Source organism: Eubalaena glacialis, chromosome 10 (genome assembly GCF_028564815.1).
Source record: "Eubalaena glacialis isolate mEubGla1 chromosome 10, mEubGla1.1.hap2.+ XY, whole genome shotgun sequence".
Taxonomy (NCBI): Eukaryota; Metazoa; Chordata; class Mammalia; order Artiodactyla; family Balaenidae; genus Eubalaena; species Eubalaena glacialis.
This window is the reverse complement of record NC_083725.1, coordinates 118,047,787-118,117,143: the sequence shown is the minus strand read 5'-3', so window position 1 is coordinate 118,117,143 and position 69,357 is coordinate 118,047,787. Positions and strand designations below refer to the sequence as shown.

The window sequence follows — 69,357 nt, the reverse complement described above, 5'->3', positions numbered from 1 at the left end:
TGGGCCAGTGCTGAGGTGTGGGTGGGGTCAGCAGGGCTCGGCCCAGCCCTGGAGCAGGCGGAGGGCAGCTCCCAGCTCCTGGTGCAGGGCAGTGAGTAGACTTCAGGCGGGAAGAGGTTCTGATGGGCTTCTGTCACTGTCACATCTCGAGTGGCTTTTCTCGGTGGTACCTGGGGTGTCAGAGCGGGTGGGGCGGTGGAGGTTTGAAACAGGAGCAGAGGGTGGGAGAAGGTGTGAAGCAGCCGTCTGAGCAGCACCCGGGAGAGACCCGAAGGGGCACGTGGGCTTCTGGGCGGCCAGCCCCGTGTGCGGGGGTCGGGATTAGGCAGAAAGCAAGAGGGGCCCAGGCGCTAGGACGCCCATGAAGCTGGAGGACACTGTGCTGAGAAATAAGCCGTCGCAGAAGGACGGTTACTGTGTGATCCCACGGGTCTCTAGAGTCAGCGAATTCAGAGACAGACAGTAGGCCAGTGGGGGCGGGGCGCCGGGGGAGCGGAGGGGGAATGAGTGTTTACGGGGACAGAGTCTCAGTTTGGGAAGACAGGAAGTTCTAGAAATGGATGGGGTGAGAGTTACACAGCAGTGACAATGTGCTTAATGCCACTGAGCTGTACACTTAAACGTGGTTACAATGGTGAATTTCATGTTGTGTATTTACCATGGGGAATGAATGAATGAATGAATGAATGAAAGCCGGAGGGGTCAACCCCAAGAGGAAGAAGGGGGAAAGGACGCCGTCCCCTCCACTCCTCGAACTTCCATTAGGAGCAACCTTGGAGGGTCTGGATCTGGGTGACCACAGAGGGTCCCCTGCGCCATCTCCAGCTCAAGGCCACCACCCCCAGGCATCACCGCGACCTCTCCCCTGCCAGCTAACCCTCTGCTTCTGCTGCTACGGCTACGAACGGTGGTTGAGGGAGCGCATGTGCAAACGTGGTGCCCGCACCCACCTCACCGAGGCTGGCAAAGTCTCTGGGCTCCTGTGTGGTCGGCTGGCTAACGACCCTCACGATGACCACTGAGGGGTTTCAGTGCCCAGCTGCCCTCCTGAAAGCTCCCGCCAGGCAGGCGTGTTACACCGGGCTTGGGGAGGGGCTCAGCTCAGGGCCGGGCAACAGCCCCGGGGGTCCCCAAGGGCCAGGCACGCCCAGCACATCTCTCTGCTTCCCAAGCTGTTTCCGGGCCAGGGCCAGCGCTTGGACGGGAAGTCAGTCCCCAGTGCTGTTCCTGTGGGAATGCTGGCCGCTCTCAGCCTCAGCTGCTCGCCTGTGAAATGGGCATAACAGTTCCCCCCCAGACTGCACGGCTCCAACACCCAGTTCACGGAACTTCCCCTGCTTCCTCGCCACAGCCAGGCCCTGGGGAAGCAGGATGGACTAAATCAACAGAAGCCCCAGCTCCCGGGGGCTGCCACGTGCCTGGAAGCCACAACGTAAACTCAGTGACAAATACCTCCGTAACCGAGTGTGGAGCTAAGCCTCCGCAGGTGGGGATGGAAACACAGTCTTATTTTTTTTTCTGCACTGCCCTGTGAACTTGATCCAGTAGCTAGGCCTTGGCATTTTCTGCTCATTTTTCACTGACAGTCTTGGGGTCATTTGAGGTTGAAAACCCAGTTTTGATTCCAACATTAAGATGTGCAGTCCCAGGTAACAATCAAAAGGGCAGCTTGACGTGGCATCTGGCCCCAGCCCTCCCATCACAGCCCTGTGGGGTCAGGGGAGGGGAGGCAGGGGACCGGGGTTTGGGTGGCTTGGCTGGCAGCCTGAAGCTCCCTGGCCCTGGCGATCATTAAAGCAGCAGCGCTTCGTGGATGGCACGGCCCAGGCCTCAGCCTGCAAACCCTGACACTGGCCCTGGTCCCCCTCCCAGCAGGCTTGGGGACAATGAACACGGACTCTGTATCCCCAAGACCTTCCTGAGTGGGCAGCCCTCCATCCAGGACTCTCCCCAGCCTCAAGCCTCCTGCTGAGCGGCCCAGCTGGATGGAACCAAGGTGACCCCACTGCCCACCTCCCCTCCTACGGCCGCATCTGGGCCACAGGAGACAGTTGCCCCAACGCAGCAGCCTCCCCTGGCTGACGGCCAAAGCCTCAGGGAGCCTTTTTCTGGCCCTCTGAGTTCCCCAGCGTGAGTCACGCCCAGGCCACAGTCACTCTGGCTCCCCCGGCATGAGTGACAACGGGTCAACAGGTGATCCCAGTACCTGACGATCGATGCCGTGGGCACTGCCGCTGGGCTCCGTCCTTGAGCTTGGTTAGCAGTCGAATCCTCGGCCCCCAGAGGAAGAAGTTGTATGGCCCATGTTACAGATGAGGAAACTGAGGCGGGAGGGGCTTCGTGGCTTCCCACGGGGACACACCAAGTAAGGGTCAGAGCTGGGGGGAGTCCTTGTTTACTGGGAAGCAGAGTTAAGAGCTGCAGAAGGGTGACCAGATTAGGACGCCATCCATCTGCAGCTCCTAATGGGATGATGGATCCAGCAAGGATGGTCAGAGGCTGTGGAAACCACGCGGGGAAGAGCAGAGTGAGAGAGGCGGCTGGCCTCAGGGGAGGGTGGGCCTTGTTGGGGTCCCAGCTCCATCCCTCAGGGCAGTGGGACCAGGCGGGGAAGCAGGAGGCTGGATGCTGAGAAGGAATTAGCGTTCCTTCTGTGATGTGATACTGCATCGAGTGGTGCATAAAAACATCTTCATATTTAGGAGTGAAATGATACGATATTGGGGATTTGCTTTAGAATATTCCAGAAGAGAAGACCAAAAAGAGGGTGCTGGGACTGAATAAACAAAAACAGCAGAGTGGTGACAGCTGCTGAACCTGGGAGATGGGAACTTGAGGGTTTGTTACACTCGTCTCTCTATTGTTGTGTATGGTTTTAAATTTCTATAGTAAAAATGTAGCATGAGAAAAGAAAGGGAATAGATGGAGGTCCAGAGGGTGGCTTGGATGGACGAGAGAGAGAGAGCATCCAAGGCCTGGACAGTGGGAAGACACACAGAGATGAGAGCCTGTGGCAGAGGGGCAATGCTGTCCCCAGGCCCAGGAGCCACCTAAGGGCCAGGCAGCACCCACAGCCCATCCGGGTGCCCTATGAGTGGAGCAGAGCCATGTCTGCCCAGATGCCCCCCGGGGAGGATGGCTCCTACGCGTTGAGAACTCAGCTCTCCAGGGTCAGCTTCAGGGTAAAGCCAGGCACTGCCCCCCAGCCCACTCACCTTGGCCTCCAAGCCCACCCCCTGTCATGCTGCCCAGGAGGGACACGGTGGGCAGACCTGACAGCCCTGTGCAAGGGAGCCCATGCGCTAGGAGGTCTCCCAGTGGGTGGGGTGGGTGCCCTTCCCTCATTTATAACTCAAGCCCCCCTTCCCACTCCTCAGAGGTAGGTAAGCTTTCTCTGGCGGGTTCCAAGGACAGGCAGAGGGGAAACAAAACAGGGGAAGAAGGGCGAGTCAAATTCAGCTCAAGATTCACCCTTCCACCAGAGAGAACTGAAACACGGGTCCACACAAAAACTTGCACGTGGATGTTCATAGCGGCAAGCTTCATACGAGCCACGCTCCATATGCATAATTCATAAATCCATAATGCATATTCATTGTAGCCAAAGAGCAGAAACAACCCAATGTCCATCAACAGATGAATGGATAAATTGTGGTTCCTCCACACTGTGGAATATTACTCAGCCATAAAAAAGGAATGGCGCTCTGACACAGGCCATGGCATGGATGAGCCTTGAAGACAGTGAGCTCAGTAAATGAGGCCAGACACAAAAGGCCACACATTGTATGATACCATGTATATGAAATGTCCAGAACAGGCAACTCCATCAAGACAGAAAGCAGAGAAAGGGGGGGATTGTTACTGGGTAGGGGTTTCTTTTGGGGGTGATGAAAATGTTCTGAAATTGGATGGTGGTAGTTGCACAGCTCTGTGAATTAACTAAAAACTACTAAACTGTATGCTTTTAGGGATGAATTTTATGGTATGTGAATTATAGCTCAATTTTTTACAAAAACAAGCCCTGTGTGAACAGGTGCCCAGGAAGCCCACCCTGGTGCTGGGGTCTGGCGGTCACAGGAATGAGACCCTGCCCCCTTACCTGGAATACAACCCGGCTCCTGCCACGCTGAGGGCCTGCCTGACCCGTCCCGGTGACGTTATCATCTTAGCCTCCTCTCTCCTCCCCTCCCACCATCCATCATCCTGCTGGTCAAACACACCCAGTACCTTTCTGACCCAGAGCTTTTCACTCGCTGTTTTCTCAGCCTGGAACTCACTTCTCCCTGATCTCGGTATAATTGGCTCCATTGCAGCATTAAGATCTCAGCGCAGATACCCTGCCAGGGAGGCCTGCCCCGCCGTGCACTCGAGAGCAGCACCGCCCTGAGCTCTCCTGTACCACCTGGCAGCACTCAGCATCTTCTTGTTTCTTTGCTCATTTATTGCCTGGAGCTTGTCCACAGCTGGATTCCCAGCACCCAGCATGGTCCCTGGAGCCCAGCAGGTGCTTCATAAATGTATATTGATGAATGAATGAACATTGAAAGTATTGATATTCAGTATATGATATGGTCATTATTGAATATTGATTCACATTGAAAGGGTGCTTTTTTTTGTTTTTTTTTCTTTTTTTTTGGCTTGTGGGATCTTAGTTCCTTGACCAGGGATCGAACCCAGGCCCTCGGCAGTGAAAGCACAGACTCCTAACCACTGGACCGCCATGGAATTCCCAAAGGGATGACTCTTTATCCTGGAGAAGACTTGGTTATATTCAGGACTCCCATTTCCTGAAGCAGAAGACAGCCCTGAGAGGAAGATTTTTCAACAACCTTATTACAAGTCAAATGGGATCAAATGCCTTCTCTCTTTCCATGCAGTTCTCAAGGTTAAGGGCGCCCCCAGGGGGATTTTGGCCCCATGTGATTTGTGACAAGTGGGATCCCCAGGGCACGATCAGAAAAACCATCTTCTGTTCTCCTCTGGCTCTTCAGCATTTACTTAGAGGGGTCAGTTCTTCCCCAGCTTTGGATGAAAACTTGGCCAGGCCCCACGACTTGCCTGGTCAAACGACAAAGTCCCGATTCAGAAAGGAGATGGCAGGTTCCGCGTCACAGACCTGGTGGGCAGTCAGGGACTCGGGCGTGGACCCCTCTTGGGCTGTGGGCTTCCACCCTCTGGCCTCCCTGCCTCCTGCCTCCTTCTTCGTGGTAATTCTCCTTCCAGAGCAGTGGGAGGGAGGGGCTTCTGGAAGGTTCTGGCTGGATGGGCACCGCCATTGACGGATTCGCCCTCTCTGGGCCTGACCCCTCCTCTGGGGGATGCTCACCTGCTTTCTTCAGAGGCTGCCTTTGGGACCGTGGCCGGTGGTCCATCTGCTTGGCAGACACTGCAATTCCGGCAACACGCAGGTGCTGACTGTCCTACGAGGCGGGCCAGTGCCACCACGAGGAAATGGCGGCACAGAGAGTTAGTAACTCGCCAAGGTCCCCCTGGGGTGCATGTCAACTGGGTGGGCTGGCTCCTGACGGCCTCCCTCACCCCCAGGGGCCCGCGTCTGGGGCTCCCACATGCCATGCTGAGAGGCACCCCCATCCCAACACGCAGGACCCCCTTCTGGAGCAGAGCCGGCCTCTGGGCTTCCCAGGTGAGAGGCAGGGGCCCTGGCTGGGGTCACTGCCCATCAGCAGTTCACCCCAAAGAAATCCTCTTCACCACCTCCCCCCACCCCAGCCTCCCCAGCAAATCTGCCGCCTTCCCCGGACCCTCATCTCTGCGGCACCATCTCTTGAAGCCTCTGTCGAAACTTCCTGTTACACATAAAGGAACAAACCGAGGTGACACGACAGCCGTGGCTGACCCGGGCCTTAAACCGTCTTGGGGTTCCCACTCCAGAGGCCCCTACTGGGAGGAGCTTCAGAGATCCAGAAGTTTCCATGCAGACGCTCTGCTCGTGCTGGCACTCCAGGGTGAGCCTCATGGTGTTCCCAGCTTCTGGAGGCACCAGCACCACTGGACCCCAGAGCTGCCACCCGGAGACCCTCCCAAAGCCCGGTGGCCCCTGTGCCCTGGGCGACCTTCCTCTGGGGAGGCCAGGTGGGATGAACTGTTGGCCGCCGGTACTTCCCCTGTCCCCCGCCCTCCTGTGGGACCGGGGAGCCAGGGGAGCTTCCTGGGGAGGCCCATTAGCCCGCAGGCTCTGGCTCCCGCAGGGACAGGCTGAATGCAGCTGGTCTCGCTCGGGGCCACCACGGTCTCCCAAGGGCCTTGCTTCCCGTAGATGGATTGGGCGTCTCTCCTCCAAGGAGGAGGCAGCATCTGGGGCAGATCCGGGGCACAGGCCCCTCCGAGCTCAGCAAGCCTCAGCAGCCGCAGCAGCGCAGGGCCCGGCCCGGGAAGCTGCCCAGGCCTCCAGGACCCGGGTGCTTCTCCAGGAGCGGACGGCGCAGGCCGGCCAGGTGAGAGGCCGCGGCTTCAAGCCCAAGGTCAGACACGGCTCCCACACAGCAAGTGCGCCCTTAGCAAGGCCGCTCCTGCTTGGCATCCCCGCCGTCCGGGCCCAGGGGTCAGCCCAGACCCGAGGCCTGACCGGTTCTAAGTCTCCTCTTTTGTGGGAGAGACAGGTGGGAAAGCGACCAGCAGGTCCGGTGAGTTTCTCCCCCCTGCAGGGCCGGCGGTGCAGCGAGCCCCTGACGGGAACAGCCCCGACCGGGGTGCCTGTGCTGCACTGTCTGTCGTCTGTCGGGCCCCCGGCAGGTCCCCCCAGGTCAAGGGGAGCACAGACGGTCCTCTCAGTGCCCTGAGCGTGCTGGAGACAGGAGGGACCCTAGTGGCCTGGGCTCCTCCCCTGGTTGGACAGACAGCGATTGGAGACCCCGGACCACCAGGTGCCCGGCTCTGCCATCCAGGGGTGAGCGTCCAGGCTGAGAAGTGCTCTCGGGGAGCTGAGGCTTGCTGGCCCCCCGTCCCCCGATGTCCCTGCCCCACCCGATGACTGCGGTGCAAAGGACCTGCGAGGCCCTGTCGGCAAATGTGGAGGGGCCTCCAGAGGGTTAGAGGCAGGTCGCGACTCCAGGGTGGGCACTGGGCCGGGCGGGGGCACACGTGCTGGTGTCCAAGGCAAAGCGGGGGCTCAGCAGGGGAGGAGGGGCCTGGACACAGCAAAGGGGCGGGAGGAGAGCAGGCGACAGCTACCCAGAGGGACTCTCCCAGTGGATGCTGCATGTCCTGCTTTCAGAGCCATCCTCCGGTTCCTTATCCCTCCTAAGTCTTAGAGGACAGATCCCCTCACACTGTCCTCCACGCACATTTACAGGAGGAAACCAATCCGGTGGAGCATTCAGGGTCTCTCCTTAGAAAGAGAAGAGCACGTGGCCTGAGGCCACTGCCTCAGCCCCCCAGGAGCCCCCACCTCAGCCCCCCAGCAGCCCCCACAGCCTAGAGCAGAATCTCTCCACTGACTCTGCGGGCGGAGAGGTGGGAGGAGGTGGGAGCCCTCGGGACAGGGAAGGGGCCTCGGTCAGGTCCCATCCCCCAACCCCGCCCAGGCCTGGCACGGAGGAGACCTCGGTGACCAGTGCAAAAATAAACAGTACGGGGGGGGAAGGGGAAGCTGGGATGAAGTGAGAGAGTGGCATGGACATATATACACTACCAAATGTAAAATAGATAGCTAGTGGGAAGCAGTCGCATAGCTCAGGGAGATCAGCTCGGTGCTTTGTGACCACCTAGAGGGGTGGCATAGGGAGGGTGGGAAGGAGACGCAAGAGGGAGGAGATATGGGGATATATGTATATGTATAGCTGATTCACTTTGTTATACAGCAGAAACTAACACCCCTTTGTAAAGCAATTATACTCCAATAAAGATGTTAAAAAAAAAAAGAATAAACAGTATGATCAGTAATGTGAATAGCAGTAATAAGCAATACAACCCATTACATCATTAGTACAGAAAGAAGTGATATTTGTGAAATAAAGTAGCGGCCGCCATCAGCGGGGGCTCCGCGTGCTGGGGCCGCACCCACAGCCTTCACCTGTGAGCCGGGTCCTCAGGGGACTCTGCCGCAGAGTCTGGGCTCCGAGGATGGAGCTGAGACCTGTAAACGCGTGTGATGACACTGACCGTGGCCGGCGCTGCAGGTCAGGAGAACAAGTGTACGTGGTGCTCCCGGCCCTAGGCTGCTGGGCCCATCCCAGGTCCCAGCCAGGCCCCATGGACCCTGAGCTTTGCCACCCCGGGTCTCCGAGCCTCCCATGCAGGGCACCTCAGGGGCGAGCGGGTCAGACCAGGAGGGCAGTTGACAAAAGGAGTAAAGGAAGTCCTGGGTGGAGGAACGCTCTGGCCCATCAGAGTGCGGGCAAATGTCAGGGACGGGGACGTCACCGGCCATCAATTACACAGCAGATGTTTGTGGAGACCCCTCCCCAGGCCCAGAGTTGTGCTCAGGGTGAACCCTGCGGTCTGGCAGGTAGCAAGCCCCGCTGTAACTGCAGAGGGGCCGTGCTGACCCGAGGGTGCACTCGGGCACCTGGGAGAGGTCAGGAAGCTCAGTGGGTCATCACTGAGTGTGCTGTGTATCCATGATGGGGTGCAAGGTGCCAGGCCCAGGAATCCCAGCTGGGGAGGGGCAGTGCCCATCATGTCCCACGGGGGCACATCGTAGTGACCAGTCACGCGCAGCCACTCTGCCCATCCATGCTGGCTGCTGCAGGGCCCGGAGCTGGGCACTCAGCGGCTCCAAAGGGGCAGCACCCTGCAGGGTGGAGGCCAGGACTGCTCTGGGCACTGACGGCCAAGCCCGGGGGCTGGGAACCTTGCCCCGAGCTTGACCACCCTCACATCCAGCAACAGAAACGAGCCCTGGCCTGCCCCAAAGCCAGGAGCACGTAATCTGAATTAGGCATGAGGGAAAGTGACCTAGCGTGGCCAGCGACAGCTCCAAAGAAGGGCAGGTGGTATAACGAGAGGACATCCGGTCACCTCATGGCCAAGCTGGAGGTCCCCCACCCTGGCCTCTTCCCTGCGTGGGAGCCCTGAACGGTGGGGCTCGGACACAGGTGGCAGGGGAGTAGGCGGGACCCTGTGGCCCGGGGGCCCCAGCTCCGGGGGCAGAGGGCGCACCTCTGTCCTCCTCGTGTGCAGGGATGGCGGACGCCCTACTCCATGGCAGCAGCTCCAGGAGCAGCGGCCCGGGCGCTGCCAGCGCCAGGGAGGCGCCCACCCACGCGGCGCGGGCGGTGCTGCACGCGCTGGTCCTATTCACCTGCGTGGGCGGCATTGCGGGCAACGGCCTGGTGGTCCAGCTGCTGGGCTCCCGCTGGCGGAGGGGCGCCGTGGGCATCTACATTCTCCACCTGGCCGTGGCCGACCTCCTCTTCCTCCTCTGCTCGGCGCCCCTGATCGTCCCGAACGCCAGCTCCTGGGCGGCCCGCGTGCACCACCTGGGCTGCCTGGCGGGGAGGAGCGCCAAGCACCTCGCCCACACGGCGGGCCTGAGCCTGCTGACAGCCCCCGGCGCCCAGCCCGGCCTCTGCGGCCTCGTCCCCACCTGGTGCCGGGTCCACTGGCGGCCGCGCCTTTGGGGCCTGGTGGGCACCACGCTCTGGCTGCTGGCCCTCCTGCTGACCGCGCTGGCCCTGTACTTCCACGAAGAGGCCAGGCATCCCCACCTGCAGCCAGGCCCCACAGTGGACACCGTCTTCCACTCCTTCACGCCGGCCAGCTTCATGCCCGTCATGGCCCTGTCCAGCATGGCCCTCTGCCTCCAGGTGCAGAGAAGCTCCCGGCCACGGCAGCGGCGGCCCACGCGGCTGTACGTGGCCATCCTGGTGGCGCCTTTGTGCTCCTCATCTGCGCCCTGCCCCTCGGCATCTCCGGGTTCCTCCTCTGCTGGCTGGACCTGCCCCAGAAGACGAAGACTCTGTTCAGCCACTTCGCCCGCCTCTCCCTGTCCGTGAGCAGCAGTGCCGAACCCGTGGTCTACTTCGTGGAGGGCGGTCGGGGCCGGCCGAGCCTGCGGGAGCCCCTGGGGGCCGCGCTGCGCAGGGCGCTGCAGGAGGAGCCCAAGCCGGAGGACGGGCAGACGCTCTCCACTGGCACCAACGACGAGGCGGGGGTCTGAGAGGCTCCCGGCCCCTCCCCGGGGCTGCCCACCCTTGCACAGCCCTGCGTCACGTCTCCCTGCCCGGCTCCCTCCCTCTCCTGATCCCAGTGTCCAGGCATCACTTCATAGGCAAACAGGTCCTGGGGGTGAGAGTGGGATGCAGTGAGTAGGCCAGGGATGCCCCCAGGCCCGGGAACGTAAAAATTCTTGACGGCAGTCAGGCGTGGGCACGGAGCTGTCAGACCCCCCGCAGCCTTGGCCGGTACAGGCCTCCCACTGTCAGGTGCCGACCCTTCAGTTGCTGGATCGTCAGAGAGAGGTCCAGCGGGTCCCAGGCTGGGCAATTAGGGCAATGAGGGGTCAGGGGGCTCGGGGTAAGAGCAAGTTATCAACCGTACCAAGATGGTTCTGTATGTCAACGGCCTCGAGGCCTGACTGTACACGCAGTGGCTGAATGCCAGCGTGGGTGACAGGACCAGAGGGGGCAGCCCCTACACAGCCACGTGAGCAGCACAGATGGCGCCGACGGGGCCTGAGGTGGGCCGTGGGCAGTGGGCAAGTGACCAGGCGGACGGAGCAGGGCGGGGTAGGAGTGCAGCTGGGAGCCTGGTCTGGATCCCCAGGTTCCTAGACCCAGCCAGGGCGGGGGGGGGGGGTGGCTACGAGGGGAGGGGGCACGGGGGGCCACGTGATCCATCAGGGCCCTGGGTCTCTGTGCTGGCCCTGTTCACCCAGAGGCCTGCAGACCAGGAACAGAGACCTGGGGTAGGCTCACCCCCAAGTGCCTGCCACCCCGCTGGGTCAGTGCCCCCAGGAGACACAAGGGGCGCACGGTTTCTGCACAGCCACACCCTAGGCCGGTTGGCACCCTGCATGGACCACGCATACAGCAGACATTTAATACGTGTTTGGTCAAGTGCGAGTAACGCCACCTTGTGCTGGGCCTGGTGCTCACAGGGGGCCCACAGGTGCACCCTGGCTTCTTTCAGCCTCTCCTTTGAGGCCGTTTCCTGCCTCCTCTGCACAGACTCCTGGGCAGCAATGGTCTCCCTGCCCCAGTCCGCTGACCTCTGCCCTCGCCTTCTACAACTGCGCCCACTAGCTCCAGGCCGCCTCAGGACCTTTGCACCTGCTGTTCCCTCTGCCTGGAATGCTCCTCTTCCACCTGCGTACAGAGCTCTCTCCCTCACCTCCTTCAGGTCACTGCTCAAATGTCACCTCTTCAGAGAGGCCTTTCCTGACCACCTTACATGAAATAATGCAGCACGTACACACCTCTCAATCTTCCAACATCAATTCATTTCCCCCGTGTGCTCACCACTGTGTGATACATGTTCACGATGAGAGCAGGGGCTGTGTCTCTTTCAGTCACTGCTGTGCTCCAGACCTAGGACAGTGCCTGGTACAGAGAGAGGCCCAGGACATGTTTGTGGAATGTCCCACTTGGCATGCAGGCCTGAGGGCCAAGGGGACAGCAGCCACGATAGTGTGTGTTGGGGGGGGGGGAACCCAGGTGGCTCAAGTCCACACTCATCTCCAAGAGGACCTCCCTCAAATGACACACCCCATGAGGGTCCTCCCCCATACCCAGGTGGGAACGTTGGTGTTCGTGTGGACACACGTGTGTGACTGTGTGAACGAAAGTGAGAAATGAGTGTGTCTGCCTGCTGGTGTACATCTGTGTTGTGTGTCCAAAGTACATGACCCACACCATCCTCACCTGGTGCTGGCCACTGGTCTCCAGCTGTTTCATGCATCTGTAATATTTTTTTCTCCCCTCTGTAGGGCGAACTCCCTGAGAGAAAAGCCTGACTCTTTTCAACCTTGCCCAAGGCTGATGGCAAAGACTGCAGTCCATCACCAAAATCTGACTTTCAGAATGAACAAGCAAGCCCATGCATGAGCTGCTACTTTGCTTTATCTATTTTGAGGCTATGTTATTAGGAGCATACAAATTTAGGGGTGTTATTTCCCGGGGAATTGGAGCTTTGGTGATAAATTATGAAGTTACCCTCATGAATCCTAGTCGTGTTATTTCTTTACAGTCTATTTGTCTGATATTAACACAGCTCCACCAGCTTTCTTTTGGTTGGTACTTGCATGGTGCATCTTCTCTCCTGCTTTAACTTTCAACCTTTCTGTATCCTTATCTGTTAGATGTATCACTTGTAAACAATTCAGAGTTGGATTGAGTTGCAACTTTGAAAATTAAACCCACCATGGCAGTGAGTGGGCCTGTGTGTCCTGATTCCCACACCCCACCCCGGAGTCAGTCCTGAGGAGTCGTACAGGTGAGCAGGTGGGAAGGCCCTGCGCTCACTGAGGGACCACAGTGATCGGGGAAGAGGGGGGGGGAGGACTGGCTCTGGTTTTGAGCCTCGGCTCCACCACTACCTCCCTGGGTGCCTTTTGTCCCCTCTGAGCTGTGTTCTCATCTGTAAAATGGGGACAACCACCTCCCTCCGCTACCAGGCTGCTGTACAGAAGGGATGTCCTGCATCCATCTATCAGTGGGCAGTGAGAAGTGTTATCCCTAAGGTGGAACCCTGGGCCTTCTGGTGAGGTGGCCTGTGCAGCATTAGAGCTGTATGGGACACAGCCCGGCCCTGCCTGACCCATCCCAGGCGCCCTCCGTCCTGTCCCCAGGTCCGTCAAGGGTCAGGTAAAAGACGTCAACCCCCGAGGGGACTCACAGGATCTCAGAGGATGAGTTTTCATCCCAAATAAAGCCAGGACTTATTTGGCTCTTACATCACCTATGCCTTATTTTCCGGGGCAGGGCTGTACCCCATCCTTGACTCAGGAGCTCCACTTCAGACTTGCAGAGCCCAGGGCACACTCACTCCAGAGACAGCCAGGGGCAGTAAACAGGGCAGTGAGGATGACCAAGGGGGCTGGATGACAAGGGACAAAGGCAGTGATGACCAGGAAAGGCCAGGATAACCAGGGGAGGCCAAGATGAACAGGGAAGCCAAGGTGACCAGGGGAGGCCAGGATGACAGGGGGCCATGAGGGTGACGCTCTCCGTCCCGGCCAGGCAGCCTCCTCTCCAGTCGGCTCCAGTCCACTCTGTTGCCGAGGCCCCCTGGCCCCCAGAGGCTCCTCTCAGTTCCCTTTTGCCAAGGGGAACATTTGCCTTTTCCAGACCTGGCTCACTGCAGTCTGACTCAGGGAGGACGCGGAAGAGGGAAACGCAGAGGGAAGAAGAGAACCAGTCACCTCCCCAAGCCTTCCTCCCTCCCCAGACTCCTGCCCTTTCAAGCAGCGATACCGGGGTGCAGGGAGGGAAGCCCACTTCAGAGAGCCCCAAAACACCCACAGTGGGGATGTATAAGCCCGATGCGGCATCTCCCCCACCTCCAAAGAGGTGCACGGGCCCCCTCACAGTGACCCCCTCACAGAGCGTCCGGACCTCCAAGAGTGACCCAAGGCAGCCTCTCCACCTGGCCAGGCTATTCTGCCCGGAAACAAAACGAGGTAAAAAGGGAGGGAGCCGAATCAGGACCCTGAGCAAGCCCTGCCCCAGGCCCGCCCACCAGGCCCTGCCCCGCCAAGCCCCGCCCCGCCAGGTCCCCGGGATAAGCTCCTCCCCAAGCCCCACCTTGCCCCCTACAAGCCCTGCCCTAGGCCCCAGGACCAGGCCCCGTCCAAACAAGCCCCACCCAGATAAGCCCCGCCCCACCAGGTCCCGCCTAAATAAGTTCCTCCCAAGTCCCGCCCTTCCCTGGACAAACCCCGCCTCCAGGCCCCTCCCAGCCTCAAGCCCCGCCCTCCACCCCCTGTAAAGATCCCCCTAGCAAGGGTCCCACACTGGTGAGGAAGGGCTGGGCCTGGCTGGGGCGGAAGGGGGCATGTAGTAGGGGCCCTGGAGCTCAGAAGCCTCCCACTAGAGCCCCTGCCCAAACCGAGGAGCCCCCTCATGCAAACCGCTTCCAGCAGTCACAGCCCCACCATGGCTCCCGCGGACCCTGAGCCTCTAGTCCCAGGGATGCCTGAGACCAGCCTCCTCCTGCCCCAGCCTGGTCAGGGGAGGCCGTGTGCCGGTGAGGCCCCCCTGCATTAAGACCCACTCAAAATGTGATTATTAACCTGTCAGCACTTGCACGCAGGCAGCCCTCACTGGGGGCCGTGCACAGTTCCAGGCACCGTGCAGACGAGCCCCTTCAGTCCCCCACAGCACTGGCAGGGCGTCCTATTAGCACCTCCTTCTACAGGTGAGGTGGCTGAGGTGGTGAAACAGTGAGGGGCTTGTCACCAAGCCAGGAGGCAGCAGAAATGGACTCTGAGGCCAGGCGTTCAGCTCCAGAGTCTGTGAGCTCAACCCACGTGCCCTTTGAAGGTCAGCACTCTTCATACTCTTCAGCAAACCCAGAGCCCAGCACGAAGTTGCATTGGTAAACAGACAACTGGATGTACCCTTAGTACTCTCCGTCCTAAAACAAACCAACCTCAGGGTTGCATCCAGTGACACCAGACAAGACCGAGAGCAGGGACGAGGCTCATTCTGACAACTGGAGAAGAAGTGAAGCTACACACTGGTCAGGGAGACCCCCCAGCTCCCTGGGCAGAAGGTTGGAGGATTCTTTACTGGGTGTGTCAGTTTCCCGTTGCAGCTGTAACAAATGACCACAAATTTAGCATTTTAAAACAACACAAATTCGGACTAATATCTCTGAGTGGACTTGGAGCTACTTTTTTTTTTTTTTTTTTATAATTAGGAAAACACAGCTCTTTGTAGGGGTACTTTAGTCTGTTGTTGACTGAAAGGTCACTAAAGCGTGATGCTACAGAGAGCTTCTGGCCGGCGAAGCATGCATTTTGAATGAAATGAGACTTATTAGCTAAATCACAGCCGATGCTTCACTTCTTAACATTGTTCAGCAAATAACATTTTCTCAGGGTCTTAGGGTCCTGTTTTCCATGTTTCTCTCTTAGTTGTATCAGAACCAGATCTTCAATATTTTAAACTTGGTGACACATTTACATATGCTAAAAAATGAAAGTGGAATGCAATCCCTACAATGGTATAAAAATGAAATATTTCTTTAGTTAGAGATCATTTGAGTAACCACTTTAAGCTATTGGTTCTAAAAACTGAATCAAAGATGAAATATAGGGACTTCCCTGGCAGTCCACTGGTTAAGACTCTGTGAGTCCACTGCAGGCGGCACGGGTTCAATCCCTGGTCGGGGAACTAAGATCCCACATGCTGCGCAGCGCGGTCCAAAAGAAAAAAAGAAAGACGAAAAGAAAAGAAATTTCCACTTGAAATAAATAAATAAAATACAGATTCATCATCCTACAGTTTGGGAGGTCTGAAGTCTAAAATGGGTCAGCAGGGCTGCATTCCTGCTGGAGGCTCTAGAGGAGAATCCGTTTTCCTTGCCTTCCAGTTTCTAGAGGCTGCCTGCTTTCCTTGGCTGGTGGCCACTTCCTCCATCTTCAAAGCCAGAAGCATAACATCTTCAAATCACTCTCTCTCAGCTTCCATCACCACATCACCTTTTCTGTCTCTCACATGCCTGCCTCCCAGATCTTCCAAGGACTTACTGGGCTCACCCAGACAATCCAGAATAATCTCCCCATCTCAAGACCCTTAACTTAGTCACATCTATAAAGCCCTTTTTGCCATATAAGTTCACATATGCACAAGTCCAGGACATTAGGACATGAACATCTTTGGGGGACCATTATTCTGTCTACTGCACAGTGGAAAATGGCCTGTCCAAGAGTCAAGACTGGGACTTCCCTGGTGGCACAGTGGTAAGAATCCACCTGCCAATGCAGGGGACACAGGTTCGAGCCCTGGTCCGGGAAGATACCACATGCCGCGGAGCAACTAAGCCCATGCACCACAACTAATGAGCCTGCCTTCTAGAGCCCGTGAGCCACAACTACTGAAGCCCATGCGCCTAGAGCCTGTGCTCTGCAACAAGAGAAGCCACCGCAATGAGAAGCCTGCACACCACAAGGAAAAGTAGCCCCCACTCGCCGCAACTAGAGAAAGCCCACACACAGCAATGAAGACCATCAATTCAAATGTGAAGCTAGATAAAGAAAAGTACTCAAAAAAAAAAAATCTGCCTACCATTCACTCTTTCTCAGAAAGTCACTAATAGCACAAACCAAGAAAGAGGAGTGTTTCAGTTTTGTCAGAGTATTTGGGGGTGAATTCATAAAAGCTCATAGAAAATTAAGCAAATGAAAAAAAAAAACCCAAGGCAATTAATAACTATGAAAAGCAAAGAGTTGTGTGAGAAAGGAAATGAAATCAGAGTACATCATACTTCTCTCCTCTATTCTGATTTGTCCTCCTAGATGAGCCCATTTAGTCCCATGGTCTTAAATACATTATAGACCAGTGAAACCCTTCTCTCTCATTGTACCCCACTACCCACCTCCCCCTTGAGAGTCAAACTTTCATATCAACCTGTCTTCGTAACACCTCCCCTTGGGTGTCTAATAGGCTCTACAAACTTAGCACATCAACAGCAGAGTCCTTGCAGTCCTGGGACCCAGCAGAGCCCTGGGTCCTGGACTCTTCTCCCAGTCTGCTCCATCTCAGGAATTCTAACCCCATCCACCAGCTGCCTAAGCCAAAAACCCAGGCAGCATCTTAACCTCTCTTTTCAACCCCTCATCTCCCACATCCTTTCAGCAATCCTGTAAGTTTAAACCCAAAATATATCCAGGTCTCTCCATCAAACCCTCACTTTCTCCTTGCCTCTGCCTCTGCCCCTGCAATCCATTCTTGACCAGTCTTGGGTCTCAGTGGGTCTCAGAGTAAAATGCAAGCTCCCTTCCACAGCCTCTGAGGTCCTGCCCCACCTGGCCACCCGCCCATCACTCTCTGCCCCACTCACACTCACCTTCCACTGGCTCCTCAACAGTGTCCATCTCGTTCCCATCTCAGGACAGTTGCACCCACTCTTCTCTTGACCCCAAATGTCCTTTCTTGTGGTCTTTGCACGGCTGCTGCTTCTCAACACTGAGATTCCAGTTCTAACATCACCTCCTGGTGTCAGCTCCTCAGATAGGCCTTCCCAGACCCCAGGACCTTCCACTGGCCACTCTCTGAGATGATTGTATTTCACTGTCCCTCTTCCCATCCCACTCGATGTCACTTCCAGAACATACCAGCCCCCAGAGCTCAGGAACCCTGCATGCTCTGTTCATTCCATGCCCCACTGTACCCCAGAGCCCTCGTACAGCACCTGCCACTTAAAAGATTTTGAAGAAATCAAAACCCGCCCCCCAAAGTAAATAACCTTAATCAGGGGTAGGCACACTTTCTTCTGTCAAGGGACTGGTAGGAAATATTTTAGTCCTTGTGGCCACACGGTCCCTGCACAGCCACTGGACTCTGCCATTTCAGGGACAGACAGTAACCAAATGGGCAGGGCTGTGTTCCGATAAAACTTTACTAATAGACACTGAAATTTGCATTTTATGCCAGTGTCATATGTCACAAAACATTTGTCTCCTTTTGATTTTTTTCAACCATTACAAAATGTAAAACTCATTCTTAGCTTTAGGGCTGTACAAAAAAAGGGCAGAGGGCCAGATTTGGCCTGAGGACTACAGTTTGCCAACCCCTGATCCGAATAACATTAGGAAAATGGTTTACTGAATTACAGAGAGCTCCATGATGTAATACATGATGTAATACTCACAAGGCGATTTTAAATGACAATTGCGACAAGTATTTCTTAAAACATGGGAAAATGTTTAAGACACATAAAGTGCAAAATAGCAGAACCCACAAGGGATATGAACAGCCTGATTGACGGTAACTCTGTAAAAGTGTGCAGACACATGGAGGATAATCTGTAAAATATTAAAAGGGCCGTGCTGGGTAAGCAGAGTAGGAGCAGTTTTATCATTAGTTCTTCCCATTTTTCTTCAAGAAGATTCAGTATAATTCTTGGCTCCTGTTGTAAAGTGAAATTCCAGAGGCTGGGGGAAGCCAGGGATTGAAGTCATAACTTTGGACCACGTCTGGGATTTGAACCCAGCTCTGGTCCTTACTCGTTGCTGAACCCCAGTCCCCTCTTCTAGGAATGTGCAAGCGGGGAGTGAGAGGGTGAGTCCAGCTAGAGAGGCCGCCCTGCATGGAGCCTCCCTCCCGTGGCGGCCTCCTCGGCCACCGCCCATCATGGGCACCTCCCTCACGACGGTTCCCTGTGTCTCAGTGGTCAGCCAGCTCTCTGCAGGAGGCTCCCCGGCAGCCCGGGTCATCGGGGGCCCCGCCCGGACTGCACCAGCACTAACCCAGCTCCTCCTTCAGAGGAAGGAGCAGAGGCTCGGAGGCCGGGCCAGCCATGGAGCTAACAATCATCCCTGCCTCACAGGGGTGAGTAAGGACCAAAGGCAATAACAGTTATAAAGAGCCTGGCTCAAGGGCAGGCTAGAAGGCTTAAACCACTATTTGCTTTTCAAGAAGTCCAGGGGACACGGAATGACCAACTGACCCAGCACTTCCACTCCGAGAGAAGTGAAAACAGGTACGCGTAAAAACTCACATGCAAACGTCCCCAGCAGCGCTATGCACAACGGCGAAAAAGTGGAAGAGTCCAAATGTCCGTCAGCCAAATGGACAATTATGAACGGGTAACAACATGTGGGCTGGCCATACCAGAAAATAGTGTTCAGGCGTAAGAAGGAATTTACACATGACACACAGAAGAACCCTGGAAACATTCTGCCCAGTGAAAGAAACCAGACACTCAAGGTTATAGACTGTATGGTCCCATTGATACGGAATGTCCAGAGCAAGCGAATCCATAGAGGCAGAAAGGAGATTTGTGGTTGCCAGGGGCTGGGAAGCGGGGGATGGGGAGGACTGCTGGTGGGTGTGGGGTTTCCATCTGGGGGATGAAAATGTTTTGCAGCTAGATAGAGGTGATAGTTGTACAACATTAAGAATGCCGCCGGGGGACTTCCCTGGTGACGCAGTGGTTAAGAATCCGCCTGCCGATGCAGGGGACACGGGTTCGATCCCTCGTCCGGGAAGATCCCACATGCCGCAGAGCAACTAAGCCCGTGCACCACAACTACTGAACCTGCGCTCTAGAGCCCACGAGCCACAACTACTGAGCCCGCGTGCCACAACTGCTGAAGCCCGCGCACCTAGAGCCCGTGCTCTGCAGCAAGAGAAGCCATCGCAACTACAGAAAGCCCACACGCAGCAACAGAGACCCAAAGCAGCCAAAAAATTTTAAAAAAGAAATGAGACAAATACGATTATTATTAAGAACATTTGGGCGGGACTTCATGAACCGTTAAGTCACCCATCACCCAAGCCAGAAACATGGATATCTTCCCAGCCTCTCACCCCGCTGTGGGTCAGTCAACAAATTCCAATGATTTAACCCATGAATATTCAGCAGTTGTGCCCCCACCCCCTCCACCTGGTCACCTCTCCGGACTCTGGCTACACTTTCCCGCACGACTTCTGTCCGCCTCCGACACCTTCTCCTCACGGTCGTCACCAGAGGGACTTTTCTAGAACACAAACTGAGCCGACCTCCCCCTCCTCCCACCCGTGTGAGACCCAGGCTCACCCCACAGCCAACCAGGACCACACAAGGCCCAAGATGGAGAAGCTCGTGGAGGACCCCAGACCCAGCAGGGATCGTTCTGTTCTGATTACAAGACCAACACTCACCGTTGGGGAAAGCTTTTAAGAGGTAAAAAGCAGTGCAAGTGAAATAACAAGCGCCACACCAAATCCCAGAGGTCAGAGAGGTTTACAATTTGGCCTTATGGCTTTCCATCTTTCTTACTCATATCCGTGTGTTTTACGTAAATTAAGAGCGTACTGGATATATAGCTTTGTATCCCATTTTTATCATTAAACATGAACATTAAATGATCACACAGTGTGATTATAAGATGATTCTAGGGACTTCCCTGGTGGCGCACTGGTTAAGACTCTGGGCTTCCTCTGCAGGGGGCACGGGTTCGATCCCTGGTCGGGGAACGAAGATGTTGTATGCCGGATGGTGTGGACAAAAAAACAACAAAAAAAGATTCTACCATTCGATTTTTACAAAGTATCTGCAAAAAGATGAATTCCTAAATATTATAGAGGAACTCTGGGGTAAAGATGGCGGACTAAACACATACACCAACTGAAGGTCACCCAGGAGTCAAGCAGACTGATTCCACAGAATCACCAAAGGCTCAGGAAGTGGGGGCCTTGGGTGACAAAATAACCAGGATGGAGGAAAGCTTTTCAGAGAAGCAATCGCTCATAGAGACAGACAGTAGAACAGAGGTTACCAGGGGCTGGGGGAAGAACTTAGTGTTTAATGGGGACAGGGTTTCCATTTGGGAATGTGAGAAAGTTCTGGAAGTGGACAGTGGTGATGGTTGTACAATATGGTGACAGTACTTAATGCCACTGAGATGTACCCTTCAAAATGGTTAAGATGGTAAATTTTATGTGTGTTTTGCCACAATTTTTTTTTTTTAAAGATGCAATCAGATCCTCAAATCCCATCTGCTACTCAGCGAGCCTCCTCCCCAACCTGGGAGAAGACTCACCGCAAGCCTAGTCTCTGCTGTGGGTAAAACGGGCACCTCCGCTCTGGGGCCCGAGGCACAGTGGCGGCGGGGATCCCACACAGAGGAAAGAGCATCAATCGGGGAGATGAACAGCAAGGCTGAGGCCCCCCCACGCCACCCCGTGCCACTGGGGATCCAACAAGTCCAAAGGGAAAGACAGACACTGACCTCCGGCCCCCAGCTCCAGGGCCGGGCAGCTGACTCCACAGCAGAGTCCTCGGTCAACGAGCCCGTGTGCATCTGAGGGTCCAGGCCTCAGTAGATACAAGTGGACAACCAACAGGTGTCTGAAGGGAGCCATCCCGCAAAGGCAGACAAAAGCAACATGGCGGGAAAGAAACGCTGCAGGAAGAGGGACGCAGGGAGCAGTACACCAACAGCACCCCAGGAGAGGAAGCAGGAGAGAGAGCTGTAAAAAATGGAGAATTCTTAAACCGTGAAAAATGTGATCGTATGAATTTTCAAAACAAATAGAACGGTTGGGCGAATGAGGCTGAGGAAGAGCGCATAAAAAGAAAGCAAAAGGCCGAGAGATAGAGAACGGAAGAGGTAAAAACAATTAGAAAATGAGTCCAGATTTGCCATACGCATGAGAGGAACTCCACGGAAAGGGCAGAGAGACATCACAAAGAAGAAAACACTCAGCAAAAGGACCTCAGAAAATCTCGCTGAGCAGAATCACCGAAGAGCACTGTCCTGGCTGCAGAGGGACAGGCCCGAGTCATGCGCTCGACAGATGATCACAAGTTCCAGGAGGTGGACCGGGGGTTGAGACGGGTGCAGACCCACCCCCATGGAGCTTACAGACATTTTAAACCAAGACTCACAGAAAGAAATGCATTTACGTCGCAGCTCTGTACACACAAACCTCTGAACAAAAGTTTCATCGAACAATGCTTCCTTCGACCGCATCTGTCACACCCCGATCACTCCCATCTCGCTTATTCTATTCTATTTCATTTCAATTTTGTTAAAACCCTGGTCACGACTCACCAGACTGATTTCACAGCCCACCACTGGGATATGACCAGCAGTTAATAAGAAAAACAAAACATTTGGTACATGTGTACAATGGAATATTACTCAGCCATTGAAAAGAATGAAATCATGCCATTTGCAGCAACATGGATGGGCCTGGTGATTATCATACTAAGTGAAGTAAGTCAGACAGAGAAAGACAAATATATGATATCGCTTATATGCGAAATCTAAAAAAAAATGATACAAATGAATTTATTTACAGAACAGAAACAGATTCACAGATTTAGAGAATGAACTTATGGTTACCAGGGGGGACGGGTGGCGGGGAGGGATAGATTGGGAGTTTGGGATCGACATGTACACGCCGCTATATTTAAAATAGATAACCAACAGGACTTCCCTGGTGGTCCAGTGGTTAGGACTCCGCACTCGCACTGCATGGGGCATGGGTTCCATCCCTGGTCGGGGAACTAAGATCTCACAAGCTGTGCAGCACAGCAAAAAAAAAGAAAGATAACCAACAAGGACCTACTGTAAAAAATAATACTACTACTAATAAAAGAAAAACAAAACACTAAGCTAGAGGGGACGGCAGATACTATAAAGGTGTAGTAATAAAGTCTCATGTGTTCCACTTTGCTAAGCTTTGAAACTTCACCCCAAACCCCAGAGCCTTCCCTCTGACAGCAAACTCCTGGCCCCCTTGTCTGTGTGTGGCAGGACCCCCGCCTCCGACTGCTTTGTTGAGAACATCTCGTAGGTGCAAGGCTGGAAGCTGGGAGACCAGAGCACCAGTGGAGTCAGGAAAAAGGGAAGCCACGGTGGGCACTTCAGTCCAAGGATCTCACCCAGGACGCTGGCTGCACAGAGAAAATAAGCAGCTCCCAATCACCCTCAGTGCTGAGAGGACAGAAGGGCCGCGAGCTCAAAGGGTGGGCCCCGCAGCTCTCTGAGGAGTGGGTGCCGTGCAGCCTCTGAGGACAGGCGAGAGGCTGGTTCTAGAAGCACCGCAGGCAGCTGCCCTGCTGGAGTGACACTGAGAGGGACAGGAAAACAGGGCCCAGGTCCCCTCTACCATCTCCCAGTCTCCCTCTGGAGCCAGCTGCTGGCAGAACAGGAGGACCAGGGTGTGGTCTGCGGAGCGTCAGCCCAGCATCACAGAGCAAAGCAGAGAAAGGGGGACTCGGAGGAGAAAGGTGCTGTGTAGCTGCCAGCGACCCCGAGGCGGACGGGAGGCGGCTGTGCTGGGACCCGGGGAGGCGGGCCGCGGGCGGGCGTCTGGGCCAGGGCGGCAGCAGTGCGACGGGAAGACACGGGCAGATTCCGAGCGTGGTTTGAAGGCAGAGAACAGAGGACTTGCTGGCAGGTCACTGTGGGGTATAAGAGAAAGGGGCACAGGATGAGCGTGAGAGTTCAGGGGTGGGTGACCTTAAAGACCGAGCTGCGGATGTAGACGGCGTGTCAGTGTCCTGGGGCAGCTGCAACAAATGACCACAAACTGGGCGGCTTAAAACCACAGAAACTTGTTCACTCCTGGTTCTGGAGGCCGCAAGTCCAAAATCAAGGTGTCAGCAGGGCCACGCTCCCTCCCAAGGCTCTAGGGGAGGAGCCTGCTTGCTTCTCCCAGCTTCTGGGGCTCCAGGTGTTCCCGGGATTGTGGCCGCGTCCCTCCAATCTCTGCCTCTGTGGTCACATGGCCTTCTCCTCTTCTCGTGTGTCTGTCCTCTTCTGTCTCTTATGAGGACACCTGTCATTGGCTTGAGGGCCCACGGGCCGCCAGGATGATCCCATCTTGAGATCCTTAATTACATCTGCATAGACCAAAAAGTCTTATTCGTAGGTCCTGGGTAGTAGGATGAGGGCATATCTTTTGGGGGCCACCATTCAGCCCACTGCCGAGGAGCCAATCAGGTGCTCAAATTGGGACGTGTTGAGTTTGAGATGCCTCTTAAATACCCAGGTGCAGATGTGAGCAGGCACTCATTTGGAGTTGGGGGAAGACGGCCGAGAAGACAGTCATCGGGGAGCCAACAGCATATAATTGGCCTTAAAGCCCCGAGTGGCTCAGGCCTCAGTCTCCCAGAAGCAGAGGTGGGGGATCCAGGATTCAGGTGTCTGGCTTACGGGGAGCGGCCGCTCGAGGGAAGAGAGTGAGGAAGCAGGTGGGCTTGGGGGAAGCTGAGCGAAGAGGAGGTCTTAGCTGGAGACAGGCGTCGGCCTGATCCCAAAGTGCTGGGGGACAGATCTCACCAGAGTCCCCCCGCCTTGAGCCAAGGGCCAGCATCTTGAATCTCTGTGTCCTGCTGAGTTCCGTCCAAATTCCTGAGCCCAGAACCCAGGAGTTTGATAAACGGTTGTTTTATACCACAGAGTTTTGGGTAAATTTGTTATGCAGCCATAGCAACGGGAACAGCCTTTTTTTCCTCTGCTGAATGGGAAAGCCCCGGCTGGCATCTAGTTCGAGGGTGGCCCTGGCCTCACCCCACCTCGGAACTGGCCCTTTTTGCCCCCATCACCCACAGGTAGAACACCCCCTGCTTCTTCCCAGACCAGGAGCCTAGCAGGCCCACTGCTTCCCCGCCTCTGACTGCCCTAATTCTGTCTGCTTTCTGGAACACAGGGATGTTTATCTTTGGGTGGGGTGTGGCTTCATGTTTTTAAAACTCTTTTCCATTTTATTAAGACGGCTGGGGGTGGGGTCAGAGACGGGGGTGAGGGCCGTGCCCCAAAGCATAAACTTGCAATGTCATCTTAACCGGAAGCCTGAGTTCTACGCCTCCTGCCCTCAGTGATGGGGGCCCAGGGGACCCCCGTGGGGCCTGCCCCTCCCGTTGCCTCACCAGGGGAGAATAAAGAATGGGATGGCACAACCCCTGTTCTCAGGCTTGCCGAGGCGGATGGTCCCGCCTTGGCCTGGAGACGGCTGTCTCTGTGCTGTAGAAGAAAGAGGCAAGTTTATCCCCAGCTGAGTCCCCGGATCAATGGCCTGCCGGTGTCTTCCCCGTACATTCAGAGACAGGGCCAGCAGTCCGTACAGGGTTTGCTAGGGCTTGGCTGCGTGGATCTAAGTGCTGAAGCCAGCAGGGAGATCCACCAGCAGGGGTAACCTCTGTCCTCTCACTCCAGGAAAGGGTGTGAAAGACACCAGGACGCTCCTGCATTCACTGCAGAGGATCAACCAGAAATTCCCTGCCCCGGCTCGGCTGTGTCATCCAGACCTGGGCACCCCATGCCTGTCCACAGCCTCTGTCTGTCCGGGGCCACTAGCAGCCTCCGTAGCATCTCTGGGCAAATTAGAAACTGGAAGCCCCCTCCTCCCGCCAAAAAAGGGACTTCCCTGGCGGTCCAGTGGTTAGGACTCTGCGCTTTCACTGCCGAGGGCCTGGGTTCAATCCCTGGTCAGGGAACTAAGATCCCGCAAGCCGCACGGCACAGACAAAAAAAAATAGAAACTGAAAGCCCTTCCTCTGAGTGGCCACAGCCAGTTGCGCAAGACTTGATAGGCTGGGCACTGGTGGGTTTCAGCCCCAAATCACCCCCAAAAGCCACTTCTGTCCACTCCCGAGAAAGGTGAGCAGGTCCAGCTCGGGGGCAGGACCCCTCTGACTGCTGAAGTTTTCCACGTGGGGCTAAAGGCTAAAACGAGTGGCATTACAACCTCAGAATGGTGTGGACACTGTGTTTCATAAGGAAGAGAGGGACGTGACAAGCCCTCTGCTGGGTTTCTGTTTCTCTGGGTCCTGGAATCTCTAACGCATTGCGTTGAAAGAATCCAAGTATGGCTTCCCCCTAAGGAGGTTCACTTCTGATTTGTGGCAGACCCCAAAACAGTGATTTCCAAGTGTTTCTGATCATATACCCCCATCAACAACATATACAAAATTATACACCATGACCAAGTGGGATTTACCCCAGGAATTCAAGGTTGGTTTAACATTCAAAATTCAATTCATGCAGTCTACCATATTCGTAAAGGACAAACCCCACATGGCCATCCCCATAGGCACAGAAAAAACCTATCTGTGATGAAAAAAATTAAAAAAAAAAAAAGCTAATAAAAATTCATAAATAAATAAACAAAAACTCTCGGCAAACTAAGGATGGAAGGGAACTTCCTCCCCTGATACTGCAAATGGGCACTAGGGAACGTGGTGGAGGTGAAGGACGGCCCAGCCCTACACGTTAACTGAAATTTCTTGCGTTGTACACTGGCAATGGGTGGATTTTATGGTATGATACTCACGCCTCAGTAAAGCTGTACAACAAAATAACTCGTCGGCAGCTGAGGGCAGGGGAGAGAGAGCTGAGTGATGGTTCCAGTAGAAAAGGGGGGAATCGTTGCTGAAACAGGCAGGCAGCCCAAAACAAAGAGAGAAGTCAGAGATCAAAATAATTCACAAACTGGACAACCCAAGCTGGTGTAACTAAGAATCTGCCCGCCTAGAGTGAGCCCAGGTCGGCTCACTCACTCCACTTTTCCTCCAAGCAAAGAAGTTTCCAGACCAAATAAGGCTGCAGCTTTTGAAACGCTCCTGGCACAGAACACAGTTCCTTTTTAATACCAGGTTGTAACTCAGGCCTAAACCATCCCCAAAGCAGCCTGGTGCCCATCAGCCCACTCTGATCGCCTGGTAACGCTCCAAACAAACCCAGGTAAACACAGGGCAGGGCAGGGCTGGCCCACCGGCAGGGGGTGAGGGTGCGCCCTGCTGCATGGAAGGAAGCCCGGGGTGCCAGCCTAGGTGCAGGGCTCACCGAATCAGCAACATCGGCTGGCAGCAGACCAGCTCCTGGGGCTCCGGGCGCCTTGGCCGTGGCTGAGTGCGGGAAACACCATTTGCTGAACCCAGACGAGGAGCCACATGTGCTGTCTTGTTCATCTTCACGGCAGCTCTGCAACAAGATGACAAGGACAGTGGACACTTCCTGAGCACTGAAGCACTCTTTCAAGGGCCTTGTGAGTTTAAAGCTTCTCATCTTCACAGCAACCCTGTGAGATGGTTCCTGTTACCTCCCCATTTTACAGACGAGGAAACTGAGGCTCAGGGCCATGCAGCCCGTACAGGGTAGATCTGGGCATGCACCCCAGGGCTGACATGCTCTGAAGCCAGGGCTCTGTCCTGGGCCGTATCGCCCCTACCCCAAAAGAAGAAAACGGCAGGCCCCCTCGTTGGTGCCTCCACAGAGGCGAGGAAGCACGCCCACCCGGAAGGGACCCCAACGCCAGCTGCTCCTTCAGGAAGGGCTGCAGCCTGCAGGTGCCGGCAGCTCACGCTCCTTTGGCCTGGGATGTTTTCTCCTTTTTTGGGGCTACCCTGTCCAGGCTGAACTCTAGGACATTTTTTTGAGCAACCAGCTACAAATATTTTCCTAACAAAGTCTCTCTGGGATGAGAAACGGAAAACTTTTGTGTTGTAACCATCAACTCATGACATTTTAACCATGGGTCAAAGCCGGCTTGAGTGGAGGGCAGTGGTGGAGGGGTGAAGGCTCCATGCGGGGCAGGGGTGTGAGGCAACCACAGCAAACCACACGGGGCACTGCCAAGAGCCCAGTAGCCCGGCCCAGGCCTTGCCAACACACACTGCCCACTGCCCGCTGCCCACTGCCATGCTGCAGACTTCCCAGCAGAGCCGGAGAGGCGGCCCATTCCCGTCCCTGTGACAGAAGAAGCCACATTCAGTAGAGCTGGCATCCACACGCAGGGCCCCCCAACTCGGGAGGTCTCCCGCCACCCCCGCGCCAACTTCCTTCCTCTACTTCGAGCTCTTCCTGGCGGGATGGCCCACGGGATGAAGGTACAGGACCTGCCCTTTCTGGTGCCCTGACTCGGCACCGCCTCTGTGCTGGGACTGGATAGACCCAATAAGATACACAGACGTGGGCACAACTGGGTCAGCGAAGACCCTTTTAGCTGCTAGCAACGGAAACCCAAGGCAGACTTTCCTCAGCTGGAAAAGCGGATTTGTTAGTCCGGGACACTGAGAAGAATGGGCTGGGGATCAGGTGAGGCTGGATCCAGGTGCTCGATGTGATCAGGTTATTCCCCCACACCCAGTTTTGGCGCTGCTTCTGTGTTGGCCTCCTGCTCTCCTGCAGACAGGCTTCCTCTAGATGGCCGGAGGGGTGGCTGTGGGTCATCCCTGGTGGAAGAAGAACCAACACTTTTCTTTTAGCATCTGTCTGTGGACCCCAGGGTAGATCCCTGATGGGCCCTGTTTGGATTCTGGCCCATCCCTGAACCTGGTCCTCCTGTGGCTGTTAGGGTGTGTTCTCTGATCCAGCCGAGGACCCAGAGCCTCCCTGTGGCGAAGGGATCGGGGCTTGTTACCACAGAGGCAGGGAGATTAGCACCCTCAGGAGGCAAAAGAGCTGCCACCGTACCCCTCAGCAACCATGAAACGATGCTTCAAACGCAGACACCTTGTGACCTTGTAGCCACGTTCACATTTCCCACCAGCCAGGGCCCTCAAGGGCAGCGGGAACTGCGGCTCTACACGAGGCAGTGCCCTCTGTGCTGACATGAATCATCACCAGACCGTGTGTGGCACTTAAAGACACAATGCACCCGGGTCCCCACTCCTTCCTCTTCCTGAAAAATTCAGTCCTACAGCCACTTCACGGGAGCGACCGAGGAAGGCGTCCACGGAAGGGGGAGGAGGAGGGGCCGTGGTGCAGAGTGGGTGTCGGGCCTGGGCAGGGGTGGGGCGTCCCCATGAGAGGGGGCACAGAGAGGGCCGCCAGGCGGGGAGCGGGGCCCAGCACTGGCAAACGCAGGGTGGTCAAGCGTGTGGGCCTGGTGGGGAGGACAGGCTCCATCAAGAAGCTGGATAAATGGCATCTGGGGGGAGCTCCAGAGGGAGACTGAGGCCAAAAACCCAGACACCTGAACACCAGTGGCTCTGAGGGCCCCGGGGATGGGAATGACAATGGGGACGGGAGGGCGCAGTTGGTGACAGGGAAGGAGCTAGACCGATGCCCGGAGGCCCCGTGCAGGCCCGGCCTCTTCTCCAGCGGCGGCTCTAGGCAAAGCGCCATCCTCAGCGCTGTCCTTCCTTCGAGCCAGACCCTGTGTTTTCCTTTCCAGTTCACAGTGCTACACCTGCCAACTTGAAACTTTCGTTCCAGTTGGTAGAAAATCAAGCAGAACAGGTACGTTTTCTCCCCCTTGTCGTTTGTCCCCAGGACAAGAGCTGCCCCGCGTGGCCGGCGCCCACCTCCCCACCAAGGCCCCGAGTGTCCTGCGCTCACCGGTTCTCCCACTTCGGAAAGTGACGCTTTGAGCAATGAGGGGAAGAAGGACCATCGGAGACACATAACACGCATACTGTGGACCGCGTGCACATATTTTTATTTAGCTTTTAAATCACTTATATCCCTTTGAAACACATAAAACTCTGAGGATAAAAGAATACATCCACCTGGGGTTCTCTTCAACGAGGGACCCGGGAGGACACCTCCGGGGGCTCTGGGTCTGCAGGGGTCAGCAGCGCCGGCGCTCTGGGGTGGCTCTTTCCCAAGACCGTCACCGGGAACAGCGCCGAGGATGGGCAGGCGCCAGCCAGGGAGCCTTCGTAAACCACACCCGGGCCTGACCTAGGGCCTGCACAGCAGCAGAACGGCCAGAGCTGTCAGGTCAGGCTGGGGCCACCGCAGCCATGAGGAGACAGAAGACGGCCTCGGTGAGTCACAGCCCCAACGAGGGGTGAGTCGTGCATGGGGGCACGCAGGAGAAGTGCCAGCTCCGAGACGTCACCTGTGCACCCTCTCTCACCTGACGGGCTGAACGCTGGCCAGCCCTGGACGGCGGGGACATCACTTTTATGGAGTTTGAGGCCCAGGCAGGTGTCCGAGGGAACAGAACCTTCCCGACGCCGGAAGCAGCAGCCCATGATTCCGAGGGCAGGATCTCGGGGAATGGCCTGGGCCGGGAGTGAGGAAGGGGATGCAGCACTCCAGGGCCTTCCCTATAGCAGCCCTGAGAAGCGGCCACTGGCCCTAGCTGTGCCCCCGGCCTCTCCACCGCGACCCACCGCGTCAGAGCAGCTAACCGCCCGGGGCTCCCGCAGCCCCCTCACCCGTCACCGGGAAGACGGCGTGGCTCTGCCTGCAGCACTGTCGCCAGGAGCTGCCGCCGGGGACAGAAAGACGCCGGGGGCAGCCCCGCGCACCGGCAGCCACAGCTTCAGACACAGAGGCGGTGCAGGCAGTGGGGTTCCCGGCCTCACTTCCCCGTCTCCTTCCTCTTGCCCCTCCGCCGGCCGGTCAGCTGGTCCAGCTTCTCGTCCAGCCTCCTCTGCAGCTGCGCCCTCTTGGCAGGGTCCAGGGACCTGTCCTTGGTCCCGCTGCCAGCGTAGAGGACACCTTCCCGGTTAATCCTCTGCCGCGCATGGGCACGAGCCCTCTCCCCGCAGCCGTGGATCTGGGGGACACAAGAGGCGGTGCTGTGCCGGACACGGGGGAAGAGGCCCCCAGTTCTGCCATCGCAGAGCTCGGGGGTCATGAAGCCCCAGCACCAACCTCGGAGGGGCTCCCTATCCTTCCCGCACATGGACCCTCACCTATGGGCTCCCGGGGGTGGGGGGGGGCAGGGTCCACACCCTGGCAGGGCTGGCAGCTAGAGCCCAAAACCCTTCCTGCAGCCCTGCCCAGACCCTCCCCCGAGCAGATGCCAGTGCAGCGCCGGCTCCCACACCTCCCTGGCAGGGTGATGTCAATCTGCTTGGCGGTGACACACGCACAGACCCACAGTTTGTATGTGGGTGACACACCCACGCGCACAGATCCAAAGTTTATATGTGGGTCACACACACAGGCACAGGCCCACAATTTGTATGTGGGTGACACACACACGCACAGGCCCACAGTTTGTATGTGGGTGACACGCAGGCACAGGCCCACAGTCTGTATGTGGGTGACACACACGCACAGGTCCACAGTCTGTATGTGGGTGACACACACACATGCACAGGTCCACGGTTTGTATGTGGATGACACACACACACGCACAGGCCCACAGTTTGTATGTGGGTGACACGCAGGCACAGGCCCACAGTCTGTATGTGGGTGACACACACACGCACAGGCCCACAGTCTGTATGGGGTGCATACACCCAGGATCTGCGCCCTGGAGACAAAGCCCTGCCGCCCTCCCCACTGCCCGAGCCCGAGGGCCCGCGTACCTCGGGCAGGTGGTGGCTGAGGCAGTAACGGCGGCTGCAGTGCAGACAGAGCTGGCCCAGGGTTACGACGCTGGCTGTGCACTTGGCGAGGCCGCAAGTGTTGTCAGCCTTGATGGCAGCCGAGACCAGGGCGTCAAAGTCCTCCCCGGCGGACAGATCTATGGTCGTGGGTCCTGAGGGGAGAAAGGCATCACCCAAACAGGCAAGAAGAAAGAAGTCGGACCGGAACTCTCCCGCTGGGCCCACGTCTGCCCCATCGAGCAGCTGCGCCCGGCCTCCTGCTTTCGGGGCCACAGCGAGTGAGCAGATGTGCCATCGAGCTGGGTCCCTCACCGAACCGACGACCAGTCACACCAGGCAGTGAGGGCATGAGTTTCCAGAAAGGGCTGGCAGTGCAGGAAGCAGGCCTGCACAAAGTTCATCCTCTTAAATCCAGAAAAGCATTTAAATGTGAGGATGTTCCTTACCTCGTTAAGTACAAAAAAACCCAAACTACCATGACTCCAGGGTAATGGTCAGATGAACTACTGCACGTTCACCGGCCGGGGTTAACGAAACCTTAACGTTCGTAACCAGGTGTGTGAAAATCTTTTAAAGTTGTAGGAAAACGCTCAGAAGAGGAAAAGAGACACAATTATAATATAGTCGTAATTCTGTAATTACACCATAATTCTGGCTGCTTGAAGAAGCGTTCAAGCAGTTCAAACCCCGAGCAGTGCCAGCACCCCTGAAATGGGGTGATGTCTCCCCAGGGCGCTCGGTCCTCCAGTGGCCACGCCCCACACCTTCTTCTGGAAGGCAGGCCAGTTCCTCCGGTCATGCCTTCCTGGCCCCCGTCCTCCATGGCAGTTACATGTTCTCAGTGGGGTTTAAACAGGAGTGAAGCATCTCCTTCCCGCATCAGAGTGTCAGCTCCCAAAGGGCGGAGGTGGCATCCGTCTTGCTCACTAGCGCAAAGCTTGGCACACAGAGGTCGCTCACTAAATGTCATGGAGCGAGTTTAGACGGACCCTCAGACGCAGGAAGGCTGGCTTTGAAAGCTGAGAATTATGCTCGTGCAGCTTTGCACACAGGCATCAAGGGATACGGGGAACGGGACCGGCTTCGCGGTCTTGCCAAGAGGGAAGCGGCTGTAACAGAGCTCACCGAGGCATCTCCAGAAAATCCAGACCCTGGACCTTCAATCTCAGTAAGGGACAGGGGTGCAGAGTAAACAGGCCCCGGGCGCCCCAGCAGAGGGCCAGCACAGCCCGGGATGTGACAGCGGAGTGCGCGGCCCTGCCTGGGACCCTGCGGGCCCGTGGGAGGAGCGCCATTGCCGCAGCAGGGTGCTGCGGCTGCCCCTCCGTTCCCAGGGGCCCCGGGCCCACTCCGGTTGCTCCTCCGGGCCCTTCACCTGCAGTAGAAGCTCTGAGGGCTCCCTACCTGCCGGGCCCTGGGCGAGGCCCCGGGCACACAGAGGCCACTGTGACTAGCACGGCCCTCAGGGAACTCAGACCACACCGACTGAAACCGGGCACAAAGTGCAGGATTAGGGCAGGGGCACCACCGGGAAGGGGTCCTGATTCTTTCGAGGGTGGCAGGTGGGTCTGCGGTGGGGCAAACTCCCCAGTAAAGGGGCCACCACGCCCGTGTTCTCGCGAGTCGATCAGCTTACCTTCTGCTTCTTTCTTCTTTTTCTTTTCTGCTAACTTCCGCGGCCCGGAGCCCGTGGCCCGCGGCTCCTGCTGGCTCCCCGCCCTCTGCAGTCTGTCCAGGTGCAGCGCCTTCAGGTCCGGCTGGCCCCGGCTGCTCTGCTCCCCGATGGGGGGCTCTGTCTGCGCAGGGCTGGGGGGCTCTGGACACAGAGGGGCTTTGCTGCCAGGCCCTGCCGGGGGTGCTGGAGCCGCAGGGGCCGGTGGGACCCTCTTGCTCACGGTGATGAACCGTTCCTTCCCCTCCCCGGCACTTTCGTGCCTCAGCCCGTACTCTTCCGCAATCTGATGGACCCACATCCTGTCTAGCGAATCCAGGGAGGCAGGGAACTCTAGCTGTGTCTTCTCACTGGCCACGAACTCCATTATCACGGCCCTGAATTGCTCTGCGCCGTCTCTGCTCCTGGCTCCCTCCTGGCCGCCTCCGTTGAGGCTGGGCTGAGGCTGGGCCTCGGAGGACAAAGGCACCGTGCCGCGCTTCTTCTGACCCAGCGCGGCCCCCGTGGGCCGCCTGCTCCCGGGAGCCCTCCTGGCCGTCGCAGCAGAGCCGCGGGGCTTCGTGCCGGCCTGGCCAGGGCCCTGGGCACCCTCACGGGAGTAGTTCTCAGGGACGATGTCGTCGAGATACTCAAAGGCTGTGCGCACCTCCCCGTGCTCCGTGAAGTAGTCCACCAGGGTCTTCAGGAAGGCATGGCTGTTGACGGTGCGAGAATCACAGACGATGGCCACGTGGCGCCGGGCGCGGGTGATGGCCACATTGATGCGCCGGTTCTCGGCGAGGAAGCCAACCTCACCTGCACACGAGCCGGGGGGTGCGGGGAGCAGAGACTAAGGGTTAGGAAGGCAGGCCTCCCCCCATCAGCGACCATCACCCAAGAAGAACCACGTGGCTCCGTCCACCCCTGCAGCCAGGGGCCCCGTCGCTCAGCACCCCTCGGCCCCCAGCCGCTGCCTAGGACGGTCCTGAGGTCCCACCTGGGGCTTTGGCTGCTACCAGACTGCCGCTCATTCCCAAGTCGGTACAAAGTCCTCTCCCCAAGCCCAGACCCAGGACACAGCCCAGGGCTGCAGCTGCGGCCGACACACGAGGGAAAGCGCCAGGGACATTCCAGTGTGTTCTTCCCCCGCCTCAGCTTATCCCCCCCTCTTATCTGCTGCCAACCTCGTACTGGAAACGACTCACAGAGCCCGTTAACTAACAACTGTTTCTGGGTACAATTTTCTTACCAGATGGAACATCCACAAGCCCTGGCCGCAGAAGCCACGCCCGGAGGCTAAACTGGCCCGGAGACCAGGAGACAAGCTCTGGGCTCTCGGGGCCCCCCTCTGCAGCAGCGTCCCGGCCTCCCCAGCCACCCCGCTCGGCTTGTGGGACCCTAGTTCCCCGACCAGGGATCGACCCTGGGCCCTGGGCAGTGAAAGCGCCGAGTCCTAACCATTGGACCACCAGGGAATTCCCAGCTCCGCACCTTTCCTGTTGGATCTGACGAAGGACAGGACCACAGCCTCCTTCTCTCGGCCCTGGAAGCCGTCAACGGACTTAATCTCGAGCTCCGCGTGCCTGTGCGTGAGGCTCTGTCTCAGCAGGTCCACCTGAAACACCAAGCGAGGCCACACATCACAGCCCAGGTCGGGGCGGCCTGGACACGCTGCCGTTCAGCCCGGCGGAGGCCTGGCCCCGCAGAGCTGCCAGGCCCCAGGGAGGCCCCGCAGGAGCCTCGGGGAGAAGGCTTCCGAGAACCGCTCTTCCCGCGGGCGTGTGCACGACAGATAAGACAGCACACAAACGCGGCAGCTGTGACCCCCACCCCAGCGCTGACGTGCGTGCCACCATCTCGCTTGGCTCAGACATTCCCACGTGTGACGCCTCCACATCGGGATGGCAACTGATCTGCGGGCCTCACAATGCTGTGAAGCAGGTACGTCTTTCCTACCAAAGCAGGCAGGCTTTGCTTCAGGAGCACAGAGGCACTGAGAGGGGAAACGGCAGAAAAGCCCAAGAGAAGGCAGCAGACGTCTGTTGTCTCTGCTGATCCCGACCCACCGCCTTCTCCAGGCGACAGCCGCGCCCCCGACCTTCCTTCGGGCAGCCTCCAGAGCCGCGCCAGCCTCGTGGTGTCCCATGAGCCGGAAGGCCGACCCCGGGAGGGGCGAGGACCCGGCATCCGGCCACGGCCAGCGGCTCAGGGACGGGACAACCTGAGCCGGACCGGTAAGACTCAAAGCTAAGACTCCCGTGGGAAGTGCCATAAGGAGACAGGCGGCGCCCCCGGGACCACCTTGGAAGGACGACGTCGGGCTGAGGCTGCCTGGCCCCCGAGGGCAGGCCTGAAAACGCAGCCGACACAGCAAACCAGGCGAGAGCCCAGGATGGGGCAGGGGACGGCACGGCAGGGGGGGAAACACGGACAGGTGGACGGAGGCCGTTGCTGAGGTCATTTGAGCCCTGGATCCAGTCAGGATGTGGTCAGTTCCACCCTGGAGCTTTTGTCCCAAGAGCCCATAAATCGCCCTCTCCCTCTGGCCCCTCTGGGGCGGCGAGTCGCCCGACACACACAGAGACAGCGGAGCCCCACACCTGCAGGTTGTACGGCGTGATGATGGCAATGTCGCCGGCCTGGACACCGGCGTCCACCAGCGCCTGGACGTGCAGGCTGACAAGGCGCACTTCACCTGGAGGGAAATGGACGACTCTTCAGCACGAGGCGGGGCGCGCCTTGCACACCTGTCACCGACACCTGTTTTTTAAGCGCTTTTCCGTCTGTGCCGACAGGCTGCTCTCACACTGGGCCTGACTCCTGCGAGCCAACAACCTGGGGCAGAGGGGCCGCCAGGCCTGGCAAACAGAGCACAGGACCCGCAGCTGACGGGAGTCTCCTCTTGCAGCAGAAGAACGGCCGTGTGTCCCACTGACTGGCAGCCCTGTGAGTGAGCCAGGGTCGCGTCCCAAGGCCAAGCCAGGCGGCGCCGGGCCACTCGGTTCTGAACGAGGACACAGGACGTGGCCTGGGCCCACCCGCTCCCTTGACTCGGGGCCGCCCGCCCGTCGAGAACTCGACCTCCCAGGGCGCCTGGCTCAGGACCAGCTCCCCAGCGAGCAACGTGCCCTCACCTCCTCCCCCTCCCTTCGCCCGGCTCCTCTGTGACGTGGGCAACTGAGAGGGGCTTCTGTCTTCAAAGCGCAGCTCGGGGTCTTTTTAAGCAGAAAGGCTGGCGCTTTGCAGGCGGGCTCACCGGGGTTCCCTTTCGACTGCTCATCCTCGTCCTCCAGCTCAAACAGCCCGCAGCCGGCCGTGTCCACCAGCAGCAGCGGGACACCCGTCTCCTCCGTGGCAGCCACCCCCGGGAGGTCCCTGCACACAGGTGAGACTGAACACACGAGGCCCCGGCGACAGAGCGGCGCTGGGGTCCCAGAAACAGAAGCCCCGCTGCCCTTCTCCCCCAGCCCGCCCCCCTGCCCCGACAGGACAGCGGACGGTGCAGAGAGCGAGGGACCTCAGACTGCAGGAGCCCGACCCAGCTCTCCAGGGCGAAATGCAGAAATCCAGTCTCAGAGGCCACTTTCACTCTCAGATCTTTATGGAACGTGGTTCAGGTGACACAGGGGACGGGGGTGTAGCGGAGTCACTCACCGCAGGAGGTGCCCGGCCACGGAAGGGTGGGTCGTGAGCTGTCCATGGTACAGGGCCTCCGAGGCCCAGCGCGCGATGGCCTGGTGCATGCGGTACTGCACGCTCAGCATCCGTACCGACCTGGCGCCATGCCCTTCCGCCAGGCGCTCCATCAGGCTCAGCGACAGCCCCGCCTGTGCGGCCCTGCCCCAAGGGGAGAACAAGGAAGGAGGGTCTGAGTCCTGAGTCCAGCCGAAACCAGGGGCCGGGGAGGAAAGCAGTCCTCAAACCTCAGCACGCAACCCACGCCCCACTTCTGACCTAGAACTAAGGGTGCGGCCCCTCAGAGGTGCCCACATCCTAATCCTGGGACCTGCAAGCATGTGACCTCGGTGACAAAGGGGAGGAGCAGAGATGGGAGATGATCCCGGGTCAGCCGGGAGGGCCCACGTCATCACAGGGGCCTTCTAAGAGGGAGGCAGAAGGGTCAGCATCAGAGAAGGCGATGTGACAAGAAAGCCATGAAGATGCTGCAGAGCCGGCTTTGAAGACGGAGGAGGGGTCACAAGGTAAGGAAGGCAGGCGGCTCCAGAAGCTGGGAGAGGCAAAGGCACCGATTCTCCCCGGACCCTCCAGAAGGAACCAGCCCCGCCCACACCTTGATCTCAAGCCACAGTGACTGATTTTGGATCTCCAGAACCGTTAAGATAATAAACCCCTGTTGCTTGAGTTCGTGGTAATTTGTTACAGCAGCTAAAGGGAACTAACACAGACACGTTTTTAAAAATTCCAACACACTCCGGCCGTAAGGAGTCCACTACTAATGACAGGAGTACCTGACGGCTGCTGGGTGCTTCACACGCACCAGGCACTGCTCTCGACACTTTACACCGATTAACTCGCCTCATCCTCACAAAGCCTGAGCCGGTTACTGGTATGCTTCCCATGTTCCACACGAGGACAGCGAGACCAGCCCGAGGCCGCCCAGCCAGTGAGCCGCAGAGCCAGGACCAGGCCAGCCCGCCGGGCTCCAGAGCCTCCCCTAACCACCAAGGGAGAGTGCCCAGGGTTACTCCAGGCATCCGTCCTCCCTCCGTAACTGACCAGACCTCTGCAGTTAATGCTGTTTAATAAAGGTACCTACTAAAAGCAGCGCCAAGGACAGGAGGGGTGAAGTGACTACCAGCCCCAACCACAAACCCAGAAACACCCAGCACGACCCCCCCAGACAGATTTCCCCCCAAATCACCCTACTTTCTCCACAGACACCACACGGTGCCCCCTCCCCGAGGGCACACCATCCACCCAGAGACCCGCTTCCCAGGACCCCCCGGGCCTCCTCCGGAACCAGCCGCTGAATCGACACCCCCGAGGCCCCCGAGGCCCCGCTTCTGGAGAACGTCCGAGCCCATCCCCACGCGCACGCCCGCTCCCACCAGGACGATCTTCCAAACCACGTTCCCCCGTCTCCCACTTTATTCACCCCACGCTCTGCGCCCTCACTCTGAAGCCCCCCACCGGACGCCCCTTCCTGGGGGACCCTGACCTGCACATTCCTCAGCTCCGGGGTCCCCACTCCCCTCCTGCGAGCTCCACCGACGGCCTCCCTCGCACGGACTGGAGGAGACCCTCGTCTACAACAGCAACAGCAGGAAGAGGGCCGAGATCTCCTCCTGATCTCGCGGGGGCCTCAGGCTCTGGGAGCCGCCCCGGGACCTGGGCATGGGAGCTGGCCCGGAAGAGGCCAGTTTGCTCAGGGACGCCAAGGGCCAGGCCTTGTCCCCAGGCCTCACAGGCCTCACACTGCCGCTGGGAAGTAAACGATGGACCGACGCACACCACCGCCAGGAGTGCCGAGTGCTGAGAAAGCCAGGCGAGCGAGCCGTCGACGGGGATGACAGAGAAGTGAATGAAGGGCGGGTGGGACACCTGACACCCGGGGAGGAGGGACAGAGGGGCCAGCGTGGCCGGAGCCCTGGGGGGTCTGCGGACGGGGTGAAGAGGCCCGGTGGCGGCAGCAGGCCGCACCCAGGAAGCAGTTACACCACCAGGGACTGACTGCTGCGTCTCTACAGCGGCAGGAGCGCGGTCCCCTGAGCCACCCCTTGCGTCCTCAGTGGAAGGACGTGCCTGCAGATGAGGGTCAATCAGCCAGAGTCAGTCACGCAGCCACCCAGGGGACCAGCTCTCCCCCAGGACCCCCACGCGAACGCGCACCTCCACCTGCCGCCCCGTTAGAGGACGTCAACTCGACAGGCAGGGACTGAGCACGCGCCCGGTTCTGGGGCTGCAAGGATGGACACCACTCGACCCGCGACCTCAGGGAGCACACGTCTGACCGAGCTGCCGTCTAAACGAGCAAGTGCAGGAGCGCACGGAGGACGGCACCCCCGGCAGGATGAGAAACACCACTGCTGTCGGAGCTGCTGCCCGGGCGGCCTCACAGCGTGACCATGCTGCTCATGCCAGAGCCCGCACGCCCAGGAAGGACCCGAGAGGTCAGGGCTCCCGCTCCTGCTCTGCTTCGCCCGGGGCGCCTTTTACAACCACCCCGGACAGTGAAGCCCGGGAAAAGCCAGTGGCCTCGGCCCCCACCAGCTTATAAACAACAGGTCTGCTAGCCGCTCTCTAGTGACCTGGGCTGGACGGCTGCCCCTCCCCCACTGGCCGCGTCCCCTCTTCTGGGATCTGTGAGTCATACATCTTGAGACCCTACTTCCTGTGTGCGGTGTAACTGAAACCACGCCTCCGATCAGGGGGACCCCAGGCTTTTCCCTCCACCAAAGTGGGGGCTCAGATGCCCAGGGAGCCACCTGCCCACCGTACATCCTTAAGTCAGCACATCGGCCAGGCTTCCCAGCACCTCCAGGGCCTCCGGGTGAGCCCGGGGTTTCTGGGCTGGGCTTCGAGGGATAGACAAGGGGGTGGCAGCTGAGGGGCGGAGGGGCCTTACTTGTGAGAGATGATGGTGGGGGGCAGCTGTTTGTGGTCTCCGGCCAGGACGCATTTCCTGGCCTTCAGCAGGGGGATCCAGCAGCTGGCCTCCAGGGCCTGGGCACACTCGTCAATGACCACCATGTCGAAGTGGCCGTCTGGCAGCAGCTTCAGGGGACCATCCGAAGAGGCACCTGGTCGAAATCAGAACCGTAAGCCTTTACAGGATGCACCGGCTGTGTCATCTTAGCTGCAGTCACCCCAAAAGAGCCACCAACAAGCCACTGTTTCATCATCTAGTCTTGTATTAAGGCTCGTGTAATATGCTTGCACCTGGGAATCAAACCTGGGAAGGACGTTCCGGAGCTCACGGTTCCAGCCCACTCCACGTGTAAGTGTGAAGCAGTGCGCCCCCGGCCATGGGCCACTCCAACGTTTCATTCACCAAAATCAATCAGCCCTTTGGGGCTGGGACCCCAAATCCTTGGAAGGCTGTCTTAATTCTAAATATTATTTCTGTATCATTTTCTGAATTTAGAATTTAGTTAATTCTCTTCTTAGGTGTTCTCTTGAACACACAGAACAATGAACTGCGGGGCGTTCACCCAGGGAAAAACCCCCAAGTACCAGCGACACAGAACCAGCGCACCAGTGCCTCCTCCGTGGAACACAGAGCCCAACAGTGGAACAAGGTCCAGTGCGGGCGAGACCCGGGGCCCATGCCCACGCTCACAAACAGCGGCGAGGCCTTGGGCAAGCCACCCGACCCCAGCTCCTCATCTACAGACGTGGACAACACCTTCATCTCACAGACCGTTACACATACCACATACTAACAGAACACGGATGTGTCAAATAACACATATCGGTTGTCCAAATACATATATAAACACGTAGCACACATATTAAATAATATATATCAAGTGCCTGGCCACAAGATGATAGGCTTTAACAAATGCTACAAATGTGAGTTCTTGCCCTTTTCCCCTAGGTTAATTACGTTAAGATGTATATTATCTTATGACTAAAACCTACATCTTGATAAATTTCCTGAGCCCGACTTTTCAGAGACGGTTAGGGAGTCTGTCTGCAGAGAAGGCAGAATTGGGACGGGGCTTTGGATAGCTAAGAGCTGTGCCTGGATTATGGCTGTGATTTCACGTAGCAAAGGGAAGCGCTTCTAGGAATCTCATTCCCGTTCCCCAGTCTAAGCAGGAGGGACCTAAAAGGCCACATGCTGACCTTGCACGGAGGGGCAGCTGTGATTTCCAGCGGGTGCTGCATTAAAGTCAGTCAGAGAAGAATGTGAGCAGAATCGGCTGAATAAGGGCCTCTGGAAACTCCCTCCACCGCTAAAGCAACGAGAACACTGGCAAAGCTGTCAGAAGCGACTGTTTCAGGACTCCAGAAATCAATCCAAAGCTTACAGCAATCCAGGAGTGTCTGCTCCGAAAACTGACTAACTCTGGGCAAGAAGAGCGGGCTCTGTGGCATTCCTGCGCACAGGCACCGCTCCCAGCTCTGTGCTGGCCCTGAAACCAATGGCCTGCAGTCACAGTGCAAAGCAGCAGCCTGCCCCACTGGGGACAGAACTCGTTCGAAGCCCCACCCCCAGAGAACTGTCACTGTCAGACGTGCTGCTGGTTCCCCGGAAGGTCCCACTCGCAAGACTGTCTTTATCTGACCTGACTTGGAGCTCGCCCTGTGCAAACAGCCCTTCCCCAGGGGGGTGTCAGCGGGAAACAACCAGAGGCCACCATTGCACATGAGTGCTCTCGGAGGCCGTGGATAACAGCTGGCGCAAAGCAGGATGACCAGAGCTTTGAAGGAAAACCTGGGGAGTGAGACGTCCGTGGGCTTTGAAAGCTCCGACACGTGGCCGGGAATCTAGAAGCCACACTCGTGTAAGGGCTGTGTGCACACTCGGGAAAGACCAGAGGAGGCCCTACGCACTCACCTCTGGCTCACCTTGGGGCTCTGAGCCCACAGAAGGTGAAGGCGAGGGATGTCTGAGAATGAAGTCCCGCCAAATAGAGACTATCGATAAAGACACAGAAATTATTAAAAAAAAAAAAAAAAAGTCTGCAGTTGAAAAGTACAATAACTGTTATTCACTGGAAGGGCTAAACAGCAGATCTGAAAAGGCAGAAGAATCAGGAAACAGGCCAACTGAATTATTCAGTCTGAGGAACAGAAAGAATAAAGAATGAATTCCATGACCAGCACCTTGAAGACCGTCAAGCACACCAACGTATGCACAATAGGAGCCCTAGAAGGAAAGGAGAGCAAGAAAGGGGCCAAAAGAATATTGGAGAAAATAATGGCTGAAAACTTCCCAAATCTGATGAAAAACGAGGCACACATCTAGGGGACTCAGCAAACTCCACATGGTTAACCCAAAGGGAGCACACCGAGACTTCTACCACAGTCAGGCTGCCGAAAGGCAAAGAAGGAAGAGCAGGAGAGAAGCAACCTGCCACATACAAGGGATCCTCAGTAAGACTAACTCTGCCTTCTCAGCAGAAACCACAGAGGCCGAGAGAGAGGCAGGGGGTGACACAGGCAAACAACTAAAAGGAAAAGGCTGTCAACCAAGAACTCTACCTCTAAAAACAGAGTCACTCAAAAACAGAGGAGAAAAAAGATATTCCCAGGTAAAGAAAAGCTGAGACCTGCCCTTCAAGAAATACTAAAGGGAGTCCCCTTCAGGGTGACATGAAGAACCCTAGACAGTAACTCAAATCCACACAAAGAAGCAAAGAGCACCAATAAAGGCAACTACATAGGTAAGAACAAAAGACAGTATGAAAGCATTTTTGTAATTCTGTTTTTGTCCTATCTGATTTAAAAGGCAACTGGGCGAAACAATAATTACAAAGTCAATCAGAACCTGGACTCTGTCCCTTAGAGTAGCCCCCAAGAGAGGCTGTGTCAGACAGACCCTAAGGCAACCCCCTCCTTGACCCTGGCCTCCCGGTATTCACACTCCGTGTAATACCCTCCCCTTAAGTGTGGGCCAGACCCGTGCCTTGCTTCTAGCCAAAGGAATATAGCAAAGGTGATGGGGTGTCACGTCACGGTAGCATTACAGAAGACTATAACCCATCTTGCTACAAGACTCTCTCACTTGCTGGCTTTTAAGAATCAAGTGGCCATGTTAGAAAGGCCTAAAGCTGCTAAATGTGGTCTCCAGCTAAAGTGGCTATCTTTATACCAAAGTAGATTTCAAAAAAAGAACATACTAGGGATAAAGAAGGTCATTTCATAATGATAAATTGGTTAATTAATAAAGAAAACATGACATTTATGCTCCTAGTAAAAGAGCTACAAAGGACATAGGGCAAACATTGACAGAGCTCCAAGGAGAAATAAACGAATGTGTAGTTACGGATGATTTCAACACCCCTCGCTCAGTGATAGGACACATAGACAGAAAATCAGTAAGATACAGACTTGAACGACAGTTATCAACCATTATAAAACACTTCAACAAAACCAGACAGCCCATTCTTTTCCAGGGTACGTGGAACATTCACAGAGACCACATTCTGGACCATAAGATAAGTCTCAATGAAATGATCCAAGTCGTACATAGTATGTCCTCTGTCCACATGGAATTAAATTAGACATCAATGATAGGAAGCTATCTAGAAAACCTCCCAATATTTGGAAAGAAAATGACACACATCTAAATCATCACGGGTCAAAAACAGAAATTAAAAGAGAAATGAGACAGTATTTCACAATGAGTGAAAATGAAAACACAATACATCTGAATTTATGGGATGCTGTGAAAACAGTACATGGGGAAACATTTATAACACTAAATGCCTATAGTATAAAAGACAACAGGTCTCAAATCAATACAAATCAATGACCTCCGCTTCCAGCTGAAGAAAACAGAAATTGAAGCGCAAACTAGACCCAAGTGAGCGGGAAGAGGGAAATAACAGAGGAACCAGTGCCGAGATCAATGAAACAGGAAACAGAAAAATAACAGAGAAAACTGGTGATACCAAAAGCCGGTGCTTTGAGGTGATCAATAAATTAATAACCCTCTTGCCAGAAGATCAGGGAAAAAAGAGAGGATACAAATTACCAACATCAGGAACAAAAGAGGTGACATTGTTACTGACGTTATAGACTTTTAAATGATAATGGGTTATTATGAACAACTTTATGCCTAGGAATTGAACAACTTAGATTAAATGGGCAAATTCCTTGAAAGACACAAGCTCACTCAAGAAGAGACACCCTGAATATCCTATGTCAATTAAAGAAGTTGAATTTGCAGTTAAAAACCTCCCTACAGGGAGTTCCCTGGCAGTTCAGTGGTTAGGACTCGGCACTTCCACTGCCGTGGCCCGGGTTCAGTCACTGGTTGAGGAACTAAAATCCCGCCAGTGTGCAGTGTGGCCAAAAAAAAAAGAAACCTCCCTACAGAGAAAACTGCAGGCCCAGAAGGGCTGGAATTGCTGTATTCTACCCAATTTTAAAGACAATTCTACCAAACTCTTCCAGAAAACCAAGGAAGAGGGCATACTCCCAGCCCTCTTCAAGGCCACATGGGGTGGAGGCCCGTGCCCTCACCTGTGTTTGTCGCGAGGACCACGTTGGCCGCCACCAGGCTCTCCAGCATGGCTGCTTCCTCCCTCTCCTTCAGCTCCTTCCTTAACAGCTTGATTTCATTTCGAAAATTACTTTTCTCTCTCTTATCCTGGGTCTTCTTGCTTTTTGCCTGTAAAGAGAAGCAAAGAAAACATCATAATTCTGGCTCGACTTTGCACTTATTTTAGCTCCTTTTAATTCACAAAATGCTTTTATTTATCATCAATTGGTCCACTTCCATAAGTCCCTTCAAAGGCACTAAAAAGTCAAAAGTCTTTCTTGAAGGAGCAACAGATCCACACAGGTGACATCCTGACTGGCCTTAGAGCCACTGTCACCTCCACAGGGAGAGGGAGGAAGGGAGAGTGTAGGTCCTCCAAGAACCGTAAGCTCAGCCGAGCCCAGGGGTGGGAGCCCAGCCCTGCCCTGCACAGTCATCAGACATACTCCTGGGGAAGAAAAAGCACCTGCTCGTGCCAGGATTTGGGTTTTAGTAGTTTATACAGAGAGAAACTGAGTTTCTCTCACTATTCCACATTTGTCAAGAGAGTAAAATATTTTCTTCAGCCCCTAAAATGTCTACCTAGACCCTGACTTACTTCCATACGCAAAAGACATGTAACCCCTTCCTTATCTGTGATTTCTGCTTTGGAGAAGGGGTTTTAGCCGGAATGACAGAGGGAGGTCTAACTTACAGAGAAGAAAACTCTGAAAAGCATGGATTTTTTTTTTTTTTTTAATTTATTTTTGGCTGCATTGGGTCTTCGTTGCTGCGTGCGGGCTTTCTCTAGTTGCGGCGAGCAGGGACTACTCTTTGTTGCGGTGCGCGGGCTTCTCATTGCGGTGGCTTCTCTCGTTGTGGAGCACGGGCTCTAGGTGTGCAGGCTTCAGTAGTTGTGGCACACGGGCTTCAAGAGTTGTCGCTCACGGACTTCAGTAGCTGTGGCTCACGGACTCTAGAGAGCGGGCTCAGTAGCTGTGGCCCACAGGCTTAGTTGCTCCGCGGCATGTGGGATCTTCCCGGACCAGGGCTCAAACCTGTGTCCCCTGCACTGGCAGGCAGATTCTTAACCACTGCGCCACCAGGGAGGTCCCAAAAAGCATGGATTTAAAAAGGAACAAGAAAATGAAATCGGGCTTCCCTGGTGGCGCAGTGGTTAAGAATCCGCCTGCCAATGCAGGGGACACGGGTTCGAGCCCTGGTCCGGGAAGATCCCACATGCCGCGGAGCAACTAAGCCCGTGCGCCACAACTACTGAGCCTGCACTCTAGAGCCCGCAAGCCACAATTACTGAGCCCGTGAGCCACAACTACTGAGCCCATGAGCCACAACTACTGAAGCCCGCGCGCCTAGAGCCCGTGCTCCGCAACGAGAGAAGCCACCGCAATGAGGAGCCCACGCACCGCAACGAAGAGTAGCCCCCGCTAGCCGCAACTAGAGAAAGCCTGTGCGCAGCAACGAAGACCCAACACAGCCAAAAATAAATAAATAAATAAAATTATAAAAAAAAGAAAATGAAATCATCCACATGTGTGACGGCGCAAATCACATCACTGCAAATTCTTACAGTGTCTTTAACCTTGAGTAACATGCGTGTGTCCTGGTCTCCGCCCCTGGGGTTCCCACTATTCCACAGGTCCGTGTGGAAGGCTGAGTCTCCGCAGCAGCCCCGGACACGAAGAGAGAAATGTGAGGCAGTGAGACGGGCTGGCGGTGAGCAAATACAGGGCAGGACACGCGATTAAGGGAACTGGGGGCGGACGTGTAAACTAGAGAACCAAAGAGCTCGAAAGTCCTGAACTGCACGAGAAAACTCCATCTGAAATTGCCTTATCACCTACCTAGCTCTCTTTCACAAGGATCACACCACGTTTTATATTAATGGACTAGAAATTTAGGGAGGGTGCATATTTTCTGAATTTTTATTTTCAGGCTGCTTTTTTTCTGCTGGTCGATATTATCCAGCCAACATGCCAGACATAGGGAACCCTTAAGAGGAATATTTTCTGCAAGACAATTGCTCGCCTCTTCGTGAAACTATCTTGAAGACAGGTGAGTCCCTGTTCAGTGCTGAGCACAGGTCTCTACCAAAAATGGGCGGTCCCAACGTTCGCGATAAGAACATGAATCGGCAAAGGCCAGAGAAAAGCAAGAGGATACAGTGCACTCCCGGCAAAGACTGCACATCATGACACCACACGCAGAGCGGACACCGGCTGAGAGCTACTCACCAAGACCTGGTCGATGTCCTTCCTGATGTCAGCCACAATCCGGGTGCCGTCACCCCGCGCCAAGACCGCGTCCAGGGAATGCTGCTGCACGGACTCCAGGAGCCGTGCGGGGTGCCCGAGGCGCAGGAGCCTCTGCTTCCACTGGGCCAGCTGCTCGACTAGGTTGTCCACGGCGATGTTAGAGGGGGCGCAGCACAGGACCTGGGGAAGCACAGCGCAAACTCGGGCTTGGTGATTTCTTTTTTAACGAAATCACTTAAGTTTACATTAAGCAAATGGAAAGTCTGAAAGTTAAAGAGAGGAGGGTGGAACGTGAGCAACCAGTAACGTTACAGTGTAAACGTCCGGCTGTAAGGACGGATGCAGACAGTCTGCAGGACATGTGTTACTGCAAACCGACACAACATCTGGATACTAGACCTCGGGTCTTAAGAACCTGTTAGGCTCCAAAGGACCAGAAAGGATGCCCGGCAACCGGAAGGAAAGGCCTCAAAGTGCCCTGAGATAATCAGGGCCGGGACACCCGTCTCATCACCCATCAAGTCACTTTATCATCTGACAAAGCAGAATGAGGAAAAACCTTTCTGAACGGGCTCAATCTTGCTTCCAGAACTGCAGTCTGGCTCTTAGGAGGGGGTGGAGTGGGAAGGGGAGGCAGAGAGGAGAGTCCCCACCCCATCCAGGTGGCCAAAGGCGGTTTGCACCGAAGCGTGAACACAGGTGTCTCCCGTTTCACTGTTTCCTGAAACAGAGGCACCCAATTAAACCATCAAATCTGCTCCCTGCCAGTAAGTCATCTTTCACCAGCTTTTCTTGGTAAACGTCTTGCCAAGACAGTCATTTACAGGAAACCATTGGACGTGGCCTCGTAACCAACATGGATCTCCCTGCAGGAGCAGGGGCTCTGGGGAGAGTGTCGCCCGAGTCTGAGTCCTGGCTCTGCCATCCACTGTGGAGGGACGGGGCCTGAGACCATAGAGTCCCCGCGCCCGGGGCTTCTGTGAGGATTAAAGGGGCGAACACTGGAAAGACTGAGAAAGGTGCCTCATTCATAAGAAGCACCCAGGAAACGTCAACCTACAAATGTGGACCATATTGCTCTAATTCTTATCCTCATCCAATGTTTATGACGCAGAAAGGTTTTCTAAAAAGCTCTCCATGTGCTCAGAATCCACGATGACTTGTGTTGATACAGATGAGGATGAAAGATCCTTTCTCAACCATTAAAAATCTAAGCGAACAATAATACACGATATCACATTCCACATCTCGGAAACCGGTAACCTGCACTCTGCCCAATTCACCAGACCACCTGATCAACCGAGACACTTCTGTCTCGGGCGACTGGCTGCAGGGTCTTCTCCTGAATGGCACAGACAGTCCCTGGTCACCTGCACACCCGGCGTGCCCAGCAGGGGCCTGAGCACAGCGCATGGGTGCTGAGCGGACGGCTCCTGGACCGTGGCCTGGTCAACAGTAACCCAGACCTCACCACCCCAGACCAACGGTCCCAAGCACGGCCCCACACCCCAGGCGCTGTCAGAGACTGAAAAGGGCCCAGCCCAGTGCTCGGTCAGTAAACACTCAGGAACATTGCCCACCGAGTCCCCCGGAGCCCAGGCTGGGGCCCTGCTGGGCACCTGCGAGCACGGCAGACCGGAGTGAGGGGTGCCGGCGGGGACACGGTGCCCACTGCCCACCTTTGAGCCCTGTTTCACAGCTTGGAGAATGATTTCAACCACAGTGGTGGTCTTCCCGGTGCCAGGAGGCCCATGGATGATGGCGAGTTCCTTCTGGGACAGCGCGAACCAGACCGCTTCCTGCTGGGAGGCGTCCAGAGTGGCGTTGTAGAAAGTCAGGGGGGCTGCAGAACAAGCGACAGTGAGGCTCCAGCTCCCCGTCACCCGGCGCTCCCCACCCGACCCCGCGTGGGCCGACAGAAATACGGGCTGTAACGGGGAAAAAGCCGGCCCTCCCCGGGGGTCAGCCAGTCAACGCAAAATCAACCTGCTTTGTTTTCCTGGACCAGGAATCTGCAGACTGCGGCCCGCAGGCCAAGCCCAGCCGGCCGCCTGCTCGGTGAGTCAGGGGTCCCTGGGGCACTGTCCCCAGCAGCTCGCCGCCGCACCGGCCGGCACAGCCTACAATGTTTACCATCTGTCCCTTTATTGAAAAAGTCTGCCAACTCATGCTCCAAAATAACAGCTTCTTGCGAAGTAAATGTTTCTGGGAACAGATTCGCTTCTACCACAGTGTCCCCTTTTAAGCGCCCATAAAACGATGAAAACAAACAACAAAAAGGAATTATGAGCAGATCCAGGACCATGTTTCTCTTCTGAATCTTCCACGGCCGATTCTGACGACCTGCTTCGTAAGCTCCGTGCTGTGAGAGCAGGTGCCGCTGCATCCAGCCTCGCACCCGCAGCCTCCGCCCCGCGGTGCCCGCAGCAGAGACGAGTGCACTGACCCCCACGGGCATAGGGTGCCGACCCGGAGGTAAGACGGAGACAGACTCGGAGAGAGCAACGGAGCATCCGACCCAGAGCTCCTGCGTGTCCCCTCCTCCCCTGGACGCTGGCTACAACCAGGGCGCATCGGGTTCCTTGAAACACAGCAAGTACCGTGCCAGTTCCCGTCCCAGCTTCACAGTAGCCTCTCGGTAAACAGTCGGCAGAAATAAAATCTTATTGAAATGTGAGTGCTTTTGGAATCTGAGAAGGTACAAAGCAGCCCTGAGCTTAGAGCCAACACACCGCCAGGGTATGAGCACCGGCTTGACAGGAAAAGGGTGTGGGGTGGTCCTTGTGTGAGAACAACTGAAGCTATACTGTAAAAACCGGCCAAGTCCAACATCTACAGGGTGGTTCAATGACCGGCAGCTGCTTGATGAGGTGATAAACTCCTCTCAAAATGAGCTTCTCCAAGACACTGAAGGAGATGAGAAATTGCACAGACCACCGTGAGAACAGTGGGTTGTGTGTGTGTGTGTGTGTGTGTGTGTGTACACGTGCACATGCGTGTGTCTGTATGTAAGTCAGACTGTCCTATGTGGAGGTGGAAAAACAACTAGGAGAATACACACACGTATCAGTGAGGCTCACTCTAAGTGGCAGGTTTTCGAGTGATTTCTTTCCCTTGTTTATATGCTTCTTTATTTCCAAACGTTCTATGACTAATACACGGCACTCTTACAATTAGAAATAAACTGTCTTCAATTTAAAAGATACTGAGAAAATAATCAAATGCACTTAGAACTGAGACTTTTCAAACTATAAAAAAATGCTATCGAGCATGAAGCATGATCAGTCATCCTCTGTTCTCACAGGGCATTGAGCTAGAAGAAATACCCTCGCATTTCAAAACAAAAATATTCAATATTTAGATATATTAGAAAGAACATCATAAAAAAAAAAATGGAATGAGCTACTTCTTTGACACCGTGTACAGGAAAGAGACTTAGTTCTAGCAAGTCACACAAAGAAACTTATAAAAAGACACTAAGGTAGATTTCTTCTCACTGTACATTCTCAAACTCTTGCTAAAATGGCCCAGGGTCTCACTGTTCGAGATCCTGTCCATGGTGATTTCAACCAGGAAAGGAAAACCACAAGCTCTTACGTATCTCACTGGCAGGGCTGGGGTCTGATCCGCCAAAGAGCACCTCTGTGAGCGAGGACGCGGGGCCAGAATGATACTTCTTTAGGGTAATCAGAGTTCTGCCAAAGGAGAAAATGAAAATTAGGAGCTTAGTGAAACCCAGCCATTAACCCAGCGCCCGAGGCCCCACGCAACGCTGCCGCCCGCCGTCTCCCATGAGGGGCACGTGACCGACCCCAGACTGGCTGTGCCTGCCCTCTCCTGCCCAGCAGGAGGGAGGTGTGTTTAAGGAAAACGTCACATGTGACTTCCAGTCACATACACTTACTTTTTCAGTCGCTTATAAGTGATGTCGTTGGCAAGTTTTAACAGCCTGTAGGAATGCTCTCGGTCCAAACTCAACTGGAAATCATGGGACTCGTCAAAGGCCACGGTGACCAATTTCTGGGTGATCCGGGTCAGGATCCCAGTGGCCAGCTGACTGTCTTCCTCATACAGACCCACTATGTCACCTACAGAAGCAAAGACCAGTTACATAAACGCTGAACAAAGTTAAACGTGAATGACTTCATATAACAAATTCCAGCATATTTCAAACATTGTATCTGTTACTTTCATGAGAAATGAAGTCAGTAAAAAAAATACTTTTGACTAACAACATATGTGAAAATTTACTGGAGCTCAATGAACTGTTTAAAACAAACATGACAGTCAATAAAATAAAGTCTTCCTCTGTGCCCAGCACCGTTCTGGGTGCTGGTCTATATTAGGAATAAAACACGGTCCCTGAGCTCACATTAGGGAGGAGAGGAACAAATACGAAAACCTACAGGGGTCAGAGCCAAGGGCTGTAGTTAAGATGAAGTGCAGTTAGTGAGGCTTCCCTGGTGGCGCAGTGGTTAAGAATCCACCTGCCAATGCAGGGGACATGGGTTCGAGCCCTGGTCCAGGAAGATCCCACGTGCCATGGAGCAACTAAGCCCGGGCACCACAACTACTGAGCCTGGGCTCCAGAGCCCACGAGCCACAACTACTGAGCCTGCGTGCCACAACTACTGAAGCCCGCGCGCCTAGAGCCCATGCTCCACAACAAGAGAAGCCACCACAATGAGAAGTACGCACACCACGACGAACAGTAGCTCCCGCTCGCCGCAACTAGAGAAAGCCTGTGTGCAGCAACGAAGACCCAATGCAGCCAAAAACAAACAAAATAAATAAATGTATTAAAAAAGAAAAAAAAGATGAAGTGCAGCAGAGGGTGGAGAGGGATGAGGGTGCCATTGCAGAGTGTGTGGGAAGGGCCTCTCTGAGGGGTGACCCGGAAGCAGGGTGGGCCCTGGAAAGAGTGGGGGCCACGAGCTCACCTGGGGGAGAACATTCCAGGTGGAAAGGGAACACTGACGAAGGAGGGACAGTGTGGTTTGCTGCCCACTCCGCTGGGCCTCCCCACTCCTGCGACAGCTGTTTGGTGATTCGCCATCACCAGGCGAGTCTGAGAGGCTTCCCCTGATGCCGGGACGGAGCACACGACCCACACCCGAGCCAATCAGGGCTTCACGTCCCCCCCTGGCCAGTGACTGGCTCGGGGATGGACAAGGGACCAAATCAGAGCCCCTGAGATGTGGTGAGACTTTTGGGTGGACAGCTGGAAGGAGGCCCTCACCCTTCCCAGCTGGACCAGAAACTGGAGAGGACGTGAGGGCTGGAGCTGCTACCACTTGGCGCCTGAGAAGGAAGTCAACCCAGGAGAGGGCGGAGCCGAGACACTGGAGCAAAACTAAGCCCAGGTGACCTCCTCTGAGCCCTGCAGCCGCCTTCCAGCTATCACAACCCATGCGTCCCCCTCCTGTTCCAGCCCACCTGGCTCGGGGTTTCTGTCACTTGAACACAGACAGTTCTGACCAAACAAGAATCCGCGCTGAGATGCAGCCAGGGCCACCCACACACTCACATGCCATTTATTCCGAGTCAGAGTACGTGCCACACGTCAGCCAGGCATGAGGCGTATTCTTAGTCCTAGCTGTTTTCCTTCCAGCCAATGAGTTTCACCTGCACCTTGAATCTGTTCTGTCTCCCGCCCCAACTTTTTTTTTTTTTTTTTTTTTTTATTTATTTATTTTTGGCTGTGTTGGGTCTTCGTTTCTGTGCGAGGGCTTTCTCTAGTTGCGGCGAGCGGGGGGCCGCTCTTCATCGCGGTGCGCGGGCCTCTCACTATCGTGGCCTCTCTTGTTGCGGAGCGCAGGCTCCAGACGCGCAGGCTCAGTAGCTGTGGCTCACGGGCCCAGTTGCCCCGCGGCATGTGGGATCTTCCCAGACCAGGGCTTGAACCCGTGTGCCCTGCATTGGCAGGTAGATTCTCAACCACTGCACCACCAGGGAAGCCCCGCCCCAACTTTTAAAGACGAAGAGCAGGTGGCAGCAGCGCCCCTGGGCCCGAGGTCTGGTTCTGCGCACGGGGGCCTCCGTGAGGCTGAGCGCAGGCGACCCCGTCCCCACTGTGACTTCCCCACCGGCCGCCCTGAGTAGGGTCCCACATTGCAGAATTCACATCTCTCAGCTATAGAGCCTGAAAACTGCTCTTCAGGAGACGAGAAACTAACAACCCCACCTACGTCTGATCAGGAGCTGAGGCAACACATCAGGTTTTCAGCTCCGTACTTTTTCACATCAGCAGCTGGCTTCCTGTTCATCAGCTACTCAGCAACCTCTCAGGTCGTTCACTCCACAACACTCACTAACTGAACACATATTATTCCTTTGGTTTTCAGAGTTTACAAACGTCCTGCACGTACATTCAGTCCCACCCACTCATCCTGATGGCGAGGCCGAAAGCTCAACTGTAATCCCCTTGGTTCTGTTCTTCAGAGGACACGTGACTGACTCTCGGCCACTTAACAGCAAAGTGTAAGATCTGACTCCAAACCAGCAGCTTCCCCTCCTCCTATCTGTCTCCAAACCCAGCCCATCCGTATTCCAACAACTGTGGGGCAAGAGTCTAGAAAATCAAAATATGAAACCAACAAACTCTGTCACCACCAAAACAAGGCAGAGAGACTTTTCTAGTGGAAGTACAGCGTTCGGCAGCATTGCTCTCCCCCAGTTTCCAGGTCTGATCAAAAACAAGCGTCCCAGGGATTTCCCTGGTGGTCCAGTGGTTAGGACTCTGCGTTTCCACTGCAGGGGGCACAGGTTCGATCCCTGGTCAGGGAACTAAGATCCCGCATGCTGTGCGGCGTGGCCAAAGGAAAAAATAAAAATAAAAAATAAATAAAACAAGCATCCCAGGTGTGAGCTTAAGAAGCTTCTTCTAACTGCCCCTCCTTTCCAGCAGAGCTGCCACAAGTTTAGCCAAAGTATCCTTGGCACAAGGAAGGTCTGGGAATACACAACTACCCACGTTGAACCATCTGGACCAGGGCTATTCAAGAGACATGTGAGAATCATGTGTAATTTTACATTTTCTAGTAGCCATACTAAAAAACCAAAAGAAACAGGTCAATTTAATCATGTTTTACTTAACCCAATATATGAAAAATATTATCATTTCAAGACATAATCAGTATTCAAAGAAATTACTCGATATTCTAAATTTTTTGTACTAAATCTTCAAAATCTCATGTGTATTTTACACAAGCAGCAATCACTAGCCATATTTCGAGTGTTCAATAACCCCACGTGGCTGGTGGCTGCCAGTCTGGACAGTGCTGATCTAAACTACCAGAAAGGCTCATAATTGCTGAATTTCTAAGTGAGAGTTTTCCATTACAATGCTTTATTCCCCAACTGGTCGTATGTGACCTGGTCTTTACAACCCACATCTGCAGACAGCAATACTCAACGTCCACCTATGTCAAAAATGCACAGACCGGAAGTAAAGCTGTTACTGGGAAGCACAGCTGCAGATATGCATCTCCTGGGCTCAAAGGTGACCAGCAACCGTCCGTACAGCCCGGTCCGCTGGCTGGATACCTGCAGCTTCAGCAAGCAGACGCCTCGGCTCTGGAGTTCTTTCAGAGAGACATTTTCCTGCCAGGACCTGGGAGACACCCAATGTTGAGACTTCAGTATTTGTATTTTACCAGTTTTTACTTCCAACCGTGCAGGAAGAACAGATGGCGATCTCTGCACAGGCACTAAGGGTGACCAGGGAAACTCTAAACCTGCCCCCTCTCAAACCTGCCCCCCCCATAGCCCCAGCGCGGTCTGTGCCCTCCTCCCAGTTTCCCAAGACAGAACCTTCGCTCATCTTCACCTTCTGTCCTGGGTCCTGTGTGTCACTGAGTCCCACCAGGCCCCTCCCATTTGTACCCAGAATCCACCCCTGCCTCATCCTCGCCGCCACAGCTTTGGTTCAAGCCCACATCACTGACCGTCTCTGGGCTAAACTGAGCTTCCTAACTTCCTTACCTGTGGGTTCTCCCCAGCCAATCCCAGCAGCAACATCCAACAGATCCCCCTAAGATGAAAATCTATTCACCTCCCTGACCTGCTTAACTGCGCCGAGGCCCATCCTCTGCACAAGAATATAATACAATCTTCTCCACAAGGCCCTTCCCAATCCGGCCCCCGCCCATCTTCCCATGGGTGCTTACTCTGTACTCTGAACCGTGCTGATCACTTGACTTGGAGATCACTGTGTTCCCGCCTCACTGGTTTGCTGTGAGAATGATCTCATTTTACAGATGAGGTAACTAAGGCTGCAAAGTCACCCAGCCATAAATCATGGAGCTGGGATCCCACTGAGGTCGACAAGACTACAAACGCTCTTAACCATCACGATCAAAAACCTCTAAAACAAATCCTCTCCACTTGGGCAGCACAACGGTTGAGTGCGAACTCTGGGATCAGCCTGCCTGAACTCAAATCCTGGCTCGACCTGTGTTACCTGGAGCACGTGACTTAACCTCTGCCTCAGCCTCCTTAGACATAAAACGAGAATTACAGTAACCAACTTCGCAGAGTTGACGTGAGGTTTAAAGGGATTGATGTATGTGGGGTGCTTTTACAGCCCTCAGTGTCATCTCTCAAAGTTTCAGCCCTACGGAAACAAGCCCGGCTTTCTCAGGGCTCCACCCTCGCCTGCAGGGCTGCCCTTCCTCCCCACATCTCTTCCAGGAATATCCTCCCCCGCATCCACCTGAACCCCTATTTTTCTGCAAGCTGTGCTCAGGCACCACCTCCTCCACGAAGCCAGCCTCAACCTAAGGCTCCCCAGGGTCAACTGTCCACCCTCCTGCTCCCACAGCACTTTGCCTGCACACACGGGTCAGCATCTATCACGCTGGAAGGGAACTGTTTCGGCTCCCACCTGCCCCTTCCGCTCAAAGCCAGCCGGCAGGGGACCATCAGTGACTCTATCTCACTCGGGGCCTGGCACGGAACAGGCGCAAACACTGACAGAGGGAACGATGACGCAAGAGGGCTGAGAACACTTTGGGGATGGAACTGGGGAGAGAGGCAGGACCTACGAGGCAAAGTTCAGAGGGGGACTTCAGGGGGAGAACAGACCCTTCCTAAGGGTCCCCCAAACGGAACGGGCTGCCCCGGTGGTTGAAGACGCTTCCATCCCTGGGGGAGGCCGAGCCCCTTCACAGCCGCGATCCGGACTCGAGGAGTCAGGAGGGCAAATCCCGACCCCCAGGCTGGTCAGGCCGAGCCCCCAGGAGGGAGGTCCGACCGAGGTCTGAGCTGGGAGAGTAGGGGGGCCTGGGGAAACCGCCGGACCGACCCCGAGGCCCGGGCCGGCGGCCATACCTGCGCTCCTCGACCTCCGCGTCCCTCTCGAGCTCCAGCAGGTCCAACTGCTTGGTCACGAAGCTCTCCACTGCCGCCGAGGCCATGGCCGCAGTCCGGCCTGCGCCCGGAGCAGCCGAGGTCCCGAGCCGCCGAGTTCCGGCTGCCGCGAGGGGCGGTGCTCCCGGCCGGGCCCGGTGCGTCGACGCACCAGGTTCGCGCCTCTTCCGCTTCCGGTGCCGGTCTAGGCTGGGAAGATGGCGGCGGCTATGGCGGCGGCTGTGGCGGCCTCGGCCCTGCCGGTCACGTTCGGGCGGCTGGTGTCTGCATGCAGCCGCAGTGTCCTGAGAGCGTCGGGGCGCGGAGAGGGTGAGACCTTGGCCGCGGGGTGAAGGGAGGAAGTGGGGCGCCCCGCCGTCCCGCCACATGTGTGTCTGTGTCCGATCGTTGTTAATCGCTTTTTTTGATGCGGTGATGACAACGCGGACTTTAGAGTTGGGGAAACCTGGGTTCAGATCCTGGTTCCTTTAGTTAGTAGCTTAAATACTGATGAAAGCTCCCCAACTTCCATATAGGCTGTATTTAACCGGGGAAACAAACTGAGGCTCAGAGTGGTTAGGTAACTTGCTTATGGTCACACAGCAGGGAAGTGGGAGAGGACGGAATCAGACAACTCGGTCCGGCTCCAAGGCCTGTGCTTTAAGCATCGCCCGCAGCCTGCGAGCCACTCTCTGAGCCTCATTGTCCTCAGCTGGAAAATGGTGAGGAATGTCCTTGCCTAATGGTAACCAATCCAGCAAAAGCGACAGCTGTATTTTAGGCACTGGGTTGTCATGAGGCTCAAAAAGATTGTTTGTCAGAAACACTATAAACCTCTGTCTGAAACGGTTGGAGTGTGTATCTGTGTGAGGGAATGTTTATGTATGTTTTAGAATTGGGTCTGACTGTCTATTTGATGATGATAAATAATTGTTCTCTTTTTTAGGTGTGATAATGATGTTGTGGTTGTGGTTTTGTAAAGAATCTTTATCTTTCATAGAAATATACTGACAGTTGCTTTAATCACAGAGTTGGGCCAGAGGCACTGTGAATGAATCAAGCTTGGCCATGAGTTGATAACTGTTGAGTCTGGGGAGAGATACAGGAGGACTCACTGTTCTCTTTACTTTTGTATGCTTGTCATTTTCCATAATAAAACCTGGGTTTAAGCAGGCAGGGAAGTTTTTACAAAAGCAGTGGGACTTACTGCATTCTACCAACATAAAACCACCTCTAGAATGCTGTGTTCAATTCCAGACCCACTGTTTTCAGAGAGAAGCACAGATGAAGTGAACTGAGTAAAGAGAGAGTGACCAAAATGGTAAACAGGCAGGACCTTGAAGAGTGAGTGAAGGAAACAGGATGGACACTGGCACTGTCCTTAGGCATCTAAAGGATGATCCTGGGGGACCATTTGTTCCCAGTGGGGTCACTGCTAAGCTAAGACCATAGGTAAGGGAAGCAGATCAGGTGCGGAAACTATGTGAGCTTTCAGCGGTGGGATGGCTCTCAAGAGAGGCCAATCACAAGTTCCCAATCATGGAGTATTCCACAGGGGCTTCATTTGATGGCTTAGGAGAGTAGATTTCATTCATTTATTCGTATATTCACCATTTATCGAGCACCTATTACAAGTCAAACACTGGTCCAGGATAGCGAATACATCAGTTATAAACATGAAACAATAATCCCTGCTTTTATGCAGCTAGCATTCTGACGCGGGAGGAAGGGTTGTGCAGAGAGACAGGCAGTTTTTTAAGAAGAAGCAAATTACATAGTATGTTCAAAGCTGTTACGACTCATGGAGAAAAATAAAGCACGAGTTGGGAAGAAAGGGTTCAATTTTAAATAGGATGGGTGGGGAAGGCCTCTCTACTGAGACGGTATTTGAGTGGAGACCCAAAGGAAGTAGGGAATTAGCCTGGGGGCCACGTGGGGTGGGGGAGCGTCCGGGGCAAGAGCAGTCAAGGCATAGGCCCTTGTACTTGGCATCTTCCAGGAATAGCCAGGAGGCCAGAATGGCAGGTGTGCAGTGAACAAGGGGAAGCTCGTGAGGCATGGGCTCAGAGAGACAGACAGAATCGCACTGCCCACTGCCGTGTTGGCCACTGTAAGACTTCGGCTTTTTCTCTGAGTGAAATGGGGTGCTCTTGTAGAGTTTTGCAAAGTAGTGACATGATCTGGCCTCAGTTTTAACAGGATCCCTCTAGCTGCTGTGCAGAGAAGGGAGGCTAGGGCGAGAGCAGGGTGTTAGTAATAATCCAGGCTTGGGTGATTGAAGAGGTCAGAGCCTGGATCTCTCAAAGAGAACCAAGGGAATTTGCTGATAGGTTGGCTGAGGGGTGTGAGAGAGAAGGGTCATAAATGACTGAGATTTGGGGCCTGAGCAACTAGAAAGATGGAGTCGCCATTACGTGAGATGGGGAGGGGTGCGGGAGAAGCAGGCATGAGGGGCAGATCAGGAGCCTTTGTTAGGTTCTGAGACGCCTGTTAGACATGCAGGTGACGACGACAAAGAGACAGGTGTTTGTCGTGTCCAACAGGCTGCAGGTGTAAACTTGGGAGTCACCAATGTATAGGTGACATTTAAATTCATACAATCACCAGAGGAAAGGCCATAGGTAAAGAAGAGGTAAGATCCAACGTCTAAACCACAAGCACACCAAGATGGCAGAGGGGAAGAGAAACCAGCCCAGGAGACCAAGAATTGGGAACAACCGCTAATGAGTGAGCTTTAAAAGAGTGAATTTCATGGTTTATAAATTATAGCTCAGTTGAAAAAATAAAACCAACAGTAGTTATTGAGAAACCTGTCCTTTGCTTTTTGCACTTAAGCACCAGGCATTTTATTTCTGAGTCCTTCTCAGTAGGCTCTGGGTGCCTTTGTCAGTGTATTAGTTATCTACTGCTGTGTCCCAGGTCACCCCAAATCCAGCAGCTTAAGATACCTAACATGTATTATGGTATTAGGTCACGCCATCGCTGACGGTCAGGATCCGGGAGCAGCTTAGCGGGTGCTTCTGGCTCCCAGTCTCTCATTAGATTCAAGTCAGGCTGTCAGCTGGGGCTGCAGAATCTGCTTTCCAGCTCCTTCCCTGGGCTGCTGGCGGGAGGCCCCTCCAGGGACTGCTCGCAGCACAGCAGCCCTGCAGCAGAGATGAGAGAGGAAGCCCAGGACAGCAGCTGCCCTTTTATAACTTACTCTCGGAAGTGTTGTCCTGAAGTGAGATGTGAGATGTCCTGGCATCTCACTTCTGCCACATGCTGTTGGTCACAGAAACCAGCGCCCTGTCGGGGGACAACACAGCGGGGAGAGCACCTGGATGTGGGCTCATCGGGGCGTCCTGGAGCTGCTCCCACACTTGGGTACCGAACAGGGCCTGAACTTAGTGGGCACTTGTGGTCAAGGCATGGGTTAGCAGGTAGGTGATTTGGTTTGGGGCCCTTTTCGATGGTGTGATAAACACATCCTGATGCTTATGGTAATAACCAGTAACTATAAGTGATGTTCTTTCAGTTTTGTTGGCCTGGATTTTTCTGCGGACATGTTGTGATGTGGTGGTCTCAGTCGGGTGCCAGTCACAGTGCGGCGCTTGCACGTTGAACGCTGTGAAGGACGGTCTGCCTTTCGTGCCAGTAACTGCGCGTTTCTCTTGTTCCCTCAGCTTCCCCGTGGTCTGCTTCTCGAAGGTTCAGTTCGCAGAGCGCTTCATTTCCACAAGGGTAATAGCAAAATGTGGGTTTTGGTGACTCTCTTCCTTTCCTTTCTAAAGTCAAAACTTCAAACATTGGGGTTTTCAAGAATATTTAGTTTTCTTTTAACTTTTTTGACAGTATTTTTCCCAGACCCTTGACATACAGAAATACAGAACCTCGAGCACCCAGAGACAAAGGTGTTCTGGGCCTTGCACAGCTGTGTCTTTCTAGGCAAAAGCTTTTAACTCCTAATTGGGGATTTATTTCCAACTGGGAAGGTCGAATCACAGGATGGTTGTGTCAGAGTCTCTCGGAGGACCTCACGTAATTTGAAAGAGCATTTCAGTGTTAAAGAAAAAACATAAAATTAATATAGACTACAGAAGGTAAATTTGACAAAATCATACTCAGGTAGGGATACACAGGGTCCCGTCCCTGCCCTGCCCTGTCAGCCCGGGTCCCTGAGCAGGGTCACGCACTCTGAACTTCACTCTGAACTGCAAAATGGAAGCAATATTAGTCTCCATCTCAGTGGGTTTTCACGAGAGTCGAGTGAATTTCTGCATTTAAAGAGCTTAGAAGGGAGCTTCCCTGGTGGCGCAGTGGTTAAGAATCCGCCTGCCAGTGCAGGGGACACGGGTTCAATCCCTGGTCTGGGAAGATCCCACATGCCGCGGAGCACCGAAGCCTGTGCACCACAACTGCTGAGCCTGCGCTGTAGAGCCCGCGAGCCACAACTATGAGCCTGCGTGCCGCAACTACTGAAGCCCGAGTGCCTAGAACCCGTGCTCTGCAACAAGAGAAGCCACCGCAATGAGAAGCCCACACACCACAACGAAGAGTAGCCCCCTCTCGCCACAACTACTGAAGCCCGCGCACCACAGCTACTGAAGCTCGTGCGCCTAGAGCCCGTGCTCCTCAACAAGAGAAGCCACCGCGATGAGAAGCCTGCACACCGCAATGAAGAACAGCCCCCGCTTGCTGGAACTAGAGGAAGCCCGCATGCAACAACGAAGACCCAATGCAGCCAAAAATAAAATAAATTTTTTTTAAAAAAAGAGCTTAGAAGGACTTGTGGTTGCCGTGGGAGAGGGATGGATTGGGAATTTGGGATTAGCAGATACAAAGTATTATACATAGAATGGATAAACGACAGGGTCCTACTCTAGAGCATAGGGAACTATATTCAATCTCCTGAGATAAACCGTGACAGAAAAGAATATAAAAAAGAATGTATGTGTATAACTGTATCACTACGCTGAACAGCAGAAATTAACACAACATTGTAAATCAACTATACTTCAATACAAAAATTAGAAAAAAAAAAAGAGAAGAGCTCCTGGCACGTAGCAAGCTCTCAGTGCAGCCGCCTGCGCTCCTGCAGCGGAGATGCTCAGCAGGGGGGACGCAGGGCCTGGTGTTTCCCTAAAGCAGCAGTGGGCACCCTGCGTGAGGGTGGAGGCAGAAACCCTAAGGGGCGCTTTCGTGAACTCGGCTGGCTTCTCCTGTGACCGCCGTGCGTGGCCACTGCTGCCCCCGGTCCCTTCCCAGGTTTGTCCCTGGGTCCTCGGCTGGCTGCTGCCGGGCCGCCCGGGGCTCCTGACGCTCAGACGCGATGCGCGACGGGGCTGCACAGCTTCATGTGGGGGCCGGTTGACTCCGGCAGGGAGGGCGTTCGCTCACTTCACAGGTCTGTTCAGCACCTTCTGTGACAGTGACGGGGGGCCTGGGCCCTGCGCTGGAAGTGGCAGGGTCCCCAGTTTTCTGGGGTCTTCTGGCTGGTCTAAGAGTTAAATTGACATGAGACAGGTTAACAGGAGAAAATCAAACCAAAGTTTAATAACCTGTACGCACAGGAGAGACCCAGGAGAAATGAGCCACTCGCCCTCACCTTAAGTAGCACCTTCAGCTAAAGACAAAAGACGATGTTGAGGGTAGGGGTTTGAGACTTCAAAGGGGACAAAGGCAATTTCACGTGGAGATGGAAAAGCAGATGTTTGGTGAATAAATGTTTGTTGGGCCTGCAGAGACAGTGGGACAGGAGCGGCCTCGGATCTCTGGGCCCCCGTGTTCCTCGCAGCCGTCTCTGTTGATGCCCTGTCCCAGGACAGGCCCTCCATCTCAAGTCTTTCAGGAAGCTGCGCGCAGACCCAGGCCTGCCTGCCTCCTGCCAAAGTTTCTTCCTGTGTCTTTTGGGCCTTGATTGTTTTCGGCTTGAAGTAATCTGCCCGCCTAAGAGACATTTTGGGGGGGGGCAGGTTTTGCTCACCTACAACTGCGGGGGCAGCTGTCCTACCAGCCACACAAGCATCAGAGACAGGCTGGGTCCTTGCCTTTCCTAGTGTGCTGAGCACAGCCATTTCTCACACATCTTGAACCGTCTTTTCACGTGTGTGTGACCCACGTCTGTAAAATATTTTTACAGATACGTTCCTAAAACGTCACTGAGTTCACCACCTTGGCCAGAAGTTGTTGTGCCGGACCCCGTCGAGGAGGCCAGACACCACGCAGGTAAGAGAGGCAGGAGCAAGGGGTTGGCGCCCCTGCTTCCACCACAGAGGGGGCCTCCTGGCCACGGAACAAGGACTTCACGTTCCCAGGTGCCCGAGACATGGTGCAGCGTGAAAGCTCAGGTTCGCTCAGCACCAGAGTTCAAAACCCTCAATCGTTGAGCCAATCCTCCTAGGGCACCAAGGCGCCAGCCGAGTTGCAGGCGGGTAATGCGGGTGGCGGAAGGGCCAGGGCCCAGCTCTGTCTCCCCGCTGTTGGTAGAAATGGGAGTTCAGGGAAGAAGAACAACGTGCTCGGCCATCGGTGGAAGCCGGCCCCAGCCCAGGTGTTCGAGAGGCCATCAGGGTGTCGGGAGGCATGTCAGACAGAATACGTGTCGCCAGGAGGGCAGTGTGGCCACCACGCCCAGCACCGGGAGGGAGTGCAAGATCCTCAGTTTCCAAAAGCTGGAAGTCCATAGTAATGCGTGGAATCTTCCAGTTTTTAAATACTATTTCGGATGCTGTGCCCGAAAAGTAAAACTGCAGGCGAGGTTCTGCCCTCTTGGCCAGGTGCAGCCGAGGGCTTGACTCGGTTTCCAGGGCAGACACCGTGCCCTGCGCCCAGCCGCAGGCGAGGCCGGGAGGGTCGGGGCAGGAGAGAAGGGCCGGGCCTAAGGCGAGGTGGTGACCATGGGAGCGGGGACTGGGTGTGGGCGGAGGCGAGCAGGTAGCATCCAGCGCCATGAGGTATAATTCTAGGTTTTCCTTGTTTGCAAGAAGGCCTCTCCTCTCACTTTGCCAGGCCGCTGGCTCGTTGTTAATAACGACTGGGAATCAAACCAGGTGAGGGTTTCTCCACCGCAGGGTCAGAGGGACCAAGCCAGGCATGCCGAGCACTCAGGCGGGAGGATGGCAGGGGGATGGGGGCTTCTGACAATCGTCAGAGCACGATTGTCTGTAAGAGCCCCGTGTGCCCCGAGCGCCCAAGTGCCAGCTCCTGGGAGCAGTGGCTCACCCTGGGCGTGCGACGGGGAGAGCGAGGAGGGGCTGCTCGCACAGGCCCTGCCACCGCTCCAGGGATGCTCAGGGCCGCGGCTGCGGCGGAGCAGAGGGCACCCGGGTGAGGGTGTAGCTGTGACCCTGACCGCCCTTTTCCCCGCAGAGGTCGTGGAGAAGGTGAACGAACTGATCGCCCGGGGCCGCTACGGCAGGCTCTTCGCTGTGGTGCACTTTGCCAGCCACCAGTGGAAGGTGACCTCTGAAGACCTGATTTTAATTGAAAACAAGTTAGATGTTGCGTGTGGAGAGAGGATCCGGTTGGAGAAGGTGAGACTGTGGGTCAGCTCTGGGGACACGGCAGGCTGGCCGGGTGGGCACGGTGGGGTCAGGGGGGTGTGGGCAGAGCTGCTCCCTGAGGGCGGCCCAACTCGGTAGGGCCCCTCCTTACAGGGAGACGATCGGCACGTTTCTCTAAGGAGAAGCGTGTGTCTGTGGGTTTGTCTCACGTCTCCTTAGCGTATATTTTTAGAGGAAAATATCTGATCACAGGTACAGTGAAAATCCCAGTTAAGGATGTAAAGAGTTCTCAGGCCCAGATTTATGAAGAGAAAATGTTCCGTTTCGGCTCGAACACTCCCCTGACGTTCGGCGTGACAGCTGCCGCTGTCCTGAGCAGTCAGCACTGGTGTAGAGGCATCTCGCAGGGCGCTGGTCGTCTTCCCACCCTCCTGACTGCTGCGTGGTGTGTCCTGCATGTTTAGCCAAGCGCTTCTGCCCTCCGCTTATGATTCTCTTTGCTGTGTTCGGGGGCCTATTTGGTTTTTGCCTATTCTATTTCTGTTCATAAAACTGTAGATAAAATATGAGATTTCTGTACCGGATCATTTTTTTTGGACGTAGTTAACTGTTGGTATGATGTGATATAACATGGTTTTCTTTATAATTTAAAACTCCTCCTTCCTTTGTGATTATAGATTCTTTGCATATTTACACCCAGGGGAGCGTTAAACTCTCCTTTCTCAGACGGTCTTCCCACAGCCTGTGATCCGAGCAGGACCACGGCTCAGAGCTGAACCAGGGCGCTGTGTGGACGCCGGCAGCCAGCACAGCCCCTTCTCCTTGGTGACCCCCGTGGTTCTGTCACGAGCTCATGAACAAGAGTACATTTACCTTTTACATCTAAGATAAGAGACTTCTGGAGTGTGTTTGTGAGGATTTCTAAAAAGACGTTATTTTGAAACATTTCACATTAACAAAAACATAGGAAGCTCCACCTAATGCAGGTGGTTTTTCATAACGTAGGAAACCCAGCAATAGAGAACGTGTCGGGCTGAGAGTGAGTCAAGCAAGATTTCATTATTTGTCATCACCTAGCATACATAGCCCATTGATGTTATTATAAAATAGCCTTTGTCTTTAGACAGTTAAGCTTAATGCAATCGAGTTTTTTTCTCATCAGGAGAATTTCAGACAGTCTCCCAATGTGTAATGAGAACCCCACTGCACTTGGGTCGCAGAGCTGTCTTCATCTGAGGCCACACTTAGCGTCACAGTTTCCCTCCGGTGAGAGAGGCTTCCTGGCCGTGCAGGATTTTGCAGTCATTAAAAGAACACCTTGAACCTCAATCTTTGCAGTATCAGCAGGACTGTGAACTGCATAAAGGACACCACAGTCTGGTTTGTGCATTTTTTCCCCGTATGTATTATACTTCAATAAAAAGTTGTTATTTTTTAAAAGCCACTGTTGCCATAGGAGGTTACCCGCTCACTGGGATGACCAAGTTCCATGTGTCCGGGTCTGACAGCGCGGCGTGTCCGCAGGCAGCCCGGCGCCCCTGCACACACAGCCACGCCGCCCGCTGGCGCCCCCTCCGTCCCAGGTTGAGGGAGTCGCTAGTTAGAGAGCAGAGCAAGCCCACGTCTTGGTTTCGGGGAGCCGACACCTTGCTTCCTTTCCAGTGTGCTCGGGTCGCTGCCTGTTCTAGGGGCTTTGTGTTATTTGCTGGTAACACACCTGTTTGATTCCAGGTCCTGCTGGTTGGGGCCGACGACTTCACGCTGCTCGGCAGACCCCTCCTCAGGTAACGTGCTCTCAGATGCCGGCGGGGAGGCTGGGCAGAGGGGCTCCTGTCACACCCGCTGCAACCACCAAGCTCAGCACGCTTACACTTCTCACCGTGGGTGTGTCGTGTCCCGCGTACAGAGCATCCAGAACAAATCGTTGGCCTGTTACTCATTCATTGTGGTTTGGCCCTTTTAAGATTTGCTGTGGCACGACACTGTTCTTTGTTGTGCTTTTTGGTAATTATCACGGTGTCTGCAGGGAGGGCGTATGACATTGATAACGCGCAGAAAAGGAAGTTAAACTTTATTTAGATGTTCTCATGTGAAGCACTAGTAAAACTGAAAAATAATCAGGAAGGTACATTACGGTTCGTTTTCCTCTCTTCCAGAAAGGATCTTGTTCAAGTAGAAGCCACAGTCATTGAAAAGACAGAATCGTGGCCAAAAATCAATATGAGATTCAAGAAAAGGAAAAACTACAAAAGGAAAAGAAGTAAGTTGGAGAAAGCGTGGCTGCTGCGTTTCCGTCCTCTGGGTGCTGCCCCGCGTCCTGTGCTGGGCCAGGTTGGACGGGGACCTGCCCTCTGCTGGGCGCTCTTGGGGGTGCAGCGGCCCAGAGACCAGTGAGACCAGTGAGAGCTCTGCCCGCGTCCTGGCTCTGCCGGGGAGGGGCGGGTAGCAGTCGTTAACCACTCTGGGGCATGTGGAGGGCGCGGCCCTGGGAGACGTCAGTGGCAGCTGGGTTCCTGCCGGAAAACCCAGAAGCAGGTCACGTGTCCACCACGGGGAATGGACGAGCAAACGGAGATTCCCTCAGTGGGATGTTGTCCAGTGCAGTGGATGGCCCACCTCCACACGGCAGGGACGATCTTAGACTATGTGAGCGTGAGGCCGAGTCGTGAAGCCCGGAGGTGGGCAGAGCTTAGCCTCGTGCTGCCGGGCACACACTCGCGCCCGCACGCGTTATGCACACGCATATGATGGCACATTTTTAAAGGAAGAACGATATGCGCAGAATTACGGGTGTGGCTGCCTCTGGAGGGGCGGGGAAGGAAGGAGTCACAGGTGCAGAGGGATCGTGTGTCCCGTGTTCCGGTTCCTGTGGGTGGCTCGTCAGACTTCATCTGACTGTGATGCTTCGAGCATTCGTTCGTGTTTGTTCCGTGAAGCAGAGGCAGGTGGGGACAGCCTTCTCAGAAGGCGGTTAAGGAGAAGAGGTGGCGGCGGGAAGGGTGTGAGGTCGAGGGTGGGCTGGGAGGCGGAGGTGGGGCTGGTTTGTTTGAAGGAGCGAAAGAGGCTTTGGGGGAGGAGGGAGGCCTGTCTGGAGCCTGCAGGAAGGGAGTCCTGGGAGAGAAGGTCTGGAGAGGCTTCCCTGGGGAGGCAGCAGGCGGGGTGGCCCCTGGAGGGCCAGGGCATCGGGATGCTGGTGGGATGGAGCGGGGGGGGGTGGGCTCGAGCACAGGGGCTGACAGACCAGGAACGGGAGGGCCCTCCATCCTGTCCCCCGGCCGAAGGGGCGTCCAGGCGGCATGCGGTGCCGGTGCCGCGGCGTGTGGTGCCCCTGGTTGAAAGGGCCGGTAGCAACGGGCGTCACCAAGGTGGGTCTGCTGGGAGGGGGCGGGGGATGGAGGCGGGAAGGGGTGAGGTCAGAGGTCGGAGAGGTGAAGAAGCAGCGCCCCTGTGTGGACTTGCCGCTGGTTCTGGCAGGTGCAGCGCGTGGGGTGGGCAGAACCTCAGCCAGGAAGGGAGGAAGCGGCGGCGGGAAGGGCTGGCACCTGAGGGGGCGACTTCACAGCAGGGCCCTGCCCCAGGGGCGCAGGCAGGGCCTGGTGAGCGGGAGTGGAGAGGCCGCCGCATCCAGCGGCCTTGTGGTGACTTGTGGGAGTTGGCGGCTCAGCGTAGGGACGGGAGGGGAGCCTGTGCCGCCTGTGCCCTGAGTGGGGGCAGGAGACCCCGCTCTCCCTGCCTGGCCTCACGGAGCAGGGCCGGGACGAGGGTTCACGGAGGGAGCCCCCTCGGCCCTCACCCAGCCGTCGCTGCCCGCTCTCTGCGGCCTGGGCTGTGTCTCCCCCATCTCCCTGACCCCATGTGACCTTTTGTTCCCATCCAGAGCCCCCTGCCGTTGCCCAGTAAACCCACAAGCAGGAACAGAACTGTCCTGCAGGGGCCTCCACTGGAGGTCACAGCCCCTTGGGGTGGGACCCACAGGCTGCAGCATCCTGTCTCAGGAAGTGTAGTTGGCCCCCTGTATCCCCGTCTGCCACACTCGCAGAGTCAACCAGCCACAGATTGAAAATTTGCCGGAGGAACTTCCCTGGCGGTCCAGTGGTTGACTCCGCGCTTCCAATGCAGGGGGCGCAGGCTTGATCCCTGGCCAGGGAACTAAGGTCCCACATGCCACAACTAAGAGCCCGCGTGCCGCAGGGCCAAAAAAAAAAAAAAAGAAAATTTGCAGGAAAAAAACATTCCAGAGAGTTCCAAAAAGCAAAACTTGAATTTGCTTCACCAAGTACTTACGTAGAATCTATATTATACATTGTATTTACACCTGTTCATATGGCATTTACAGTCTTTTAGGCCTCACGTGTGACCTAGAGATGGTTTAGAGTATACGGGAGGGTGTGTGTAGGTTACATGCAGACACTAGACCCTCTTATTAAGGGGCTTGAGCATCCTTGGATGCCGGTGTCCTCGGGGGTCCTGGAACCCATCCCCTGCAGATGACGAGGGACGATGTATGTCGCTCACAATCCTTGGTTACAAACGGTGAAATGTACCAGAGACGGTAGCTTCAGCTTTACTAGAGTTGGGTCAGTAGGGAGCCTCTCCTGTACCCTCCGCCAGCTCCAGTAGCCTCAGCGTAGCCAGAAGGGTGCCTCCACCCATGCAGGGCAGGGGTCTCTGGGCACATGGGGGAGGCCAGGCTGGGGGCCGCAGCAAGGGCACCCCTGGCCTTCGGGCCCCAGGGCGTTGCAGCCCCTGCGGGGTCTGACGGGGCTCACGGAGCGAGTGGTGAGGCAGGTGGTCAGCGATGACCAAAACCACGGCCTGTGGGACATCACTGGGTGCCCGGTTCCACCCAGCTGCGGGGCGGTGCTGGTGCAAGGCAGACCCTCGAGGAAAGAGCGGGCGGCGGCTGGGTCTCGCGGTAGCTGGTCAACAGCGTCCGGATCTGTGTTCATGCCCGGGCCCTGCTCTGTCTTGCAGTTATCGTGAGTCCTCAGACCGTCCTCCGGATAAACACCATCAAGATTGCTCCATGTCTGTGCTGATCGTCCAGCTAATGTTTCTAGAAATATAAAAATAAATCCATTTTCCGAGGAGACCGGGTTTCCGTGTTGTGGTGTAGGTAGCTCTGCTGTAAAAAGCTCAGTCCTGTTGTGGCTTGTTTGAGGCTGAGCGCCCTGACTGGGAGCTTGTTCTTAGTAAGGAATAGCCTCCCTTAGCTGGAGAAACCAGGAGTTCGGGAAGAGTTACGCACGTGGCCCTCCCAGGGCTGGAGCCGGGATGCTTGTGTAAGAGACAGACTGATGTTACTGGCTGCCCTCCGCCGGGCACCGCAGGGGCGTGACGTGGGGGACACAGCTGGGGCCCAGGAGCTGACGCCAGGAGAGACACAATCTGGATTCCACTCCTGGGCAAGATGTACAAAAACATGAGCAAATTCCATCCCTTGGGTAATCCAATTACCTGTTTCTAGTGATTCGCTTTTCTAAGAAGCTGAGATACAAACCAGGCCAGTGTATCTGGGTGCAGAGTCCCTGCCCTGGTCCTTTTGCTCCGCTGGGTCCAGCAGGGAAGGAGGACCACAATGCCCGACGGGGGCACTATGTCCAAGGCCAGGGCGCGGCGGTGGGGCTGCAGAGCTGGGGCAGCGCAGCACGTCTGGGAACTGGATGTGAAGTGACAGAGCAGAGGGGCCAGAGCAGTTTTGAACTTGATCCTAAAGGCAGCCTCCTGTCCCAGAAGGGTTGGGGGCTGCTGTCTGGGGCGGGTCAGGCCGGCAGCTGACCCCTGTGACAAGGGAGGGGTCCTGAACCAGATGGGCCCGGGCTGGAGGGCAAATGGAAGGACGTGGAGGTGGGGGTCGAGTGTAGGGAGCGGGGGTCTCCCAGACAGCCCAGGCTCCTGGTTCTGTGTCCTTCACAGAGGCCGGGCTTCCTCCAAGAGAATAGTTAGGGCTTTCAAGAGACACAATAAAACCCTTTATCAAACTGTAGTTAATACTTTCTTCCGAAGTCCCATGACGGGGGAATGAGAAAGGCGGGCGGCACTGCACCAGGAGGCCTCCCCCTCTCCTCCCTGCCCCCTTTCAGGTACCCAGTCACCCTCGGGGATGCTGGGGGATGCTGGCTGGCCAGGCCCATGGGGACACTCCCCCTCCTGCAGTGCCCTCCATGTACAGCAGGGGGCAGCAGTCCTGCTGGATGCGGAGATTCTGGATTCCGGCCGCTGGTTACTGGCTGCAGTGCCCCTGGGGTGGGCGGCAGGGGTGGTGGGCCGACCTCAGAGCATGGGTGCGCTCCCTCTGACACCGCCGCGTCAGGATCTGAGATAACTTTCCACACGCTGTACTTCGTGCGGACTGCTCTGAGAGCCACGGCTGTGGATCCCGGGGCCTGGCTCTCTCCGGGTCCTCTCGGCCAGCCTAGGGCCCACTCCTGTGGTCCTTTTTACCTGTGCAGGTAAGATGGGAACCACCTCCCACATCCTTCAACTTACGCACATCCATATGCTTGAAATACAGAACAGATTGTGAAATCGTCTGCCGTAGTCAGGCAGCACAGCTTACGTAGTTGGGGAGGGGTTGGGTGGCTCCGGACC

The 69,357-nt window shown here is 55.5% G+C and overlaps 2 protein-coding genes across 7 annotated transcripts; one reads left to right on the top strand and one right to left on the bottom strand.

The window, feature by feature from the left end:
• Positions 1 to 27,103: 27,103 nt before the first annotated feature.
• On the bottom strand, positions 27,104 to 55,393 carry IGHMBP2 (immunoglobulin mu DNA binding protein 2). 5 transcript variants are annotated; one of them, XR_009702262.1, is made up of 16 exons: positions 55,265 to 55,393; positions 53,377 to 53,546; positions 49,839 to 50,022; positions 49,532 to 49,629; positions 47,614 to 47,777; positions 45,914 to 46,114; positions 43,664 to 43,811; positions 39,093 to 39,267; positions 36,161 to 36,343; positions 35,763 to 35,881; positions 35,107 to 35,201; positions 33,998 to 34,121; positions 32,492 to 33,322; positions 30,835 to 31,007; positions 29,427 to 30,074; positions 27,104 to 27,795 (listed from the first exon to the last, which is right to left on the bottom strand). XR_009702262.1 is itself a non-coding variant. In XM_061202212.1 (15 exons), the coding sequence occupies exons 1-15, from the start codon at positions 55,348 to 55,350 to the stop codon at positions 29,877 to 29,879; spliced, it is 2,949 nt and encodes a 982-aa protein (XP_061058195.1). In that variant the 5' UTR covers positions 55,351 to 55,393; the 3' UTR covers positions 28,981 to 29,876. The 5 variants fall into 5 exon arrangements, 2 of the variants coding, with proteins under 2 accessions (XP_061058195.1, XP_061058197.1); XR_009702261.1 differs by lacking the exon at positions 27,104 to 27,795 and adding an exon at positions 28,981 to 29,255; XR_009702260.1 differs by lacking the exon at positions 27,104 to 27,795 and having other exon boundaries at positions 28,981 to 29,574; positions 29,731 to 30,074.
• Positions 55,394 to 55,488: 95 nt separating this feature from the next.
• MRPL21 (mitochondrial ribosomal protein L21) lies at positions 55,489 to 67,856 on the top strand. 2 transcript variants are annotated; one of them, XM_061203862.1, is made up of 7 exons: positions 55,489 to 55,612; positions 58,948 to 59,005; positions 61,404 to 61,489; positions 62,633 to 62,796; positions 64,498 to 64,550; positions 64,923 to 65,026; positions 67,741 to 67,856. In XM_061203862.1, exons 1-7 carry the CDS (start codon positions 55,501 to 55,503, stop codon positions 67,803 to 67,805), a joined length of 642 nt encoding a protein of 213 aa, XP_061059845.1. In that variant the 5' UTR covers positions 55,489 to 55,500; the 3' UTR covers positions 67,806 to 67,856. The 2 variants fall into 2 exon arrangements, with proteins under 2 accessions (XP_061059845.1, XP_061059846.1); XM_061203863.1 differs by lacking the exon at positions 58,948 to 59,005.
• The last annotated feature ends 1,501 nt before the right edge of the window (positions 67,857 to 69,357 follow it).

Coding starts and splice junctions, on each gene's coding strand:
- MRPL21 (XM_061203862.1), top strand. CDS start 55,501: ATGGCGGCGGCTATGGCGGCGGCTGTGGCGGCCTCGGCCCTGCCGGTC. Junction 61,490..62,632: donor GGAGGCCAGACACCACGCAG/GTAAGAGAGGCA, acceptor TTTTCCCCGCAG/AGGTCGTGGAGAAGGTGAAC. Junction 65,027..67,740: donor AAACTACAAAAGGAAAAGAA/GTAAGTTGGAGA, acceptor TCTGTCTTGCAG/TTATCGTGAGTCCTCAGACC.
- IGHMBP2 (XM_061202212.1), bottom strand. CDS start 55,350: ATGGCCTCGGCGGCAGTGGAGAGCTTCGTGACCAAGCAGTTGGACCTG. Junction 46,115..47,613: donor CTGTGAAACAGGGCTCAAAG/GTGGGCAGTGGG, acceptor GTGCTTCCCCAG/GTCCTGTGCTGCGCCCCCTC. Junction 31,008..32,491: donor AAAGAAGAAAGAAGCAGAAG/GTAAGCTGATCG, acceptor TTCTCCCCTCAG/GACCCACGACCATAGATCTG.